Below are 71,914 nucleotides of genomic sequence, written 5' to 3'. Positions count from 1 at the left end.
CCCCAAACTCATAATCCCAGTCTAATCATGAGAAAAACATCAGACAAATCCCAATAGAGGGGCATCTTATTATATACCTGACTAGACTCCTCAACACTGTCAAGATCATCAAAAACAAGGAAAGGGAGAGAGACTGTATCAGCCAAGAGGAGCCTAAGAGACATGATAACTAATTGTAATGTGGGATCCTGGATCCTTAGTAAAAACTAGGGATGTCTGAATATGGACTTTAGTTAATAATAATGTATTGGTATTGCTTCATTAATTGTAACACACGTACCACACTAATGTAAGATATTAATAGGGGAAACTGTCGTGGGGGGGTACATGGGAATTCTCTGTACTATCTGCTCATTTTTTCTGTGAATCTAAAACTGTTCTAAAAAATAAAGCCTATTAATAAAAGAAAAGAAAGAAGGAAAGAATCCATAGAGACAATTATCTGTCCTGTGGGGAAAAAAAGAAAGAGTAATGTTGCTTGAATGTAACTGGAAATCACCCATCCTGACATGGACATTTTGTGCTTCAGGCAAATCTTCCAGCTGATTTGTCAGGAGTCCATGGAGGAAAATGAACTAGAGGGTGGTCATGAACATGACCATGTTTTCTTTTTTTTTTTGTTTTAAAGATCAAATTTATAGAGAGAATGTTTTGCTTATCTCTTTTAAATTTTATTTATTTATTTATTTATTTATGGCTGTGTTGGGTCTTCGTTTCTGTGCGAGGGCTTTCTCCAGTTGTGGCAAGTGGGGGCCACTCTTCATCACAGTGCGCGGACCTCTCACTATCGCGGCCTCTTTTGTTGCGGAGCACAGGCTCCAGACGCGCAGGCTCAGTAATTGTGGCTCACGGGCCCAGCTGCTCCGCGGCATGTGGGATCTTCCGGGACCAGGGCTCGAACCCATCTGCCCTGCATTGGCAGGCAGATTCTCAACCACTGCGCCACCAGGGAAGCCCTGACCATGTTTTCTGATCCCCAAATCCATTCAGGTGACCTGAAGATGGGAATAAGGACTCTTGTAGAAAATCTAAGATAGACAGTTGGGTGTATTTATTCCTCAAGTGGAAAAGAAACAGAAAGGGTACCAATATAGTAGTAGAAGACTTCAACCTGGCCAAGAACAGCTGCAGAAATGTGATGAGAATGGGGAAAAGCAAATTAACATTTAAGAAAGGGAATTGGTTTGGGTTCTCAAGTATTTATCCCAACTAGACCTTGTTCCTGGTAAATGCTCAATAAATATATATTGCTTACTGTTGGTTTCATTCCTCCACAAATATTTTTGAAATAGTTGTAAACACTGAGCTAAAGTCTGGGGAGATCACCCAGATAAATAAAATGGGATTCTTGCCAGCCACATAACCAGAAACTCTGTGTTTCATCAACTGCAAGGCACATGTCTTAAAAACTTTTAACATCTCTGTAACTGGGGCACTTCTCATAGTCGTTGCCTACCAGTGGCAGGGCAGTCACCATGACTGGACATGCTCACACTTGACCATCACTGTTCATAATGCATCACCTTCCACTGAATTATATGCATGATTGGTTCTACGCATACGGGGTCTAACTATCATTTAAAATATCATCAAAAAGATGACAATATAATTCACTGTGGAAACAAACAGTTGGCATGGGCACAGGAAGGCATGGAAACGGGGCAGTGGGACACAAATGTAACAGCAGAGTAGCAATTATCTGTCTTTAGAGGAATGACTACAATTCCGTATTTTCTTGCAAAGCTATAACCAAGTGCTTACAGGACTTAAGAAAGGACGTAGAAGAAATAGAATTCCATTAAGCTGTTTTGTCACTGAGAAGTATGCAAAAGGATGGCAGACCACACAGCAAGCTACAACGCAAGGGAGTGTAGAGGAAACTGAGTCCCAGGGATTGATGAAGGCAATGTGACACCTCAACCACAAAAGCCAGTGTGAGCGATGCCCCTGCAACAAGGGCTGCCCAAACATCCATCCGCCAGCAACCGCTGACTTTGACTGAACTTCTACAATTCATCGGAGGAAAGAATAAAACCATGAGGTTAGTGGAAAATGAAAACACTACCTTGGTATTCTATGGCTGGCAATGTGCCATAGGTGAATTCACAGCATTTTTTCTTTCTTGGTTGTACAGAAACAATGTTTCTTACCATGGGAGCTATCTTTGATTTGCTGAAATCTACTATGTTTATTGAAGGAAGAAAAGGAACTGTCTTCATGTAGGAAAGGTTACCTTCATGATAAGGTTAGTCCTGAGGAATCTAAAGGTATCAGAACTGAGGTAACACAGTGGGCATCAGTAGCTGCTAATGTTACAAAAAGGAGACAATTGGTGCCTCCTGACAGAAGTCCACAGCCCCACCTGTGCAGTGGCCCTGCTGAAAAAATCAAGCATGAGGCAGATCAGGCCTCGAGATCCAGTTTAAAGGAACCGCAGAGGGCAAAGGAATAGGACAAACGGCCCAGTTTCTTCAACAAATAAATTTTGAGAAAAAATTAAGAGAAGGGGGAATCTACTGATTAAAATGAATTTGAAAGACATACCATGAACTTAATGGTTCACTTCCAAGGAACAGAGCAGGGAAAGGGGGAGATAGTAACTTTATGATGGAGAAGCCGAGAGACACCACTTACCCCAGAAATGAAGGTGAGCATCACCAGTGATGTCCTGTGGATGTCACCACCCCTGATGGGATGTGATGAAGTGCTCTGCCTCTGTGCTGTCCTTACCAAAATCCATATCCCCAGTCTGATCATGAGACAAACATCAGACAAACCCAGACCGGGGGACCCTCTAGAGGATACCTGGCCAGCACTCCTCAAGACTGTCAAGGTCATGAAAAATGAAAAACTGAGAAAATGTCACAGAGCAGAGGAGCCTAAGAAGACATGAAGACTAAATGCAATGTGGTATCCAAGATGGAATTTTGTAACAGAAAAAGGATATTAGTGGGGAAACTGGTGAAATCCAAGTAAAGTCTAGAGTTTAGTTAATAGTAAAGTACCAGTGTCAATTTCTTAGTTTTGACCAATCTCTCATGTTATGGAAGATATTAACATTAGAGGTACCTGGGTGAAGAGTACATGGGATGTCTCTGTACTGACTTTGCAACTTTTCTGTAAATATAAAATTATTCCAAACTAAACAGGTTATTTTATTTTTAAAAAAGGCATACCAATCAATTGCAATACAGGAAAGGTGTTTTGATTTTGATTCAAACAACTAAACTATTAAAAATGATTTTAATGAGACAACTGTAAATTTGAACACTGACTAGATATTTGATGCTATTAAAGCATCATCATCCATTTAGTTGTAAGTGTGGTAATGGCTTTGTTGTTACCATATGATCAAGCAATTTTGCTCTGGGTATATAAACAAAAGGACTGAAGGCAGGGATTCAGATAGATACTTGTACACCCATGTTCATAGCAGCATTATTCACTATAACTAAAAGGTGAAAACAATCCAAATGTCCATTGATGGATGAACGGATAAACAAAATGCGGTATATCCATACAACGGAATATTATTCAGCCTTAAAAAGGAAGGAAATTCTGACACATGCTACAAAATGGATAAACCTTGGAGACATCATGCTAAGTGAAATAAGCCAGACACAAAAAGACAAATATTATATGATTTCATTTATATTAGATACCTAAAATAATAAAGTCATAGAGACAGAAAGTAGAATAATGGTTGCTCAGGGGATGGGGCGGGGGAGGGAGAATGGAGAGTGGTTGTTTAATGAATACAGAGTTTCAGTTTGGGAAGATCAGAAAGTTCCAGAGGTGGATGGTGATGGTTGCACAACAAGTGCAACCTGAGCCACCTGAGGATATGGATTGGATTCATAGCCCATTAAGTGGGGTGGGAGGGCACCGCAGGCAAAGGCAGTGACCAATGGCTTTGGTGTTGTTGGGTTAGCTCTGTCTTTGCCTGTCCAGCTCCCAAACCAGTTCTGGACTAGGGAAGTCTCAGAACCTCGGCCCACACCCCTTCCCCATCCTCTCCTCCTTCTGAAACCATCTTCCTGTCACCAGGCCTGGTGTGACCATGGGGAGGGGCATTGGCCATTCTGGGGAGAAACATTTCAGCAGAGCAGTGGGGGTGGAAGCCAAGCTGCCAAGGTCACAGGCAGGTGGTAGCATGGTGAGTGGGCGGTGGGCATGAGGATGCCGGCAGAGTTGTACCAGGTTTTTTAGGAAGGAGAGCTCACAGACTCCTGGCTGGACACCTGGCTTCCGCTCTGAAGGTCACTTGTTGTGTGACTTGACGGTGTCACATCCCCTCTCTGTGACTCCATCCATCAGGAGGTGACAACCAGATGAGCTCCAAGGCTCCAGCTCAGTGGTTATGACTCAGTTCCCTCTCCCGGGGGAAGAACATCTCTGAAGGCATTCTAAAGACCGTTTTCCTCCCACACTCCAAGTGAAAATATAGGAAAGAAAGAAACATGGCTGGCAAGCACAGGCCTGACGTGGGTATGGGTCATATCCGGGGCGGTGCTCTCCGGGGAGGGCAGGGTCTGGCTTTCTTCACCCTGCGGGCAAGAGACTTACAGGGAGCTGGCTGCACAGGCTTAAAAAGGGAGGAGGGGAGAGCTCTGTCTCCTGCTTCACGTTTCCTCTTTCTTCCCCTGTTGTTTTACCTTGACCTCCTAGGTGCCATGATTTGGGGAGGTGATGAAATGCGGATTCCTGGGCTTCGGGTAACTTTGGGGTGAGCACAGAAGGTGCTTGGCGGCCTGCTGGCGAGTTCCTGAGTCACGCAGATGCACGTTCACGTAGCCCTCGTCCGCAGCAGCATGACTAGCTGCTCCTTGAGGATTTTCCTTATTTGTCTTACTCATCCCAGGACTGAAATTGTACCACATGGTTCCTCCTTGGCCAAATTACTTGGCAAACTGGGCTTCCCTGGTGGTGCAGTGGTTAAGAATCTGCCTGCCAATGCAGGGGACACGGGTTCGAGCCCTGGTCCGGGAAGATCCCACATGCCACGGAGCAATGAAGCCCATGGGCCACAACTACCGAGCCTGAGCTCTAGAGCCCATGAGCCACAACTACTGAAGCCCGCGTGCCTGGAGCCCGTGCTCTGCAACGAGAAGCCACCGCAATGAGAAGCGTGCGCACCACAACAAATAGTAGCCCCCACTCGCCGCAACTAGAGAAAGCCTGCACGCAGCAACGAAGATCCAACACAGCCAAAAATAAATAAATTAAGTTAATTAATTAATTTAAAAAAATTACTTGGCCAACTAGGAACACCTATCTCATCCCCAGACCACAGCCAACTCCTCTGTTTCAAGGCTCACAAAAGGGCCTCTGCCCAAACTGTGACTGGGAGGTTTTCTCCTTGAAACAGTGGTTGGCATTACAGTGACAGTAAGGGCTGTTTGTGCACAGAAAGAATCTCCCCGTTGTTAACTTGCTTAATCCCCTGGAAAGCAAAGTCTCAAAGAAGCTGCCTGATGCAGACAGATGTTCTTTCCACCCCTCTGTTCCAACCAGATGAAGTCCTGGCCCACCAGACACTGGCCAGTCCCACAAGGCCAGGGTCTCTGCCAGACACCTGGCATGGGCCACAATGGCCTCTTTCTGGAAGCCAGGGGCCCCACCCCTTTTTAAAATGAACACTTGCCATTCATCTTTTCAGGGTCCCAAGTTACAAGGAGCTCCCCAGGCTCAGCTGGCCGGGTTAGCAGGGCCATCCACGCATTCATTGGCTTGATGAATCCATTCATTCCCCAACTATCTGCTGAGCAGTGACTACGTACCAAGCACTGTTTTCAGCACTGGGAACATCCAGATGAGTAAAGCAGAGGCAACTTCCTGTCTTGGGGAACTGACGCTTTCGTGCTTGAATGAGATCATGAAGAAGTTGGTCTCCAGACCTCTCTTTCCAGAGTCCTCCCCTCCACCCCCACCAAGCTGATACCCTCTCCTTTCATACCAATCCCCATAGCAAAGGCAATCTCAGCCACCTTTATTATGCATTTACTATGTGCCAAGCACTGTGCTAAACCTGTTACATATATTATCTCATTAATCTCTACAGCACTTTCTGAAGGACGTCCTCTCATAGCCCCAATTTGCAGGTGAGGAAACTGAGGCACATATAGAGTTGCACAAGCTGGTAGGTTGCAGAGCCTGTATTTGAATCCAGGACATCTGACTGCAGAATCGCATTGTTAGTCATTGAGCCATTCCACCTCTCTCATTTAGGTCAAATTCCTTTTTGCAGTGAATCACTTGGGTCTGCTTTCCCTTAACATTCCACGGCACCAGAAAAATCTCCTGTGCTTGCCTAAGGATGAGGTTCCATTACAAGTGACTGGAAGCCCCAAATCACAGAAGCTTAAAAAAAAGTTTATTCCTCAGGGCTGTGTCACTCCACAGTGCCAGCTCCTTGTCTCTGGTTGCTCAGCCGTGTGTGGCTCGAGTGCATCTGAAGAGCATAGGTATGCTGAGGTGTGGAGTAGGCACATCTTGGCCAAACACTGTTATTATTTGAGGATCTCATCAATAAATGTAATGACTCCATTTGATTTTATTCTGTGCAATGGTTCACTCGGGAGGGACTTCCACAATCCTTGGCCATACATTTTACAACTTGACTCAATCTGGTCTCCAGTTTCTCTAAGCCTAGTGTACATCACCCTGAAAATTCCTTACCTCTCCCTTGAGCTGGATCTTGTGCTTCTTGTGTCCAGAGGCAAATATATCATAAAGATAAGAAAGCTCAAATATCACTGTGCAGCCCTTCCAAAGGCATGTGCTCATCTGGTCATGTTTCTTGTAAAATTTGCAAAGGCATGTATTTCAACTGCAAAAAGAGTTTTCCCCCACCTCCCCTCTATCCCACCTCCCCTGATGCAATGCAGGATTGAGTGGCTATGGGCATTTTGGGATCTGGCTAAGGAGAAGTTGAATTGGAGATACATTTAACTGGGGGTTGCTAGGATATCTTTACGTAATGCATGGTCACTTTCGTGTCGTTGCTTGCCTTCATGCTGTAGTAGCGGCTTCCAGGAATACTCCTCCCATCCACTGCGCTGACTCATCAGGTGAGGTGACCAAAAGGAGCAAAGTCAGAGATGGTATTATATTATGAATGTGTCCTACAGTGCCCAACCAGAAGTATGTGGATAGTGGAGGAGGAGGAATCAAAGAAGCTACTCTGGAAAATTCTTCCAATTATCAAAACTAAAATTTGAAGCAGAACATGCAGTTCTCATCATGTCTTATCAAAAATGAAGGTTTCAAAAAAAAAAAAAAAAAAAAAATGAAGGTTTCGGGCTTCCCTGGTGGCGCAGTGGTTGGGAGTCTGCCTGCTAATGCAGGGGGCACGGGTTCGAGCCCTGGTCTGGGAGGATCCCACATGCCGCGGAGCGACTGGGCCCGTGAGCCACAATTGCTGAGCCTGCGCGTCTGGAGCCTGTGCTCCGCAACAAGAGAGGCCGCGATAGCGAGAGGCCCGCGCACCGCGATGAAGAGTGGACCCCGCTTGCCGCAACTAGGGAAAGCCCTTGCACAGAGGCGAAGACCCAACACAGCCAAAAATAAATAAATAAATAATTTAAAAAAAAAAAATGAAGGTTTCTTTTTTCTGTCAGAAATAAATGGATAATGCAGCATATAAAATTATAAATGTCCCACACTATTTTGTTCTTTAATAAGAATCACACATATAGAATTTGTAAGAATTCCTGTATTTGTAGGGCACAACACTGTAATGTTTCTATAAACACTGAGTATTTCTATGTGTGAATTCACATGTCTAAGGTGTGCCAACAAATAAAGATTGCATCTTACCTTATCTGATGCATCTTGATGAAATCTGGAAGTTCCAGAACAGATAGTACACACATCAGTGAAGCAAAATGAACTGAAGAAATGAATGAATGAATGATATAGAGCTGTACCAGTGAGTTAATTGTGAAGATATCACATTTTTTTTTGGATTTTGTGACATTTGGGGTATTTTTCAATTTTTTCAAGTTTGTGATTTGTTGTCATTTCTTTACTTATTCTAAATAAATAATCATTTTTCCCACTTGATCTTCTATTTGTAATTCTGTATTCTTTTTCTTAAGGTCATTAAGTTCAGCCTCACACACCTGTATCCACTCCTCTCTGTGTCTCATGCATTTCTTGCTTTAATGGAACACATCCTCCAGTATTTTCCTGAGAAAGGTGTGTGGGAGTTTGTTGTTTGGAGGTTTTGTTGGTTTTGTTTTTGTTTTAGATTTTGAATGTCTAAGTCAGAACCTTACCACTTAATTGGTAATTTGGCTGGGTATAGAATTCTTAGCTGGAAGTTATTATACCTTCAGAATTTTGAAGGTATTGCTTCATTGTCTTCCAGCTTCTAGTGTTGCTGTTGGGAAATCCAAAGCCATTTTGATTTTCATTTCTTCTCACGAGACCCTGGAAATTATCTGGAAATCATAAAATGTTCTCTTTGTTCATAGGTTCCTGAAATTTCACTGTGATGTACCTTGATGTGAGCCTATTTTATCCGTTGTGCTGGATGCTCCATGAGTCTTTAAATCTGGAAACTCATGTCATTCGGGCCTGGGAAATTTCTTGAATTATATTATTGATGATGTCATCTCTATTTCATCTGCTCTCTCTTTCTAGGAAACCCATTATTCAGATGTTGGATCTCCTGAACTGGACCTCTAATTACCTTAATTTTTCGCTGCTATTTTTTATCTTTATCTTTTTGCTTTACTTTCTGGGAAATCTTCCAACTTTTCTATTTACTTTTTAATGTCTACTATAGTTTTAAAATTTTTCTAAGAACTCTTCTGTGGGTCCCTGAATATTCATTTTTTATAAAATCCTGTTCCTACTGCATAGATACAATGTTATCTGCTACCTTTCTAAAGAAGTTAGTAATTGTTTTGCTTTGATTTGTTTTGTTTTATTCTCCTTATATAGTCTCTTTTCTACAAGTCGCTTTTTTCTGTTTAGTTAGTTGGTTGATTTTGACTCTATCATGTTAGATGCTTTCCTCAGATGTCTTGAAATCCTACCACCTGGTCATATTTAAATGTGAGAGATCAAAAAGCTGAATTGGTGGGGCTTACCAACTGGAAACATCATTGTAGGGATCTGGTTAGCCTATTGATGGGGATAAACATCTGTATCTTTAGGTCTTTCCCCTTGAGCTGGTCAGATTCTCCAGAAGAAGACTCTTTCCATCTCCAGAATGGACTGAGACTATTGCAATCTGGGAGGCAAGTTGGGGCCAGGTGGCTAGGGAGCTCAGCATAGAAAATGCATATGTTCCTTTTATCTACCTATTTTTCAGAATGTTTCCTAGGCCTTCAGCTATGCCTGGCACTCCTCAGCCCAATTCCCTCAGTTTTAACCTCTTCAGAAAACAATGCTTCAGACTTCTGCTGAGGGACAGTTGCCCAGCCAGAAGGAATGGAGGACAGTTTCCAGAGATCTAACTATAGTGTTTTTCAAACAGCTTTCTCCCGGGCTTCATTGTTTTAGCCCCTCCTTCACCCTCCCATTACAGAATACCTTGTGCTGCCAGTTCCTTAGGGTTGGTTTATTGTTTTGTTTTTGTTTCTTTTTGAGAATTCTATCGTATAAATCATGCTACTTCTCAATTTTCCCCATTACTGGCTTACAGTTACCACTTGTCCATCTGCTTTCCAGCTTCTAAGAGGATTCTGCTGTTGTCTTCTGTCTGTTCTCCCTGTCTTTGTAGGCTTATGTCTTTTTTTTTTTTTTTTAATTCCTGTTTTGTAGGGTTTCCAGAGGGGTCAAAATTAGATAGAACAGTCTGTTTTAAAACTTATCTTTCAATGTCATTTTTCTCTGGCAACAGAATGCAGCTGCCTGGATTTCTGCCAGTTCAGAAATAACCTTTTAAAATTGACTCCTTCCATTCAGCCAAGTTTGTAAAGACAAGACATTTCCAAAATTTGGCAATGCTTTGATTACACTCTACTCCAAGAACCAAGCTATTACCTCAAGACATCTTGAATTCAACTATGTAGTTGGGTTGTCATGCAAAGGATGCTGAAGTGCCTCCCCACTTTCCTCATCTCTTTCTCTTTGCTGCCATTATCTGGAACCATCACTAATCCTTCACATCTGAGAATTATTGACTCGTGTCATTTACAGAAAGTTAGTTTCACTCTCCCAGGGAGACCAGTTAAGCAAACTTTGGAGAAATGATACAGTAAAGAAATGACTTGTTCCTTAGGCTTAAAGTTGTCACAAAGTATTTCCAGTATTTTCAATTCAACACATTGCCATTATCATCATCATCATCATCATATGTGGAAAACAATGGTGTTATGGATGCTAGGAAAAGATGCTGGGGTATATATGCCTGCTTAGAATTAGGAAAACAGACAAAATCTGCTTTACTCTCCTGTTAGCATAAACATATTTGAAAGATGTTTAGATTTTCTGAAAATTTCTTTCTCTTGATGAATCTGCCCTCAATTCCCTGGGGAGCATCAAAAGCTTTCCTACTTTTCTCATCCTCTTCCTTCTCTCTAGGCCTCAGTTTCCCCATCTGTCTGCCTGAGGCAGAAAGTGAACTGGAAGGTAAACTCTGACGTTCCCCCCAGCTCACAGTCCAGGCTCTGCCATAGATATAAGGGTCGGGGGCAGTCATGTCCGCAACCTGGACATCCCTGCCTCCCTTGTGGACTGGGGGCAGAGTTTGCTTTATTCTCATCCTTGAAGACACACAGAAGGAAGGGGATGAAGCTCCTAAGAGATGGTTTCTCAGCCCTGTTCCCAGTGAGTGTAAGGACAGCCTGGAGAAGCTCAGTTCCCCCAAGAATCAAACAAAAGTGGGAGCTGAACGTAGACCAATGCTCTTTCATGTGCTCTTCTACCCGGTTGTTCTGGGTGACCCTGGCCCAGCCTCTGGCTGCCCACTGGCACAGACAGACCCAGGGGGGCCCTTGGAGTCATTTTGGCAGAACCTTGGTCTGCTAGCTGAGAGTCCCTGAACCATCCATTGTCTCTCCTTGTGGCCCTGTGACCCTGGATATGGTGTGTGGTCTGCAGGGGGTAAGAAGAATCCATAGGACCTCGGAAACCAGAGAAAGATGGCACACCAGCAGCTGGGAGGAGGGAAAGATACCCAGCGCCACTTGATTTACAGCCCAACGACTGGAGTAAATGCCTCACACTAGTCCCATACATACTATTCACAACTCAAGGAAGGGGCCTCTGTGGACCTGTTCAGGTTTCCTCTCTTGGCTCTCTCCAGCCTCATGCATTTATTCACTCATTCATTCACTCTTCAAAAATGTAACAAAGCAACCCCGTTTGTGGAAACCCCTTCCGGGGCTATCAAATCCTGCCTCCATAAATTACTAACTGGCCTGGTGACCTTGGGCAGGTTGAGTGACTCAGTAAATCTGTTTCAACTGTTATATGGAAGGGTGGCTGTGAGCATTAGAAATACTGTCTGTGAAGTGCCTGGAGTTGGCCTCAGGCTCACAGTTTTGCAAAGATTAGCTGTAGCACCGGCGTTAAAGTCCAGCAAGCCTCCAGCCCAAATCAGGAAGCAGAGGGGGAAGCCAGGGCTTGAGTGATCCACAGACATGATTCTCCGGAAAAATGCGCGGCACACTGGCCTCCTTTGTCGCCCGGAAAGTAAAAGGAGGCCTGACTGGGTTCCCCAAGGGCGACCTTCGCGCCTGTAGACAAAGTCTTGAGAGGGGCGGCAGCTGGGCCCGGGAAGGTGGCTACAGGTCCCACTGCTCTGGACGAGAGAGGCGGGTGTAGAGGCAGGAAGGGGAGGAGGAAAGGGAGGAGGGGACTGACCCAGCCAGCTCGGGCTCCCGCGGCGCTGGGCGGAGCCAGGGTCAGTCCGCCCCGCGCACAGGTGAGCGCGACGGGACGGAACTAAGAGAAGCTCGTGCCAGCCGCTCCGAATCACGGGCCACATTCGCTTTCCCCGCCGAGACCGAGGCGCCGCGGAGCCATGGCCGGCCTGAACTGCAGGGTCACGGTCGCACTGCTGGGGGTCCTGCTGCTGGGCGCTGCGCGCCTGTCCCGCGGAGGGGGTGAGTGCGGCGCTGCCGGTGCGCGGGGCGCTGAGGGGGCACTGGGCGCTGAGGGTCTACACCGCCCGCCACGGTGGGGCGGGGGGGGAGCGGGCGGGGCGCACGGACGGCTGGGCCCCCCCGGAAGCCCGGCTCCGGGGAGTGCCGCGTCGGGAGTGGTGGCCGTACCCTCCTGGATTCCGCGCGACCTCGCCCAGGGCTCAGACCGCGGCAAGTGGAGGTGTCCCGGAGCGGGGAGCACCGCGGTGGTCGGGGCCACGAGCCGGGCGCTGGCGGAGAAGAAGGAGAGAAGGGCGCGCGGAAGCCAGGCCGGGGAACCTCGCTGAGGTGGCGCGCCGCGCGCTCGGGGGCTCTACCTGGATTATTGATGGCGCCGGGCTGGGCGTGAGGAGGGAACTTCCCTCTCTGGCGCACCCTCTACCTCAGCGCCTGGGCCAGAGAAACGGGGCGAGAAAACGGTGGTTTGGCGCCACGACGTCCCACCTTTTTACTCACCTTTTTCCCTGTCCGTCCGCTCCTTTCTCGCTCTCCCGAAGTTCAGGAACATTAATCCGAAAATGAAAGCGCTTCTGTGCCGCGGAGGCTCTGCACGCCCCCGCCCCTCGCACCTGTGGGTAGTGGGCTTGGACAGCGGAAGGGGGTCGGCGGAGGGGGCGGTCCACAGTTGTGTGGGAATTCCGAGTTCCGGTGGGGGGCAGGGACCGCCACATCCCAGCTACCTGGGCCTACGAGGAGGTGTCCTGTGGGCCCTGGAAGTATTAAAACCGTACTGGTCTCTTCATGTATGAACTTGACTTGAGGCCTTTCCTGAGACTAGTACGAGTTTTGTGTTTTTAAAAGAGCTGTCGAGGAAGCGATTTGGGTTTTTGATTACCCTTTGCTTCATCTAAGGGGACGTTTGTGTTTGGCAGGCAGGTAAATTAGAGGAAATTAAGTTAAAGAATCAATCTAAGCAGATGAGTTGAACTTGGGCGTTCCAGCAATTGCCATCATGACAAATCCGAGACAGGAAAGCTTCCTGGTTCTTTTCTCCAACAGCAGTGAGGTGACATATTGCTGCACAGAAGAGGGGACATTGAAAATATTTACTGTGTTTATTGTAAGTTGGACTGAGTTTTCAAGATTCCCTTGAAGAAGAAGTCAGTTTAAGAATAAAGAGTAATTTAGCTAATGAAAATAGGTGTAAATGTATGTGTGAGAAAAAAAGTGTGCCCATCACACTTGGGAGCTGTCTTGAAACTCTGGGAATTGTCTGAGATGTTTCCGGTTGTCTGTGATAACAGTTGAGAACTCCTCCAGTAAGAGTATGGTGTAAGTCAAGGCATCAGTGCATTACTGACATCTATGACAGCCTATCCTGAACTGGCTTTTGTTACATGTCTCATTCCTCCCTGTGGCCTGGAGAGGCTGCCATTTTGGTCTCCAGTGGCTCCAGTGGAGTCTGTTCTTTCCAGGAAGTTCTTGACTGTTGGAGCTGTGTGTCTTGGTTCATTGTACAGATACAGGGAAGCCCAGGAACTTTCCCATTTCACCTTCTTAAATCTTTCCTGTGGTCTTAGGAAGTGGACCTGTGAGGCCACATCTCTGGGCTGAACTAAAGGTTATCCCTTTGTGGTTGGAGCAGTCACAGAATACATTTGCTTTGCCCAAAGTCTTGGGGTTGATGTAACTGGTGGAGGCCTTCAAGAAGTTAGTAGCGTCTGTCCTGAAGAGATGGAGGGAACCAGAGAGCCTAGCACAGTGGATTTATTTTATAAATCGCTGAACTCTCTTAAGACTCTGCAGGGTGAAAATGATGTTGGTCTCACTGCAGAGATGAAGAGTAAAGGAAAGTTTGCATCTTGGTGGGGTGTGTTTGTTTGAGTTTGGTATTCCCACCAGCTCTCCCACTTCTAAGAATGAAAGACTGGTTAAGTTAAAAGAGCCTTGTTAAAACCTCAACTTAGGGACTTCCCTGGTGGTGCAGTGGTTAAGAATCTGCCTGCCAATGCAGGGGACACAGATTTGAGACCTGGTTCTGGAAGATCACACATGCCACGGAGCAACTAAGCCCGTGCGCCACAACTACTGAGCCCACGTGCCACAACTACTGAAGCGCATGAGCCTAGAGCCCGTGCTCTGCAACAAGAGAGGCCACTGCAATGAGAAGCCCACCCACTGCAACGAAGAGCAGCCGCTGCTTGCCACAACTAGAGAAAGCCTGCGTGCAGCAACAAAGACCCAACGCAGTCAAAAATAAATAAATAAATAAATTTATTTATTTTTAAAAAAAAGTTTAGTCTAAGAGATTCAAGTAGGATAACATTAAAAAAAAAAAAAAAGAAAAAGAAAGAAAGAACGAAAAAAAACCCTCAACTTAGTGGCTTTCCAAGAACCACTCAGGTACCAGAGGCTGGGTCAGTGACCCCATTCTTGCCGCCATTGTTTCTTGCCAAAAATATGAGTACGCATCAAATGACGTGTTCACTCACCCTGGGTGAGTGTGTGTGTTCATCATTCTTCAGATTCAAATGTGTAACTGGCAGAACTGATGAGTCTGACCCCACTCTAACCCCCACACCCACACAGACTGTTTCTCTGCTGGCTGCAGACATGTGCCTGGGTGCTGACCCATCAGCCTCAGGGGTCACTTCATATGTTACTGTTTTGTCTGTGATGACTGTACCCTGCCCCCCCACATTCTTCTAGGGGTTCTCCCAGGCTATCAATGTGGCGAAAGGAAGTTGAAATTATTTAAATGCTTTAAGTAATGTATATATAATTATTGTAGAAAAATTGGCAACAAATATAACAAAATATCTGTGAGCAAACCACCTTGGTCGTTTTGGTGCACAGTTTTAGTGTGTGTGTGTGTGTGTGTGTGTGTGTGTGTGTGTGTAAAACCAAAAATGGGACCATCCCTTTGTATAGCTTTAACTAGTCCCCTATTGGTGGACATTTAGATTGCTTTCAATTTTTCCTACTAAAAATAGAACATGTCCAGAGTTTCCCTTGTGGCGCAGTGGTTGAGAATCCGCCTGCCAATGCAGGGGACACGGGTTTGATCCCTGGTCTGGGAAAATCCCACATGCCGCAGAGCAACTAAGCCCGTGCACCACAACTACCGAGCCTGTGCTCTAGAGCCCGCGAGGCACAGCTACTGAGCCTGCATGCCACAACTACTGAAGCCCGTGCGCCTAGCGCCCGTGCTCCGAAACAAGAGAAGCCACCACAGTGAGAAGCCCGCGCACTGCAACGAAGAGGAGTCCCCACTCACTGCAACTAGAGGAAGCCCGCATGCAACAACGAAGACCCAACGCAGCCAAAAGTAAATAAAATAAATATATATATATTTTAAAAGCTTTAAAAAAAAATAGAGCATGTCCAACAATAGGGGTCTGTTCAGTGAAAAGACGTTAAAAATTATATAGCACAGATTCTATAATGACATGAAATGATATTATCTTTGCGTTGCTAAGGTTATAAAATAGTGTCAGCTGGATTATCCCATTTTGATATATCTGAGAATGTGTTCCTGTGGCTATATTGTTCTGCACATTCTTGACTATTTTGTCCGACTAAAATTCTGGAAATAGAATTGCTGGGATGAAGAGTAGAGAAAAGGTTAAGGTTTTGGATACACATGTCCATGTTGCCCTGTGGGTAGCTTGTCCTGGTGTCCTGGTGTACCTTCCTGCCAACAGAGTATGAATGCCTTTTTCCCATACTCCCCTGGGCTGTCATCATTGTTGTGTCACTAGCAACTATGGGAGAAGCATTCCTCCCTCTAGCTCAGCAAGCAGGGTCTGAACGGCGTTGGTGGGTATTCAAGAATCTCAGGAGCGCCCCAGCTAGGTGGTACTAATAGTCCAGCAGCACTTTTTTTGCTAAAAACAAAAACAAAAACCCAGAACTGAGTCCCTTGGCTTATAACACAAGCCTCGCCTTCGATTTTGCTCAGTAGTGCTGACTTTGGTTTCGATGTAGGAGAAGGGGAGTTTGCTGGTCAGAAGGATCCATGATTGAGGTCAAGATGGGTGGGACAATGGGGCGTGATATGGGGGAGCCATAGCCAAGGCTCTCCACCTGGGTGAGTAATAAAAGTTCACACCCCTTAATTATCATTCTAAATTATAAAAATTATTCCACAATCAAATTATTTCAAACCACTTCCTACAACCTTGTAATTAGCCCATCACCTTCTCCTGGGCAGCTGGCAACATTTTAGAGAAACCAGCAAGGAGAGCCAAGTCCCCTTCCTCACCTCTTTGTAGCCTTGGGTTTGTATTCAGTACACAAGTTTTTTGGTTTTTTGGTTTTGTTTTTTTATTATTAATTACTAACTACTACTTGTAATACCTAACACATATTGAGCTTCTGCTCTGTGCCAGCCACTCTTCTGAGTATTTTACGTGTAAGCATCTCCCACTTAACATCAGTAATTCATCCCTAAATACCGGACATTCTGCATGAAAACACTAACTGATGCCCTACATCTCACTATTTCATGTGGGACAAACTATAAAAACCCACTGCACAAAACCCAAACCCCCAACAGTTTCCAAAAGCATAATGAAACACCAGAAGATACCCATATATAATTAACAACCAATTCTGTTAAATGTAAAATGCATGACATCCCTTCTGGATTGCCAGACCATTTACTGTATGTGGCTCTTCACAGACAGTTGCTTTGTGTGTAATAACTTCCTGCACCCCTTTTGTTGGCAGTCGCGGCATCTCCACCAGATCCTCACATTCTGCCTATTGTGTTTGCAACATACATTTTTTTTCAAATGTGTTGTGTTTGGAGATGTAAATATACATATTTCCAAAATAGACATTGGCCCAAAATAACTGTGATAGATGACACAATGTTTGAGTAATAAAACCTCAGCTGTTTCCTCTTGTGAAAATGTAAATCCAGGAGGCGTTCTTGAGTAGACCTGCTAGTCATTTAGCTCTCCAGCCTCAAGCAAGTACTCCTATAAGCCCCTGAATAGAGGGGCACAGAGAGATGAAGTAACTTGCCCAGGGCTACCCAGCAAGTATGTAGTGATGCTGAGATGGTAGCCCAGGTAGCCTGAATTCAGAACTCAGCTTCTGTCACCAGTGTGCCATGCCCCCTGTGCACAGTGGGACTCCTAAAGACAGCATTTGCTGGTCATCTTAGAGACAGTGTCTGCACTCCAGACATTTTCTTTCATTTTTTGAAAAATCAACCAACACTTACTGAGTGCTGTGTTCATATTTGTTCTAGGAATGTGTGTTTTTTGTTTTTAAAATTTTTTTTTTGAGGTCACATTGGTTTATAACATTGTATAAGTTTCATATGTACAGCATTGTATTTCAACTTACGTATACCCTACGGCGTGCTCATCACCAAAAATTTATTTTCCGTCTGTCACCGTACAGTTGATCCCATTTTCCACATTCGCGTCCCCCCACCCCCGACCCCATCCCTTCCCCTCTGGTAACCACTACTCTGTTCTTTGAATCTACATGTCTGTTTTTGTTTGGTTTGTCCATTTATTTTGTTTTTCGTTTGTTTGTTTTTTATGTTCCACATATATGTGAATTCATACAGTATTTGACTTCCTCCATCTGATAGCATAATACCCTCAAGGTTCATCCATGTTATCGCAAATGGCAAGATTTCATCTTTTTTATGGCTGAGTAATATTTCATTGTTTGTGTCTGTGTGTGCATATCTATATCTATATCTATATATATATATCACATCTTCTTTATCGATTCTTCCATCGGTGGGCATTTAGGTTGTTTCCATATGTTAACTATTATAAATAATGCTGCTATGAATATCTGGGTACATGTATCTTTTAGAATTAGTGTGTTTGTATCTTTGGATAAATACCCAGAAGTGGGATAGCTGGATCATATGGTAATGTGTATATGTTTTAAATATGTAAACAATGTAAAAACTGTGCTTAGAAAAAGAATTACCTGTACCTGGTAACAAAATTTCAAATAGTACAAAATGATCTGTGGGGAGGAGAGGGGAGTATGTCCCCTTCTACCTCTGACCCCAGGCCTCCTCCCAGAGGCAGCTGTGGTTTCTTGTGCATTGTTCCTGAGCATGTACAAGTTTACAAATATACATACCTCCCTTCTTTACACAAAAAGGAGCACAATATAGTATATAGTACAGGATGTGTCCCATATGCCTCTTAATTTTTTTCATGTAGCAATCCATCTTGGTTCTAACTCCATACCAGAACATACGGAGCTGTCATGCTTTTTGACAGCTGCATAATATTCCTTGTCATGGGAGCATCATGTTATATTTAATCAGCCACTTGTTAATGGATTGTTTCCAAATCTTCTGTTGCTATGAACAGAGCCTCACTGACCATGTTTGCAGCTGACTTTGTTGGGTATATGGACAAGTTTATCTGTAAGTGAAATTCCTGGATGAGGAATTACTGGGTCAAAGGGCTTGTACAGAAAATGTCAAATAGAAGAAAGTGAATAATAGGGGAAGCAACTTGCCCAAGAGCCCAGCTAATAGGTGGTAGTGCCATCTGTAAATCTGGGCAGTCTCGTTTCAGAGTACAGGCTCTTAACCACCCCAGGCTGCAATTTACTCCTTTCTTTATTCTTTCCAGTTGAAGCTAATCATAAACTTTAGGCAAGGGAAATATTTTGAATTTCCTTTCAAATATTTACTTTCAGTTCCGTGATCAGAATGCCATGAGCACTGTGTATTGAGAAGGCTGAAGATGGGCTTGCGCTCTGATAGCTCCTCATGTTTGCATTGAGGACTGATTAATTCTTTGTGACTTTTTACCTTGATAAGTCTAATAGTTAAGGTGTAACACTCTTTGAGCTGCTATAACACAGACCCAGATGTTTCTAATGGCTCAAACGCAATAGATGTTTATTTCTTACTCACAGAAGGTCCTAAACAGGGGATCTCCTCCAAGCAGTGATATGGGGACCCAGGCTCCTTCCACTTTCTGACTCCACCATCTTCAAGAAGTGTGGCTTCTGTGTTCATCCATATCAAACTGATAGAAGATAAAAGAGCAGGAGGGGGTCTTACATGGAGGGTTTTATGGTCCAGGAATGGAATTTGTTTCATATCACTTCTCCTGCCACTCTGTTGACTAGAACTCAGTGGCATGGCCCTATCCAAGTGAAAGGGAGACTGAAATGTAGTATAGATGGGAGTCCAGGAAGAAGTCATCGTTGTCCAATTGGCAATGTGGCGGACAGAGTGGTAGGAGCGCCAGACTTATGGGTCAGGACACCTGGTTCTAACTTCAAGTCTTGTCAACAGTTAGCCTTATGACTTGGGAAAAGTTGCCTTGTCTCCCTAGGCCTCAGTTTTCCAGTCTTTCACGTAGGGGCTTGGACCGTGCGGAGGAACCACCAGCCCTAATGTCTTATGAGCTGATTTACATCAGAGCTGATTTGTGGATCTTCTGGAGACCCGCGAGCTATTGGAAGAGCTCAGGCAGGGTCATATCCAATCCCCATTAGGAAAGTGGCTGGAATGGTGCTTGGCTCATAGCAGGCACTTAATAAATATCTGTGGAATAAACAAATGGATAATCCAGGTCAAGGCCAATTCCTTTTAGGAGAGGGTACGAGCTTATAGACGTTAGATGACTTCTTCAAGTCACTGTGAGAAGGTGGCAAGGGCAAGAAGGTCTAAAGCCCAGGTCTTCTGGCTCCAAATCTGATGCAAATCAGACAGAAGAGGAGGAGGAGGGAAGCACAGTCCCAGTGACTGCGTGTGTGGACTGGGAAAACTAGAAAGTAGAAAAAAGAAAGTGTGGATTGACAGATGGAGCCACAGCTTTCTGTGTCCCTTCAGGGTGTGGTAGACACCTTGGTTGTCTGGGTTCTCTTCCTCACCCCAGGGCCCAGGATCTTCATTCTGTAGAACGTGCTCATAAGTCTCTGCTGGTCCACTTCCAGGAGGAAGTGGACGGGGGTGTGGGTGGGTTTTCGGGAATGCAACCCCACTCCTGGATACTTGCAGGGGAAAAACTAGAAAATGATGGCGATACAGTGAAAGAAGCAAGGTGTAAAGTAGTGTGTGTATGTACAGTGTGACTCTAGTCATAGGAAAAAAGACTGGAAGGAAGTAGTTACACCAGAAATATCTGGCCTACAGTGTAGCCAGCAGGGCCCTCCTGCGCGAAGGATGGTTTGCTGGTAGCCGTGATGATCATGACAAGGACTTTGTATTGTCCTGCACATTCTCCCGTGTGAACCACATTGCTTCACAATATCCCAACTTGGTTCGTTTGGTTTGGATTTCTCTAAACAGTAATACTGAATTTGTGATAGAATACAGTAGAAAATCAGAATTTGTTTTACAGACATATACTTCACAAACTTTTATAAAATTTAAAGTTCTTTCTTCAGTTACTGTACTTAAAAAATAATCTGCACTTTTCAGTTCTCTTTTGAGTACAGCCCAAGCCAAGGGCACCACTGAGAGCCTTGTTAGTCTGACTTTGCCAGGGAGAGGCTGTACTCTTGGACGGGCCATGCATTCTGCCTGATGGAAATGCAGCTCAACAATATACTATGAGGCCATTAACCACCTCACCCTAGACTGTGAACATCTTTAAATAATAAATTCAGAAATATTTTGAAAAAGCAAATTATAACTATTCCATGAGCACAAATGGTATAACTTTCTTTGTTTTAAGTGAAGTGCAAATATTCCCTACCCTCAATGGCAGATAATCAAAGCATTCTGGGGGAAATGTGCCACTTCTGTAAAAACTTACGGGTGTCCACCTGCTGTCTTTGGCTGGGACAATAAAAGACAGTCTCCAGAATTGCGTTCATCAACTTTCCGCATCCAAAAATTACACAGAGTTCAAGTCAGGCTGTTGTTTTTGTTTTGGGGTCTGCCCACTTGGCCATCTCCAAGTAACGTCGCGCAATGCTTGGAGCCATGAGGAGACTTCTCAACACTTGACAATTTGTGGTCCAGCTGGGAGCTGGGCTAGGATGGTGTATGTCCAGGCACGTGCCAGATTCCTTCAAGCAGATGCTTTATCTTCCATCATTGAGCTGGTGGTGGGGACATCAAGCTATTTCAAGCAAGGATGTTTGGCTGAAACATTTTTTAACCTGAGAACAACTCATCATAAACATTTGGTGAGAGGTCCCAGGACATCATGGTGGATGCAGAGATGGTGAGATGGAGCCCCTGAGTGTGAAAGGCTCAGGGCATCTCCTGGATCCAGACAGACGCTTGACTCTGGTGCACGGTGGCACACCGGCCACGGAGGAGAGGCCAAGAGCCAGCAGCACAGAGGGTGAAGTTATCAAATGCTGCTGCTCCTGCCAGAAGTCTACGCTATGCTGGAGGCCCCAGGAGGACTCAGCCTGTGGTGATGGGCTGTCTTTATCACCAGCCGCCCTGCTGACAATTCTCACTGGAGTGGGGCCTTGGAGTATCTTCGAGGCATAGACCCAATGAAAATAACGTCTGTAAATCACTCAGCACAGTGTCCAGCCTCGAACAGATTCCTCACTTAATAATTGTTATTACTTTGATTATTTGAGTTGAGCCCAAGAAGAACATTGAAATTTTCAGCAGCAGACAACATGGACCAAACTGCCAGGCCGTTGTCTGTGTAACCGGGTTGCTTTTGGGAGACATTTTGGTTGTTTCAGCCTCTGCTACTACATACTGTGCTTCAGCCACTATCCCAGTGCGGTCAGCTTTGGGCCCTTATGAGGAAGGGGAAGCTCCTAGAATCGAAGCTGCTGGATTAAAAACTGCAAGAAATTGTTCTCAATGACACTAGAACATGTTTTAAAAAATTGTTTGCAGGTGAGTACCAGTGCACGCCAGTGCGTGCGTGCATGCACGCACACGCACAAACATACACATTTCCTTTTAGCCAAGGAACTGACCAGACCGGTTTTATATAACTTAAACATCATGCCCAATTGCACATGAGAAGTGAAAAGAACTTCCCAGTGGGCTTCTGAAGATTACAGCTGTCCTTGTGAGCAAGTGTCATAAACTGAGACTGGGCTGGAATGTGCCAGGCCATGAAACCAGAGCTGGATATTCCATGGAGTCTGGCAGGGCCCCTGCTTTCATCCCTGCTGAGAGGTGGAGGATTGCCCAACTGCCCTGAAGTTGCTGACAACCTTATCAGGCACTTCAGCCCTGGGCTGTCAGGAGCAAGTTCTCAACTTATCACGACAAAGAAGATGTTTTTTTCAAATTGTAGACAGTGCTTGGGTCATTTTGCAGAAGCCCATCCCAACACAATACAGCCAAACCCTTGAAATAACATCTTCCAGCCTCCCTGATCTCTGCTTCTTTGGGAATACAATTCCAGTTCCAGCCAGGAACGTGGGACACCAAGGAAGGTATGTCCCACTGGCACCTTGAAACTCCAGATGAGCATCTTCTTCTCCTTCCCCTGGTGACTGGAGACTGGAAACAAGCCAAATGTCCATGATTAGAAGACTGGTTAAATTAATGATGGTACATCCAAACAGTGGAATGCTACACAGCCATTTAAAAGAATGGGGTGGCTCTCAGTTTACAGACATGGCATAACCCCCCCAGATATATTCTTGAGGGGAAAACACAAGATTCAGAACAGTGAGGATGGTATGCCACCCTTTGGCAAAGTGAAATGAAATAAAATAGGGGTGCCTCATAGATATGCTTACATATTTTACTTTGTGCTTCATGTATTTTTTATCTAAAAGTAAAATATATTTTTCAACTTTATTGAAATATAATGTACATACCATAAAATTCACCACTCAACTGCACTATTTGATGAGTGCTGTCAGGCGGTACAACGTTTCAATCACCCTGCAAAGTTCCTCCAGACCCCTTTGCAGGCAATCCCTGCCCTTTGGCCCCTGGAAACCATTGATTTGCCTTCTATCACCACAGTTTTGTCTTAAAAATAGTTTTAAATTAAAAAAAAAAATTTAAAGCCAGGTATGAGTATAGCAATGATTCTGTCTTCAAAAAAAGTCTACAGATGCTTCCTGCAAGAATTTGGTTGTGTAGAAGGGATGGAGTAGAAGTGTTAAGTCACTGGGAATCAAGGAACTAATGACCAAAACTGCCTTCTCCACCTAGAGCAGCTTTTCTTGAAAAGCAATTTGCTGCATTTCCCACCCCCCTATCCACTTTTAGGGCCTAGCACTGAGCAGGCCTAGAGAATTTGATTTTTGCCTAGAATGTCTTGAAAAGATCTAGCCTAGTCTTGGGTTATTTGGTAACAGATTCCATTCATTCCCCAGATGTTGGAGTCCCCTTGTGCTGGATGCTGGACATTCAGAGGTAGAACACCCTAGTTCCTTGCTCTCTGGGGGCTCACCACCCAGAAGGGATTCAAACATGTAAACCAGGAGCTACAAATGGGTGGCCTGAGGGCCTTGGCCCAGTTCTGTTTGATGTGTTTTGGAAAAAGCTGAATTACAATATATTTAGTAGAGCATGTACCCTCTGAGTCAATAAAGACTCTCCTCACTATGTTGGCTTTTCTCATTTATATTACCTGCCTAGGCCCTGAAAGCATTTGAGTTTGAGACAATATCCAGTGTGTAAGTACAGCAAAAGATGTATGTATAAGAACTGCAATAAAGGTTGGGGATGGAGAATACCTTACACAGGCAGGAAGAGAGAAGGAGGAGGACAGGTGTTCTGGTGTCTGAGGTCTGTGGAACATCAGCAAAACCCTAAGATAGGACCTGGAACAGAAGTACGGCTCTGTCATTCATCACCAGTAATCCCATGGTGTTGTTTTGATATTTTAAAAGTGTTGGGTCATTTGTAGAGATGTGGATGGACCTAGAGACTGTCATACAGAGTGAAGTAATCCAGAAAGAGAAAAGCAAATATCATATATTAACGCATGTATGTAGAATCTAGAAAAATGATAGAAATGAACTGGTTTGCAACACAGAAATAGAGACACAGATGTAGAGAACAAACGTACGGACATCAAGGGCTGGGATGAATTGGGAGATTGGGATTGACATATATACACTAATAGGTATAAAATAAATAACTAATAAGAACCTGCTGTATAGCACAGGGAACTCCACTCGCTGTACAGTAGAATCTAACACAACATTGTGAAACAACTATACCCCAGTAAAAATAAATAAATAAATAAAATAAAAGTGTTCTCCCACCATCTCTGAAAAGACAACTTGCAAAGTGATCCTCTATCTGGAAAAATGTAATGAAGAGTATTCCTTCAATGTATGATTCATGACTGGAGACCAGCTACAGGCGCAAGGCAGAATGTAGTTTGAATGATGATTAAATGCCTCATTACTCTGGGATTTTCTAACTGAGTTTTGTTCCCATCCTCCTCTTCCTTCCTTGGCAATAGCACTTAGCAGCAGGACCAATTCCTGCTGTGAGGAAGGAATACGGGTCATGAAAGGGAAAGTGCTCTGAACCACAGCCTCTCTCCCTTTCAGGAATAACCATCTACTTTTTTCTTCCACCTGCAGATACAATGTGCCTTGGAGCCAGCCTCCTCAAAACCCCTAGCTCAGCATTCTTGGGCCCTCAACTCAGTTTTTCACCTCCCTGAATTTATGGCATAATTATCTTAAGATCATTAGCTAGTGCCACCACTGGCACTGTCCAGGTGCCAGTAGCGGCCATGCTAGTTGATGTAACACCCTCCATAATGATCATCCTTGTTGATATAATTTCATCCATGATGGCTGAACACCTATAATGTCCATTCTTATTGATTTAACGCCTCCCATGTTAATACCTTCTGTAACAGCAATCCTCGTGGACATACACCTTCCATAACGACATCCTTGTTGACATAGTACCTTCCATAATGGCCCTCCTCATTGACATGACACCTCCTGGGGGCTGTCCTGACCCCTCTGGATGAAGAAAGCATGTGTCTGTCTGGCCCGAAATATCTCCTAGAGTGTGCAGGCTTCCTTTGCTGACCTGTTTTACCATGGGGCTACGTGGTTTGCTGGAGGAATCACTCTGCTGACTGACGCATGGTCGTTTGAGAGAGCTTCATTCAAAGACTTACTCTCCAAGTCAGGCTATGTGGATGGATCACCCCCACCCCCACCCCCACCCCTGCCTTTAAGATTGCTGTAAACAATGGTAACTAGACTTATCATGGTGATCATTTCATGATGCATGTAAGTCAAATCATTACATGGTACACCTTAAACTTACACAGTGCTGTATGTCAATTATATCTCAATAAAACTGGAAGAAAAAAATTTAAATAAAAATATTAAAAGATTGCTGGAGATAACAACAACAAAAGGTACTAACCCCTACTCCCTAAAACAAGAGGTTTAAACAGAAGGATGTGTTCCCAGTTGGCTGCAGCCCTGGCCCCTGGGATAGGGCTGGCCCACACTCCCCAATCCTATCCCCCTAAGTGATCAGGAGGTTGGGTCTCTGCAGTTAAGAAGCAGTTAGACCTAGGGCTTCCCTGGTGGCGCAGTGGTTAAGAATCCGCCTGCCAATGCAGGGGACACGGGTTCGAGCCCTGGCCGGGGAAGATCCCACATGCCGCGGAGCAACTAAGCCTGTGCGCCACAACTACTGAAGCCTGCGCGCCTAGAGCCTGTGCTCCGCAACAAAAGAAGCCACCGCAATGAGAAGCCCTTTGCACCGCAACAAAGAGCAGCCCCTGCTCGCGGCAACTAGAGAAAGCCTGCGCACAGCAACGGAAGACCCAACGCAGCCAAAAATAAAATAAATCTATAAAAAAAAGAAGAAGAAGAAGAAGAAGAAGCAGTTAGGCCTGATGTGTGTAGATTCTTACTTAACCATCTCCCTGCTAGCTTTTTATCAGAGGAACTTGAACAGCTAATCTCTGATGGCAAGGTGAGACCATTGGCAAAGGACTCAGGGAACACTAAAGAAATGGGAATTTCAGTAACTTCTGAACTTCTGGCAGACGGAGAAGGGGAAGGCCCCTCATTCTGTTCATGTCCCTGAGCACACATACAGATGGGTTTTTTAACTCTGTCCTTTGATTCTTCCCCATCAGTCCTTGTGATCCTCAGTGACTTTCAAGTTCGTCATGACTCACACTTCAAGGTCTGGCAAAATGAATCTTTTTAACATTTCATAAAATGTTAATGTGATTTACACTGGCCCTGTGGCAATTTAGCATATCATCATGACTTATTTGCAGTGGTCATAAGCTCAGTTATATTTGTTGTTTAATTCTGCAATTCCCACATGCAAAGTCTCTTATTATGCAGATTTCTCTACTTCTGTGAACCCCTTTTAAATCATCCCTCCACCCAGTACAATTCCATTCCATGTGGAGTGAAATGTTAAAGTCCGGGTCTTATCGCGGCAAGAAGCCTTAAAATGGCCACAGTCCCAGAGGGGTTTATACACAGATGTGTTCATTTGCTCCAGATTGTGGTCCAGACAGGGCCCATGACCTTGTTATGCATCTCTAACATACGTCTCCAATATGGCATGTGTCTTTGATCATAAAAGGGAAAGATACAACAGAAGAAGGTTTGGATGGCTTCCTGCAAACCCATCACCACTTTAAAAAGTAATTCAAAGCACAAACCCTGCAGACAGTTGATCGCTAGTGTCCACTTTGGAGAATCATTCAGTTACTTTAGAAAATTAACTTGCATCATTGCATATAAATTTCTTTCCTAGGGAGTTTGGGAATTAAGAGTAAGGAGTGAAGGGATGGACACAATGGTCCCTGTTTTGATAAACTATTCCAACAAGTCAGATTGACTAAGAATGCCCATGGTTCCTTCTATTTAACATTGCTCTTTGAACTTTATTGTCCTCTATGATTGTTCTCAGAGCTATGGAAATAGTAAACTATTTTAAAGGGAACCATGGGTCTCTTTCACTGAAGGGGTGAGAACATGATGTCCTTTGAGTTCTGAAGTCCGTGAATGTGACTCCCCGAAGCTGGGCCCAGCCTTGTGCATCTCTGTGTGCTGGCACCCGGCCTGGAGGGCAGCTCACCATTACCTTGAGTCATGTGGCCTGAGTCAGCCTTCATTGCAGTCGCAGCACCAAGTTGTCTGTGGGCCTTCCGCTTCCGTTGTGCGTGCCCTGGTCCTCCTCCTGCGCCTTCTTCCCTGCCCTGACCCCTGCCCCGCCAGTGCAGGCCTGGGTCCCAGTTCACCCTGATGCAAGGTTGCGCTTGGTCACCCCCAGGCCCTTTATTTATAACTGTAGTTGATGTTCAGTCCTTTCTGGTGTGTTAACTGACTGTTGCAGTGTTTTTAGTGTATGGGCTTAAAATGTGGCCCTGTCCTTTAAAGAGCCTATGACGCTCTCGTGGTGGAATGGCAGGCTAGTTCTTCAGTTGGGAGGTGCACATGCTATTTGGGGCTGGGGCGTGGGATGATCCCCTGTCCTGTCACCTCCTGTTCCTCCATACTTCCAACAATAGCCTGAGGAATTCCCCCAGCTTGGCCTAGCCCCCACACTCAGCTTCTCTGTGGGGATGCTGTGTGGGCAGCCATCAGCCCACTTCCCTTTGCTTCCGAGAAAGAGAATGAAAAAAGATTTGCCCTGCTACCGCAAGAGGCTGCTTTTCCCAAGCCAGCCAGGGGAGTAAGGTGGGTGGAGTGGGGAGGGGGACAGGGTTATGGGGGAGCATTGGTGTGCCTTCTCAATCAGGTCCTGCCTGATCTCCAAACCAATGAACGAGCAGCTTTACAGCTCAGATACCTGGAAGGCCAGGTGGGAGTCTCTTTCCAGGAGGAGGCATTTCCTGCCAAGCCAACAAGAGGCCTGGGTTGGGATTCTTGCAGCCCAAGTAAAGGGGAAGGAAATTCAGGAGATGGGGGTTTGGGGAATTCTCCTAAACATAGGTGTGATTTCGCCCATGAATCTCACTGACAGTGGCCTTGAGAAGTGAGCCCCTCGGGCAGGGGCTTCTGGAGCCTGGCAGATTCCAAGATCTGGCACTAGCCCTTTATACCCAGTGCTTTGTTCCAGAATTATGGCTGCTTTTCCTCTGCCACCAACTTGGCCACTTGCCTCCCATGCCCACAGTCCCCAGGCAAGGCTCACAAAACTACAGAGCCATCGACGGCCAAACACGCCAGGTTCCCTTTCTCAGGTCCTTGCCTAGAGATGCTGCCAAAAAAAATCACACAAAAGAAGAACCAGGCCCCAAACATTTTGAATTCCGGGGAACTTTCAATCTTCAGTTTAAATTCACACCACATTTTCAAATTATTTTTAAACGAAGCGCCTATTTAAACAAAGTGCATTTTAAACAAATACCTTTCCCTTTTGATATCCTGGAGATTCCCTAGAGAGCCAGCAGCTGGGAAATGTTTTATTCCGTTTCGATTGACTGTTGATGATAATAGGCCAGTCTCATCACAAGGCTCCCGGCCATGTGTGGACTTCCCTGGGCAGGGCTGGCTCTGCTGACGAGCCATTTTTCATGTGCTGAGCTCCAGTGTCAGGCTGCTCGGGCACAAATCTGGCCCTGCCTCTTACTAATCATACATGCCTGGGCAAGTTACTTGACCTCTCTGAGCCTCGGTTTCGTCATCTTTAAAATGTGGATTAACATTAGAACCTGCTCTGTGGGGTGGCTGTGGGCATTTATAAATTCTTATCAAGTGCAAGCACGGACCCTGCACATACTAAGTACTCAGTGTTATTATTAAGACTGGCCTGGTATCTAGACTCCAAAGGCTTCTCACCCAAGAAAGGCAGATAGGTTTCTGAAACAGCAACTTGCCTTGTGGTTCTTTTTGATGTGAATGTGGGAAATTAACTATTTCCAGGCAGGCAGAAGTCTGGTCTTCCTGCCATTGGTGAGACTTTCCCGTCGGTTTACCAGTCAGTAAACAGACCTGGTCAAAGAGATTTAGTGTGTCTACACCATTTATTCCTCCACAGCCTGCAGGCCTTGCTGCCCCAGGTCCACTGGATTAATAACACTCTGACTTTGGTAGTGTGAGAGTCTGGCACCCCCTCGTCACAGCAGGCCCCATTCAGATGGGTTACGTTGGTGCTGATGCTCAGGCCCTCCGTGTCAGCCAACGACTCCAAGTACTTCATAACAATGGCAGCACTTCCTTCCCTTCTGCTGGTTGATTCCACCAGCTTTGGCAGCTTCCGGGAGGGCAGCTCAGTGTGGTACCCTGGGGGGTGGGGAGGGCAAGTGTGCTGAGGTCAAACCAGAATCTCCCAGCTGCCTCCTGAGCTCAGCAAACAGGGACTTGAGGTCACTTCTCTGAGCCTCAAAGGGATGCTGGAGTCACATGAGTCAACACATGTAGAAGGACCTTAATAGTCGGTGGGCAGGGCCAGGCCAGGGCAGGGGAGGTGTGGAAAATTTAAGGAAGCACTCACACTTGCATAATCCTGAGTGTGATGAAGTTTGCCCCTAGGCACCTTACCTGCCTCGCCCTGAGTCCAGCCCAGCCAGCCAGGACTCTGGGCTTTAGATTGACAGCCTAGGTGCTGCTACAGTTGTTTCCCTACTTAACACCCTTCAACAGCACCCCAGCAGTACTGCCCCAGTAGCAGTAGTTGTAATGTGCTATCTATCATTACTAATATCAACAGTAACAGCTAACATCGACTGACTACCTGGCAGCGTTCTAAGCACTTCATAGGTACTAACTCATTTAGTCCTTATGAGAATTCCAGTATTACCTCCGTTTGCAGGTAAGGAAAGTAAGGCACAGAGAAGCTAAGGAATATGCCCAACAGGACACAGCTGGTAAGTGGTACCAAGCCAGGAATTGATCCCAGGTAGTCAGATTCTAGACTCTAAGCTCTTCACCACTACACCAAGCTGCTAAGATATGCTGGTCCCACTGGGTGAAGCCCAAACTCCATGGCAACAACCAAGCCCCTTCCTGACCTGGCCCCTTCCCCTGTCTCCAGCCTCCTCTACCCGCATTTCCTTGCCCTCTGGCCAAACCAGACTCCCTGGAGTGGCTATAAGGAAGCTGTCTTCTTCACACCTGTGACTTTGCAGCTGCCGTTCCCTCTACCTTTCCTTCCAACACCTGTTTCTCTATAGGCAAACTCCTTATTCATTTTTCTAGACCCATCTTAAGTTTCCTCTGTGAAATCTTCCTTGACCACCCCCAGACAGTTAATAGCTGACCTCAGCATCTTCAGAGTACCTTGACCTTCCTTGGTGCCCTCAAATTGCTGACTATCTGATGCGGTCTGGTGGAGTAGACAGACAGGCAAACGTACATTCAACTTCTGTGAATTCAGCAATTACCTCCCGCAGGGAGTAGGTGGGAGAAATCATGCAAATGGTGTGAGTGTCCCCACGAGGTGGATGCAGGGTGGAAGGGTGAATCGCCAGCCCTTCTGCTGGTATCCCTTCCTCCAGCTCTCATGATATGTGCATCCACAGTTTAACAAATAGGGTTTTGCAAACCTGGTCCCTAAAATCAAATCAGTGCTTTATCTGGTGCTCAGTCTGAGAAGCGGGGATCTGCTCCGTGGGGGAGCAGACACCAGCCACAGCCCCATGGACTCCTTGAGAGAGCGATGTGGGTCTGCAGTGTGACGTCTTCCTGAGAGAGGACAGGGTTATTTCCCTGGAAGTGATTATCTCCTTATGGGCTTACTTTGGAATCTGACTCCCACACAGACTGTGACTGATCGGCCACGCTGATTCACAGTCGTACTGCTTGGTTCCTGAGTCTGAGTCCTCGACATCCTGGGAATTCGTCCCATGGGTCTTCATATGTATTTCCTGGTGCCCAGGCTGTGTCCAGTCCCTGGCTGGGAGCTATTCTGCTCATCTTCGTTGGGCGGAGAGAGTGGATGAGGGCAGAGTGTCCCAGGGAACCACACCCAGCTTTGAGGCAGCAGGTTCTGACCCGTCTAAGAAACTGTAAATTACATTTGTCAGTCTTTTAACCTGTATTGGACACATCTGGGAACAGATAACTTCCTGGTGAATCCCCTTCCCTTGCATTTACTTCCCTTACAAAGACATAGGATGGCAGGGAAAAGGAATAACAGGGACGTTTGTATAATATCCTGTGATATGCGAATAACGAATGGTGATTAAAACAATTGGAAATTCCCGCCCGAGAAGCCGCTGGTGAAGCAGAAACTAACCGAGGCATCCTAATAAGGAGAGGTCGGAAGGCAGGAGAGCTGAAGATGAGAGCTGTGACTCATGTGCCCATGTGTGGTGCCTGCAAGCTCTCCAGCCCGACAGCCCACGCGCTGCTAATGTGAGGGTCGCCTTGGATTTCTTTCAGCCCGTGAGATCTCAAAATCACGCCAGAATCTGGAGCTTTGGGTTTCTGTGAACTTGGGTAATAGGTCTTCCAAAATACCAGACCAATGAAATACCAAGTTCCTAGGGAGACAAAAGAAAGAGATGTTGAAGAAGAAAACGCCCATCCATTTTCTTTAAATTACAGTACATTTATCAAGCACTCAGATGTGCCAGCCCGACTGGGGGATAGGGGTGGGGTGGCAGGAGGCTGAGATTTATTCTACAGTGTTGGAATTTTCAGTTTCAAGGGATGATTAATGGTGGTGAGTGGGGAAGAGGGGAAAAATGTGCAACCAAGATGTCGTTCTCAAACTCTAAGCATCTGTGATAAATAAGTTATAAGTGATTTTACTCAAACAGTGGGGGGTCTCTCTGCTACTTTTATTACAGTAGAATAAGTGACTCTAGTGGGGGCTTGATAAGGAGGGTGCAGATTTCAAGTGTATACATGGTTGAATCATTATTTTCTCATTCTGGCTCTCCCCCCTCAAGCTGGTATATTTATCATTGAGGTTGAGGAGGAACAGTTGAAAATGAAAGCCCAATGGATGATGTAGCCTTGGCTGTGACCCTAGGAAACAGCATGTAATATAAGTGGTCTCCTGCTGCAAAGGTGGATAAGCCCTTTAGTGTTCCCTGGGCTGTGAGCCAGGTGGGGATTCTCTGGTTTGAGGCACTGAAGGAGAGGTATGAACTGTGACCTGATCGTAGAACATACTGGGTTGGTCATCTCAAAGTCAGAGCAAAGAAACATGGTAAAATGTTAAAAGTCCACCCCAAGTGAGTCATTTAACCCTTACAAGGCTTCATCTGCTTTGTTTCCAAAAGGAGGTTGGATGATGATCTGGGTTATTTAGACCCCAAATAAAAAATATAAACAACAGAAGTAGCATTAACAATTCAGGAAAGAAGAATTGGCATATTCAATCATTAGAGTTGGGACGATTGGTTTTCCATTTGGAAAAAATAAACAAAAGGAATCCCTACCTCCCACCATAGGGGGAAAAACAAAAAGTGGTTCCAATACAGATTCCCAGGTCCCATGTTGGGCCTACTGTAACTTAGAACTTCATTTTTAAAGCCCTCCACAGACCACTTAGAAACCCCTAGTCTAGACTATTAACTCCCAGGGGGCAGGAACTCCAGGGCTTTTTTGTCATTAAATCTTTTGCACCCTGGATGATCCCTGGAACATAATATGAACCCGGAAAATGTTTGAATGAATAGAAGATTTCAGATTCTAAAAGAAAAAAGATGAATTTCTAAAAAAGATTGTACATTTTTCTTTGGCTGTCATTGATAATGGAATAGATTGTCATATATGCAGAATTATTTGGGATACTGACCTGGCTGAAAACAGGAGAGAAGAACTGAATGGAGAAATTTAGTAAGATCAGCATTTTCTTCTCAAAATCTAATTTACAGCTATTTGAAATTATTACACATACCTTGGGAGAAACTAGGCCCACCTCAAAATATTATTAAACCATATTTTAACTGTGGTCATGATTATTCCTTTTTTCGTTTATTAAGTGCCACTTTGTGTAGAAATACAATCTTTCTAGCACAGGTTTTTTCCCCTCTTTTTTATGTATTAAGGTGTAACTTAAACATGATAAACTTCACCAATTTTAAGTGCACAGTTTTGTTGAATTGTGGCATTTGTGTACAACCTATAATCACCACCATGGTCCAGATACAGAATGGTTTTCTCATCCTACAAATTCTCCTCTGCCCCTTTGTATTCCATCCCCTACCCCCACCTCCAGCCTTAGGGAACCGCTGATCTGTTTAGTGTCTAACGCTCAATTAAAATAACAGTAATCCGGACTTCCCTGGTGGTGCAGTGGTTAGGACCCTGCGCTTCCACTGCAGGGGGCCCAGGTTCAATCCCTGGTCAGGGAACGAAGATCCTGCAAGCCGTGAGGCGCAGCCAAAAGTAGAATAAATTAACAGTAATCATAATTGTAGAGTTAGGAATTTTAAAATATTTTTGCCAAAGAGGAGAAATGGCAAAGAAATTGGTAACCTAGCCAGCCAGACTGCAGCCCCGAGATGGATTACAGCTTCACTTGACAGTGAATTAGCCCCCCTGGAGACCCAGGGTTGGAGGCCACGGGAGAGCGTGCCAAGCTTTCAGAGACCTGGTAACCCAATAATTTTTTACAGATAACATGGTAAGACCTTTTTTATGATTACCGAAAGAGAACGCAAAGGTTGACATACTCAGCTCAGATATACATCTGACAACTGGGTTTCTGAACATGCATCTGAACTCATTTTTAATCTGGTATCTTTTTTTTTTTTTTTTTTAATAGCTACTTTATTTATTTATTTATTTTTGGCTGTGTTGGGTCTTCGTTTCGTGCGAGGGCTTTCTCTAGTTGCGGCAAGTGGGGGCCACTCTTCATCGCGGTGCGGGGGCCGCTCTTCATTGCGGTGCGCGGGCCTTTCACTATCGCGGCCCCTCCAGTTGCGGGGCACAGGCTCCAGACGCGCAGGCTCAGTAGTTGTGGCTCACGGGCCCAGTTGCTCCGCGGCATGTGGGATCTTCCCAGACCAGGGCTCGAACCCATGTCACCTGCATTAGCAGGCAGATTCTCAACCACTGCGCCACCAGGGAAGCCCTTAATTTGGTATCTTAAAAGCCTGGGCCTTCCGATCTTTCTCAGAAGATTCTCAGTGACCATGCTGCTTGAAGATGAAGCATTCAAGTAAAGAAACTTCTGCCTCAGAGGATGTTTTCTTTCTCTGAGGCTATTAATTACAAAGCTCAGAGTCCCTGGTTCCCACCAAGATTTATTAGCCCAAACTGAAACACAGGAATGGTAGTAAGTCTATGAGAAACTAAATGCGGCAAAGACAAGAATGTGGAGATTTTGTATGGCGCTGTTGGGAGGGTCATCAGTTCTGCTTCCATGTGGGCACCAGGCACTGTTTGGGTCCTGAGACTACCACTGAAAAAGACAGGCAAATTACTGCTGCCTTCCTGTAGGCAGCAACTCGCATTCTGATAGTGGGAGGTGGGAACAAATAACACGGGTCCTCTCAGAGAAGAGAGCAGGGATGAAGGGAAAGCAGGTGCAGGACGGCTGGGGTAGGGGTGGGGTGAGCATTTTGGGTAGCTGGTCGAGGAAGACTGCTCTGAGGAGGTGATCTTTGAGCTGAGACCCAAATAACAAAAAGGAACCAGCTATTGCTAGAGAAAGAGCATTTTAGAGATCAGGACCAGTACATGCAAAGGCCCTGAGGTTGGTATTTTCAAGAAAGAAGGCAAAGATGGCCCGAGCACAGTGACCAAGGTGGAGAGGGGTACAAGCTGAGGTTAGAGAGATAAGAAGTCTTGCTCCAAAAGAGCAAACCTGAGCCCTCTCGAAAACAAAGTCACGAAGCCAGCTGTGCCGGTGCCCCTGTGCTCTGAGAGATGTGTCACTGCTGGGCCATAGTTGGGAATGCTTACATTTGCAAAATCGCTTCTTATTTCCTCGGATACTGATGATAGATGAGCTGGCAGGGAAGGTAGAGCTTTTCTAGCCCAATCCCCTCATTTTACAAATGAGGGAACAGAGGCCCAAGAGGGTAAAGTTCTTCCCTCATAACCCGGAGGAAATTTTTGCAGTTCATTATCACAGGTTGAGAGATCAATTTCAACCCTATATAAAGAGCTGCTGGCTGGCCAGTCTGGCGCAGAGCGAATGGTGGGGGAGAAGGGTACAAGAGGAAGTTGACAAAAATCCAAACGTTTGATCGCACACAGCAGCTAGGCTGTGGGAACACAGGCACGCCCATGCACTGAGTGGGAGGAGAAGTGAGTACAGCTCTCGAGCAGGCTAGCAGTTCTGGTAAAATGAAAGCACGAGGTTGGTCAAAAACTGGAAAGAACTCAAATGTCACTGAACAGGTGCCTGGATAAATAAATTGCAGTCTCTCCAGACAATGGAATACTACTCAGCAATAAAAAGGAAAAAAAATGCTGATCCATGCAGTTGACTCTCAAACACGCTGAGCAAAAGCAGCCAGGTACAAAAGGGAGTAAGTAAGCACACCGTTTTGCAGGAAGGTCTAAGTCAGGCAAAACTAATTTATAGTTTTCTGGGGCCAGGAAGGTCTAAGTCAGGCAAAACTAATTTGTAGTTTTCTGGGGCCAGGAGTGGAGGTTGACTGCAAAGGGCGCTGAGGGAACTTTTGGGGGTGATGAATATTTTTATATCTTGATTGTGGTGGTGTACATGTGCACACACATTTGTCAGAACTCTTGAGTAGGTCCTTTTATAATGTATGTAAATTGTATCAATAAACTTGATTCTAAAAATTTTTTAAAGGAAGGGAAAAAGTAAAGCTTTTGGTTAAATTGCTATTTACCGGCTAAACAATTACCAAGCACCTCCATGTACAAGGCGCCATAACAGGTGCTGACCAGCTGTTGGTGCAGAACACGGTGGGACAGAGACACCGACGCCAGCCCCTCTCTGTGAGCCCCACGATTCCCTCTGCCAGACAACCGGCCTCCCATCCTCTGCTCCCAGCCCGTCAGCCACCCAGAGACCACAATCAGAACCCAAGTCAGGGAAGGGACAGTGGCTACTAGGAGGAAAAGTAGCTCTTCCTTTTGGTCTGAGAGGACCTAAAAATCCATAAAGCAAAAGGAATGGGAAGGAGATTGGGCTTGTTTGTGAATCAGGGCCCCATCCTGACTGGTGTGCACCCACCCCTGTGTTTAGTAACCAACCTCCGTCTCTCTTGCTTCATAATGTTTGTTCAAATAATTTTGCTGAGCCCCAGTCTGAGGTATTAGCGTTGTTTGGCTTTAACTTTCCACGCTCATTGGCACAATATGTTTGTATCTAATTTCTGCAAGTTCTCCCGGCCTCCACTACTGCATGTATGTGTGTACAGGGCATATGAAGTGGCCTGGGCAGGGGACAGCAGCTCTTTACAGATAAGCATGTCTCTCTACAGAAAGACCGTTTCTGTGTGTGGACTTTCACCTACAGTCATATTGTGTAGAGATGTGGCAGTTTCTCTCTATTTAATATTGCACAGATGGGTATCTGAAAACATGCTGCTCCAGACACCTAGAATGTGGTGTAGTGTTTTTAATTTTTAGAAAAATTAATCAGCCAAACAAGAGATGTGTGTCAGTGCCCAGCCCTCAGTGGCTGGGTTCTTGCCCACAGGTGAGGATAATACTTTAATTTTGCATCATCCCACTTCTCAGACCTGGGGGAAGGAACAAAGGGGTCAAGGAGGTCATCCTCCTGGACAACTGAGGGGACGGCAGCAGGTTGGCAGCCCTAAATCATCCTGTTCACTCCATTTTTCTTCCTTCCTTCAGAAACTTATGAGATTGCTCTGCCACATGGAAGCAACATTACAGTCCTTATAAAGCCTGGGGTCCCAACTCTGCCAGCGAACGTATGTCGCATCATTTCTAAAAAATGGGTAACCTCATTGTCCATCAAAGCCGGAGAGACAGCATTCTTTTCCTTTAGCTGCCGGGATCCAGAGAATCACTTTGTTATCGAGATCCAGAAGAATATTGGTAAGTATGCACTCATGGACGGTTTGGCCTCCCTGCCTCTCTTTTACATGCTAAGCCAGCCTCTTCTGCTAGAGAGGTGAGATCTGTTCTGAAACTCCGCACTCTCTTTAGCTTTTATGTGGCCATTCACAGTTCTAAGTGCTTTACATGGTTTCAGTTTTTTAATCCTCAGAGCAGCCCTAGGAGAAATTCTCAAAGAAATTAACGAGCCTAAGATGGCACAGCTGGTGTGTAGCAGCAAGATGGGAACCCAAGTATTCTGGATCCAGAGTCTTTGCCTGTAACCACTATGCCACACTGTTTTGTAACAGAGCTACAGATTCTCAGGTGATGCTCTGTCTGATGTGCTAAAAACATCTGGCTGAGCAGGAGCAAAAGTCAAGGGAGTTGGAGGACAGAAGAATTGGAAGGTTGAGGAGATAAGAGTGGGGAAATGGGTCCACAAGGCACAATGGGAAAAAACAGCAGCTTTGCAGGCTGAGAGAGCTGGGTTTGACTTCAAGTGCCAGGGCTACTGATCATGTGGCCTGATTGCATGGCTTCATATGAGTTACTTAACTGCTCTGTGATTTAGTTTTCTAGTCTGTAATATAAGAATCATTGTACCAACGGATAGGGGTGTTTTGAGGAAGAAATAAAATTACGGATTGAGAGTGCACGACACACCAGAATTCAACAAACTACAGATAACTGGTATTATTAGTCATAATTTGGGATAGGAGATTGACATAAGAAACAATAATCAGGCAGAAAGAATTAAAGGTATACTTTCCCAATCATTTTAAGGTGGCATGCCAACTAAGAACTAACAGATATATCAATAACAGTGAGAACACTATTTTGATCTCATCAAAGCCATACTCAGAAAACTTCTTCACCTTTAACTGAAAATAAGTGAATTGGCAATAGATCATGGGAGAAGAAAAATGATAAAATAAACCTTAAGAAGGAATTCATAAAAATAAAAGGAGAAATTAGAGTACTTAAAACCAGTTTTAAAAACTGTGTTTGATAACTAAAACCAAGACCTGGTTCTGTGTAAAGACCAATTAAACAGACTAACTCTGACTAGTCTCCTGGAAAAAAGAAAGAGAAATTACAGATATACAGCATTGAATGTATAAATGTGGATTTAATGACATATACAAAGCAGATTGCTAAAATTGTAAGAGACTATGATAATAAATGTGAAAATCTGAATGACAGGATGATTTCCAGGGAAAATTTAATGAGCCAGATTGACTCAAAGAAAGGGAGGAAACCTGAATAAGTAAATAACCAAGGAGGAGATTGGAAAAAATGTCCAGTGTGAAGGAGAACAGGGTTTGGGTTAGTTAGAGATGGTTTCATAGAGGAGTCCTATAAAACTCCAAGTAGCAGATAATTTCTATGATATTTAAACCATTCTAGAGGAAGGTTGACAAACCTTTTCTGTAAAAGACCAGAGAGTAAATATCTTAGGCATTATGTGCCAGATGGTCTCTCTCACAACTCCTCAGCTCTGCCATTATAGCACAGAATCAACCGTGGACAATAGATAAACAAATGGGCAATGAATATCCCACGTTTATTTACAAGAACAGGTGTTTGGCTGGATTTGGCCATTTGCCAAACCCTAGTCTAGAGCATTGAAAGAGGTAAAGGTTCACAGTTCATTTTATAAGGCTCTTACCACCCTGATGTCAAAATCTTCCACCACATAAAAAAGAAAACCATAGACCAATCTCTTATGAATATACATACATGCCAAAAAAATCCTAAGTAAAATATAAATACATCAAATCCAAAAAATTGCATTAAAAGACTAAAACAACAAGAGCAGGAGAGCTTGTTGGAAGACAGAAGTTTAATGTACTGCTTTGTGTGATTAGGTGAAAGAGAAGAAACTGCATTTGATCATCTTAATAGATGGTCTTAAATGTTTTTAATAAAACGCTCTTAGTAAACCAGAAATAGAGGGATGTTTTCTTAATCCAATAAATTGTATCTATCAAAAACTGATAACAGGGACTTCCCTGGTGGCTCAGTGGTTAAGAATCCACCTGCCAATGCAGGGGACACGGGTTCGAGCCCTGGTCTGGGAAGATCCCATATGCCACAGAGCAACTAAGCCCGTGCACCACAACTACTGAGCCTGCGCTCTAGAGCCCGTGAGCCACAACTACTGAGCCCACGTGCCACAACTACTGAAGCACGTGCACGTAGAGCCCATGCTCTGCAACAAGAGAAGCCACTGCAATGAGAAGCCTGCATACCGTGACGAAGAGTAGCCCCCGCTCGCCACAACTAGAGAAAGCCTGTGCACAACTACGAAGACCCAGTGCAGCCAAAAATAAATAAATAAAGTAAATTTGAAAAAAAAAAAAAAGACTCCATGTTTCCACAGCAGGGGGCATGGGTTCGATCCCCGGTAGGGAAAGTTCTGCATGCCTTGCGGTGCGGCCAGGAAAAAAAAAAAACTGATAGCAAATATATTTAACAGCCAGACATAGAAGCGTTACCAATAAATCAAGGAACAACATAAGGATTCTTACTATGCATGCTTTTGGTCACCATTATTCAAAAGTTCTAGTTAAGTATTTAATCTTAATAAATACATAGAATGTATATGAAATAAAATATACAATTTTACTGAAAGACCAAAGAGAAGATGTAAATAAATGGAGAGATATACCATGTTACTTGATGAAAATCTCAGTATTTTTTTTTTAATAAATTTATTTATTTATTTATTTATTTATTTTTGGCTGCATTGGTCTTTGTTGCTGCACATGGGCTTTCTCTAGTTGTGGTGAGCGGGGGCTACTCTTCGTTGAGGTGCGCGAGCTTCTCATTGCTGTGGCTTCTCTTGCTGTGGAGCACGGGCTCTAGGTGCACGGGCTTCAGCAGTTGTGGCACGCAGGCTTCAGTAGTTGTGGCACGCAGGCTTCAGTAGTTGTGGCTCACAGGCTCTAGAGCACAGGCTCAGTAGTTGTGACGCACGGACTTAATCGCTCCGCGGCATGTGGGATCTTCCTGGACCTGGTCTCAAACCCATGTCCCCTGCATTGGCAGGTGGATTCTTAATCACTGCGCCACCAGGGAAGTCCCTCAATATTTTTTAAGTGTCATTTCTCCCCCAAATTAATTTATGAGTTTAAGTCAATTACAATTAAAATCTCAATGAAGATTTACAGAGCTGAGAAGACTATTGATATACTTAAGAACTCAAAGGAGTAGTGTGTTGCTATTAAAAGAATGAAGTAGATCTATGTATTTGACATGGAAAGATGCCCCAGGTCACTTTGTTCCATTGAAAACAATGCAGCTTTTAGTAGGAGAATAGTTTGTATAGTTTAATCCCACTTTATTGAATACGCATAATCATATGGAGCCCAAAGTCTGGGGGGTTAAACACCAAAATGCTAGCCTTATATTATTTCTATAGTGAGTAGGGGAGGGGAACAGGTGACATTCATTGTCTTTTTTCTGTTCTTCTGTAGTGCCATTTTTTTACAAGCATGCATTACTTTTACAATCAATTAAGCCAAGAAAGTGACTGCCATCTTGAAAAAGGAGAAGGGTACTGGGACTTCCCTGGTGGTCCAGTGGTTAAGACTCGGCCCTCCCAATGCAGGGTGCCCGGGTTCGATCCCTGGTCAGGGAACTAGATCCCACATGCCACAACTAAGAGTTTGCATGCCACAACTAAGAGTTTGCATGCCACAACAAAGATCCCGCCTGCCACAACTAGGACCCGGTGCAACCAAATAAATAAATAAATATTATTAAAAAAAAAAAAAAAAGGAAAAGGGTACCACAATCTTACCTCACAAGACACATCTCACGAGACCAGTCTCACACACAGACCACACACAGTTTACCATATAGTAAAAACCCATGCTCACAATTTTTTAAAATGTTATGAAAATAAAAATTTTAGATTATAAATCTAGACACTGGAATCAAGTTCAGTGTTCTGCTTGCCTCTTGTTTTTAAAAACCTTTCCTGAATAAACATTCTGAAAGTTTCAAAGTTTAGCCCCTCTGCAGTCATCCCTTCTTTTTTTTAATTATTATTTTTTAAAATTTTATTTTATATTAGAGTATAACTGATTTACAATGTCATCCCTTCTTGAATGGCCCCATTAAAGCTAATGAAAGTAGAAGTCTGTGCTGGGGAAAATGAGGTGTGAATCACTTCAGAAATTACACTTCTCCGTCCTCTGGATAGGAATCATTTCAGTTATTTAACATTTTTGCGCTGGACGGGGAGCAGAAAACTTGGAGGCATGCCCATCATTTTGACTACTCTTACTTGTGTATCCATTCTGAAAACAAAGCTCTTAGCAACAAATTAAAAAGTGCTCGCACAACCTGACACCGCCAGGGTCACATGGCTGGTGGCAGAGCCATGGCTGAGAGACGGGGCTTTTTGACTCCCGGTACTTGGTACGGAATTAAATCAGAGTCGCTTGGGTGGCCCAGGCATGTGTATTTTTTAAACATCCTCCAAGTGAGTCTAGTGTGGAACCAGGGCTGTGAACCACTGCCTTAGTAGGGTTAAGTGATCCCACAAGAACACAGAACCCAGTAGGGCACATGGGAAGTGTAGTTGAAAAGTTATGAAAGAGATGGCTTGATAGAAACAATGAAGTTTCCACGAGCTCCAAAAACTAGGTACTATCCTTACCTACACACAAAATCTAATTTTAGTTGCATTTGTCACCTTATTATCTAACCTTGTTTTATTGGTTAAGCAACGCAGTGCATTGGCAAGAACGAAAGTCGACCAAACACAGCCTGGGCTTTTGTCCTAGGAGCGTGTGCACTGCGAGCGCCACATGACTCACCCAGACTCCAGGGCTGCTTTGCAAAAGTGAGAGGTTTGACGTGATGACCTCAGAGGTCCTAGACAGCTCTGAAATTCTCCCATAATTCCATTTTGAGTTGGCACTGGTTTCAGATACTCCACTGGAGCAGCAATAAATTTAGACTTGCAGATTATTATTACAGTGGCCAAAGTCCATTGCACCTTTCAGATTCCCTGCTGGAGGCAACAGAAGCCTCACTATCAGGCTGCCTGCTTTCTCTTAGTGCTTCCCTGATAGCAGCGTTTCTCCCTTTGTTTTAAAAAGGCTTAGGAAACAAAGTACGTCAAAGGATGTCATTAAGTGTTAGCCTTTGGGAAAAAAAAATTCAACTGCAGTGGTAATAAAACACCAGCATTAAAGCCAGGAGGCAAGAAGATGACCTTGCTTCCAGGTTCCAGCCATTAAGGGGCTGTACATTCAGAGCGTACTCAGTCTGTTGATGAATGTGTTGACGGGAAAACCAGTTTTAAAAGGTAGAGCTTGGCGCAGCACCCTTAAAATTGAGAAATCATGACTCTTTCGGTATAGAGGAGGTAGGATATGTATCCCAAAGCAAGGCTCCACTGCAAAGGGCCTCCCTCTGGCTTCCAGTAGGGCCTGGGCAGAGATCCACCAAGTGGACTAACTTTATCTGGAAAACAGTGCGGGTCCCCCCTCCCCGACCCGCACTATCCCAAAAGTAGAGTGTTCCTATGACATTTTTCACACGCCAAAATGGCGTTAAGTCAAAGAAGCAGTTACCTTAGGACACATCTTGCTAACGGATGTGCAAAGTAATCTGAAATAAAGCACAAATGCTCACGGACAGAGTTCAGAGCTGTAGCAGCGTGATGCTGAGATGCTGTGTCGTTCCCGGGGAAGGAGCTTGGCGGTGCCACTCTCAGGGTACCCACTGCCTCTGTAATGGCTCCCTGCAAAACAAACCCTGAACGCTCTTTTCGCTTTCCACCTTTTTTTATAAAAGCAAAAATTCTCTTTGGATTTATTTTGGTAAGCGGAAACAAGTACCAATGAATGCAAGTCTTTCGTAAAAGCAAAGTGGAATAAAGCGAACGTTCAAAAAGCAGGGGAAACTTGTAGTTAGGAGGTGACTTGGGTCTGGTTCCCTAGAAGCAGAGCCTGACATGGGGATTCTTGTCTTTAAGTCATGAGTCAAGAGAGTGCCCTCGGAAGAAACCTGTGAAGAAGTGAGGAAAGCAGGGTAGAACGAGGACAGCGAAGCAAAGATGTGGTTTTAGCTGCAGGCTGATCTGGAGCTTGAGTGACAATTGCCAGGCTGTGTCACGTGAATCAGGGATGTCAGGCTTTTCACTCCTGGGTTGGCAGTGATTGGCTGTGGGTTGACACTCCCTGCTGGGATGGATGTCAGGGGCAGGGAAACCTCTCAGGCTTTTCTGCCCCAAGGCAGCTCCCTCCAGCCAAGGCACTTCCCCAGAGAGGGATGCATCCGTGAGCCATTGGCAGCCAACTTTCATGTAGCCAGGAGATGGGTGGGCCCCCCAGAAAACCGCCCCTCCAAAGAGTTCACTACAGGGGCTGAGGAGGGGCAGTGAGTGGCCCAGTAGCGTTTCTGACCAGATTGTTTTGTGACTGTGTTTCAGACTGCATGTCAGGTCCATGTCCTTTTGGAAAGGTTCATCTTCAGCCCTCAACGTCGGTGTTGCCCACCCTCAACAGAACCTTCATCTGGGATGTCAAAGCTAACAAGAACATCGGTCTAGAACTGCAGTTCTCCCTCCCTCGCCTGAGGCAGATCAGGCCGGGGGAGAGCTGCCCTGATGGAGTCACTCATAGCATCAGCAGCCGCATTGGCACCACGATGGTCAGGATCGGAACCTTCTGCAGCAATGGCACTGTGTCCCGGATCAAAATGCAAGAGGGAGTGAAAATGGCCTTGGACCTCCCGTGGTTCCTCAACAGAAATGTCTCCGGCTTCAGCATCACAAACCGGTCGTCTATAAAACGTGAGCTCGCCATGCCCTCCCCTCTGTTTGCTGAGGTTGAAACCTACAAAATCACCCTTGCTCTCCATCAGAAATGGTCAGATGTCGGCAATTGTGTGATTCTATCTGAATACCTTAAAGGAAGTCCCACTCTTCTGTAAGCATGTGGGCCAGTCCTGGTGTGAACCCACCCTCCTCAGTTAAACAAACCAGGTGGTAACTCTTTCCTTTGTCCTTTGTATGTGAGGCTTGTTTTCAAGAAATGAAATGGGACTGGCTCTACAGACCTTAATGACTCTGTTTCTCATGTCTTTGTCCTGTCTTCTGTCTCTTTCACAGTTTCTAGAATTGTATCGGTGGTATGCCAGAGCTGGCCCACAGCAGCTCATGAGTGCCAATGTTAAGTGTTCTGGAATTTTGTGAGCTGGTATTAAACAGAGCCATTACTAAAAATAAAATTATATAAACTTACAATTAAATAAATTAGTTTAGGAACAAAGGTAATAAGTACTCAAAACTCAACACTTTGTAGTTAATGTACTGCATTTTACTACTTATGCTTTGAAGTTAGGTATGCCCATTGGATCTGTGTGGTGAAAATCCTATGTGATGGTGAGAGGGCTGTCCATCTCCTTCCAACTCCACGTTCATCCATCTCCTGTTGGTAGCCTGAAATCAGCTATAGTGGGAGTCTTTACACCAAGGAAGTGGGCAGACACTACAAATTAAGGCTTTACTTTTTTTCCCCTGCTGGGTTGAATATTAAACATACTCACACACCACTGATGTATCCTCAGTCTCACTCTCTACCTTGAGTATAAACATGCCATATCCAGACCCAGTGCTCAGGACCTAAGACCCACCTTCACCTCTTCTCTAACCCCTGTCCCCCCACCTATGGATGACCAGGGCAGGGTCTAATCACCTCCTATTCTCTCGTTTGGGTTCCACCCCCAACAGGCCTGTGCATCATCGAATCTGTGTTCGAAGGTGAAGGCTCAGCCACCCTGATGTCTGCCAACTACCCGGACGGCTTCCCCGAGGACGAGCTCATGACGTGGCAGTTCATCATCCCTGCGCACCTGCGGGCGAGCGTCTCCTTCCTCCACTTCAGTGTCTCCAACTGCGTGAAGAAGGAGGAGCGGGTTGAGTACTGCATCCCAGGCTCCACCACCAACCGCGAGGTGTTCAAGCTGCAGGACAAGCAGCCTGGGAACATCGCCGGGAACTTCAACCTCTCTCTGCAGGGCTGTGACCAAGATGTCCAAAATCCAGGCATCCTCCGGCTGCAGTTTCAAGTATTGGTCCAACATCCACAAGATGAAAGCAGTAAGTAAGCCTCACTTTCCTTCCCCTCCCCCTCCTCCAGTGCCTTCTTTCCTTCCTGGGTAGTCTGCTTGGGCTGAGGTTCCCTTCCTACTTCTTGTCTGTGGCTCTGGCACACTTGGACTCTGGACCCTGTAAGACTTTCAGGAAGTGCGTTGCTAGGCAGTGAGACCAGGTCACTGGTGAATGCCGGGCATACTGTTCCACTTCAGCACAGTAAGAAGCTAAGATGATCTTGCATTCAGGGTGATAAGTTGTTTTTAATGAAGACATTGGAAGGTTACCTTCTAGAGCTCATGTCTTGACTGACCCTACAGTGTGAATCAGGATGTCACCAGCACCGTGAGCAGTGATGATAACACTTTTATTGTCTGAGTGCCAAGCCCTGTGCTAAGCACACCACTCACATGGTCTCAGCTAATCCTTATTATAGCCTTGCAGGGGAAACAGGAATTATCTTCATTTATTGATGAGAAACCAGAAGTTTCAGAAAGGTTATGGAACTAGCCCAGTATCACACAGCTTGCCAGGAGCAGAGCAATCTCAGAACCCAGAGCCTGTGCTTCTGGACCACACAGAACCCCAGGTTCTGTGAGAATGAGGTTGTGTATCATTCCACACACATTTACTGAGATGCCGTGAACCTAGAGAAGGGTCATCAGGGCCAGGACTGCAGCGAGGCTATATGCCCAGGGCACAACACTGAAGGAGGCACCTACTCTGAGGAGCTCCCTCTCACAGAGGCTGTCACCCTCAGGGTTGTGTCAGTACAAGGTCAGCCCCCGAGAGTGAGCACCTCCTTAAAACTTGCTCCCTGGGTGCCCTTGCCTCACGGAGAGGAGTGGCATGGATCTTGAGAAAAAGGTACAGGATGAGTTCAGAGTGGCTATTCCTGGGGCTCATCTATGAGCTGGAGTCTGTGCGTTGTGACAAGTGGTCTTGAACCAGGACATCTGTGATGTGTGCTGAGGATGGGTTCTGCCCACAGGGTTGATTCTCATCCTTGTTTTTAATATTATTTACTTCCGGGAAGTAGACAGAACCAGGCAGAGAAATTGAGAATGTGAAATGGCATGGCTGATAAACACCTGAAAAGTGACCATGTGGGATCCACTCCCAGGGTTGCCCATCTGACACCGTCTTGGGAGTGCCCGCTCGGCACCCACTTGGAGCCCGGCTCCTCAGGAAGCCTCAGTGCCTTCATATCTTGACCCAAGATTCCTTCTAATTCACAATAACCATGTACAAGGCATAACTTTATATATACATGTGTGTATGTGCATGTGTGTCCACTGACACATTTTGATGACCCTATGTCACAATTTTATCAGAATGTTGAAAACAGCCATGAAAGGATTCAGAAATGGAGTGGGTTTGAGTTTTAGAAGATGCAGGGATTTGTTTATCATCTCAGTCACGGTGAAGTGCTGCTGATTAATTCTGTTTCCTGTAACATCAGCTGGGTTGATTTCTAAATATAATCAAATTGTTAAACATGCTATTACCAGCATCAAGAAGGATATGGCTTCAGTTTTGAGGTAAATAGTGGTTAACTGCACTTTAGATGTGTTTAGCACTGTCAAGGCTTTACATCAAGCATGGTTTGCATTTTTCTAGGCAAGTGAGTGAACTTGGCCAGCAGAAGTATCTTTACTTAGGCGATGCTGGAGTCCCTGAGAGCTCTGATTTCTGGACATCTCCATCTTGATTCTCTGAATCCCAACGTGGACCCTAAGTTTCAAGAGATTGCCCAAGGCAGCCAGCCCTGTGCACTCACACGTTTGTCTGGTTCTGTAAATATGTGTGGACAGCTTGTTTTGCAGGCAGCATGGCCCAGTGGTTAAAGGCACTTACTCTGGAATTGGCCTGCGTGGATTCAAAATCCTGATTCCCCTACTTACTGTGTGAGCCTGGGCAAGTCACTTAACTCCTGTGTGACTCAGTTTATCTTCAAATAGAGATAATAGGGCTGTCCTCGTAGGGGTGTTGTGAGGAGCAATGAGGTGGCAGTGCCTGACAGGTAGTAAGCACTCTTTAAATGTTATCCTGCAAGGCTCTAGGTCAAGGAAGGGATACAAAGTTGAAAAAGACACAGCACTGGTCCTTAGACGTCAGCCTGTAATCCAGAAGACAGATGAGACTTACAGGATGCAGGAGGTCACTTCCCAGAAGGAGTTTCTTCTTTTTATTTTCTTTTCATATCTTGTTGATTTTATTTTAATAATTGCAATCTGTGTACCCTATTGGTGTAATATTTGGTCTCTCCGTAGGTGGCCGTTTCTCCACGGGCTCCTCTGGGGGTGCAGTGGATAGTTGTAGGTGCCCAGGACTCTCTCTCTATACACTGTGCATCACTGGGATGGACGGAGTTCTCCAGGGTGGGGTCTCCTGGTTCTGCGTCAGCCGATTCTGTCTGTTATTTTCATTCACTCTCTTCATCAGCTGGTGGCAACAAATGCTGTTGGTCTGGTTTCTCTCTTGTACTTTCTTGCACAGATGATAGATGTTTCAGAGAAAATTTTGGCTGCCGTCTCTACCCACTTGGCTCTCTTCCACACCTTGGCACTGTCTCTGCAGTTGTATTGGCAGGGGTCATCCCCTCCGTCCTTTCCTGAGTGCTTGTGGTTGGCTGTTCCCTGCTTGTGGTTGGTTGTTCTGTGCTTGTAGTTGGTTGTTCCCCAACTGTGGTTGGTTGTTCTGTGCTAGGGGTGGTTGTTCCACGCTTGTGTTTGTTTTGTACTTACGGTTGGTTGGTCCGTATCTGTGTTAAACTCCCGTGGTTTGCCAGTAACTTCAGCCATGCTGAAGGCTCCCAGTGGTCTGCGCCAGGGTTCCTGATCTCCCTACATATACCTTCTCCTAGGCAATGAGGAGCCACACTCTTCAGCTTTGTTTGTTCATCAAGTCACTGCTCCAGCCAATGGTAGCCCTGGGATGGCTTAGTCATCACAAAACACCCCTCCTAACACCCTGGGGGGTGGTGAGAGGAGGGAGGGGGATGCACAAGGAAATTTCTGTGGGTGATGAATATATTCACTATCTTGATTATGTTGATGTATATACAGGTGTGTATATAGGTTCAAAACTAGGCAAATTTACACCTTAGATATGTACAGATTATTGTAATTCAATGATTGCTCAATAGAGCTGCTTAAAAATTATGTTCTCTGTAAGAAAACAAACAATTTTGGAAAGAAAAGAACAATTTTTGGTGAGGGAGAGTAGTTTATCACTGACATTGTTTAGAAACACTAGAGCATAGTGACAATAAAAACAAGCCTGGATTTACTCAGATTTATTATTGTTTTAAAATTCTCTGTTCCCCTTTATTCCCCCACAGGGAATGAAATATCCCCACTGCCCTGACCTGGATAGGCCACTGCATGACTCCAAGTCACTTAGCAAGAAGGTGTCCTAATCTGTGTGGGATTTCTGGCCTCCAAACACTGTTATGGAGGGTGGGGTTGATGATTTTCTGTACGGCGAGTTTTTGTCCCTTCTGAGGGTCTTTAGTTGTTTACAGCATAAGGTAGGTTACAACACACACCACTAAGAGGTAGATGGCTGGAAGCAATTCATTTGTGTGCCTTTTCGGTGGGTGCCCTGCCACCCCATACACATCATGCCTCTCCTCCGGGCCCCCTCTCTCCAGCCCAAGCAGCAGTGCTGAGCCCTTCTTCCTCCTTGCACAGGAGATAAAGTGTTAAGGGGGAGTTTGTCTCAGGTGCTCACTGCTCACCCAGTCCTTATTCCCAATGTCTGGCTGACTTTGGACACTGAAGGACCCAGTCTGGTCCTCCACCTCGAAGGACCCCACCTGCATTCCTTGTCACACACCTGCCTCTTCCTTTCTTTCCTCCCCATCAGCAGAGACACACACTCAACCCCTGGATGAAGGAGCCTTTCACAAACTGTCAATTTTGTTTTAACCCTCCCTGTTAAAGATTCAGTTTCTGTGGTTGGCTAGCTGGGCCATTGGAGACCAGCAGATAGTTCTGGAGTCTCTGGCTTTGCTCTGCAGTTACTGTCTGTACCAGTCATTACTTGGAGTGGTGGATTTCTCTTGGGTCTCTTGGTCCTGCTCTGGCTGATTTTGATTCATTTTCTTATTCAGACTGTGGCAAGAGACTGATATTGTTGGAGTCTTACTCTCGGGTGTTCTCAAACCCCCTTGAAAGGGTCTTTTTACCTTCGTGGCTTTCTTTTGCACCTGGAAAGGCAACAGAGTGAGCCCAGAGTGGCTTTGGTTTGGGGGAGGGGGATGGTGACTGAGTGGGAGCGGAGGCTTCATGAGGAGGGGTGTGCATTGAGAAGGGGATTGGTACCCAGCAAGGACAAGTTCAGAGTCTTAGCGGGGGAGTCTTTGGGAAAAAGAGGAGCATGAAGAAGGCATTCTGACATTGCCACTGTCTCTGAACTTGGGTTGACAGGGGCTCTTCTTTCATTCCTTTCTTTGGTGCTGGGAATGAGTCGTTGTACATGTGTGTGCAGGTCCCCTTGGTCATAGCAGAGCCTCCCATTTCCTACCCAGGGAGACTGCCCTTCTTCTATGTCAATGACCCCTGGACAGTGAGACTCCACACGCTTCAGTTTTGCTAGGTCAGCAAGCACTATCCCCAGCGAGTGGTGTCTAAGGGTAGGCTTAGACTAAAGAAGGTGCCACTCTTGACACTTCCAGGGTGGGGCATGCTGGGAGGCCTCGAGACTGTGGCTGGAGAAAGGGAGTGTTTCCTCAACACCCTCTAAAGACGTGTCCCAAACCGACCTGCCACCCCTCCTCGTCTCCCCACGTTCAATCCCTGTGGTGCACGTGGCAGGGAAAAGGGGATTCCTCCAAACAATTTCCCACGGCCACCCCCATTCAGTGGTTCATTCTGTTGTCTCCCCATCACTACCATGTCTCGTTTATCCATCTGAATGTCTGTGTCCCACTAAACTCCCAATCAGGCATCTTGTCTTATTCCTCTGTTTTCCTACACTCAGCACAGTTTCCAGCGCATTCCAGGCCCTCCATAAACCCTGTCGCACTAATCTCAGGAGGCAGCCTCTCGTCCAAAGTGGCTTGAGAGCCAGATGCACTATCCAAAGGCACAACCCCTCAGAAGGGGCAAGGTAGATGGGACAGAGTGGGGGCACCAGGAGCCTGGCTGCTGGGGGAATCAGACAAGGACAAGAGCATCAAAAACAGAGTGGAGGCAGAGCTGGGAGGGTTTCTCAAGCCAAAGAGGGCGGCTGTCACAGCAACCATGCAAAGCCAGAGCCGCAGCAAGGGTGGAAGCAGCTGTCAGAGGCATCCTGACCCCTCATCATCCACAGTAGGACCTGACTACAGTGGGCCCAGACTGAAAAAAACCAAATTCTGCATGTGGGCAGCAGGCAGATGTTACCTTGTACCTGATTGTCTCTCCCCCGACCCTACTCTGTACTCTCTCTCTACTTTGCTGACAATATCAATTTAGCTAAAACTAGACCCAGAGGACTCCTGCAGAGAATATCTTTCCATGGCTTGAGCACAAGTGTCCTGTGTCTTAAGATGAGTAATGGGGGCTTCCCTGGTGGCGCAGTGGTTGAGAATCTGCCTGCTAATGCAGGGGACACGGGTTCGAGCCCTGGTCTGGGAAGATCCCACATGCCACGGAGCAGCTGGGCCCGTGAGCCACAACTACTGAGCCTGCGCGTCTGGAGCCTGTGCCCCGCGACGGGAGGGGCCGCGATAGTGAAAGGCCCGCGCACCGCGATGAAGAGCGGTCCCCGCACCGCGGTGAAGAGTGGCCCCCACTTGCCTCAACTAGAGAAAGCCCTCGCATGAACCGAAGACCCAACACAGCCAAAAATAAAATAAATAAATAAATAAATAAAGTAGCTATAAAAAATAAAAGTGCTTTAAAAAAAAAAAAAAAAAAAAAAAGATGAGTAATGTACAAGCTGCCCTGGCTGATCTGGCCAGCTGTGACCAGATGTGTGAGCATGGATGGCTTACGTTGCCCAAGACGTGCAGTTCAGCAATGTCAGAGAGCTTGATTTACATTTGTCTCCACCAAACACATCTTGCTTTTCAGTGCTCCATAACGCACTCTCATCTTTTTTGATGATACAATACTACCATGCCATACCTGGCATTATTACCACTCCATTACCTGGAGATATAAAAAATAATTTTGGTCCTCTTGGAGTTTCATCTAATAGTCACCGTAGAGAGAGAACTTCTCTGTTGTCCCACACAGCCTGTCTCTCATTTTCTGATATTATTTCTAAAAGGTTCAAATGGCCCTGCTGATAACGATCATATGAGTTAATAGTAGTCTACCTGTCTATGTTACTCCCTTTAGTGGGAGCAGACTGCTAGCCTACTACCTTTTGCATCCTCCTCTAGCTTCTGGAAGATACGTTTACTTGCTCTGAAAATACCAGCAGACTAAGTGTATCTTCAAGCCCTGTAGGTTTCTGGGTTAACATGATTCAAATAAGGTAGATGGATGTGTTTCCAGAATGTTATACCAGATACTTCTAGTAACTGATCTGGGTAAATGCTGGTTGTGGAAACAGTTGCATTGCTTCTTTTTCAGCTTTTATAACCCCCCAGAAGCCACCTGGAGCCCTTAACTAAATGTTGGCGTTGTTTTTGTTTTTTCTTGGATAACTCCTGCTCTGTGAGTCTTTAGTTACTTATTTTTGGCTGTGTTGGGTCTTCGTTGCTGCATGCAGGCTTTCTCTAGCTGCGGCGAGCGGGGGCTACTCTTCATTGCAGTGCACGGGCTTCTCACTGCAGTGGCTTTTCTTGTTGCGGAGCATGGGCCCTAGGGCACACGGGCTTCAGTAGTTGTGGCTCGTGGGCTTAGTTGCTCCGCAGCATGTGGGATCTTCCCGGACCAGGGATCAAACCCACGTCCCCTGCATTGGCAGGCGGATTCTTAACCACTGCGCCACCAGGGAAGCCCCTCTATGAGTCTTTAATTTGTCCTGGAAGAGTTGACACATATTGTGGCCTCTGACTTATCCCCATGGATAAGTAAGAAATCTCAGGAGTTCCCTGGTGGCCTAGTGGTTAGGATTTGGCGCTTTCAGTCCCTTGGCCTGGGTTCAGTCCCTGGTCGGGGAAGTAAGATCCTGCAAGCCTCGAGGTGTGGCCAAAAAATTTTTTCTTTCAAGAGAGAGGCAAAGGGAATCTTAGGATGATGGTACAAGGGGACCCAAGACCATACCTGGGCCCCTTTAGATGAGAGCAGTTGAGAAGGCTCTGGAGAGACTTTTCAGAAAGATAACTTGATGATATACCTAATGTTCTCATAGGTATTGAAAGGAGATTTATACAAGTTGGGGAGAGTTTGGGTGTCAAATTACTGATAAGTACATAGAAACTAAGGAAATGATTTAAATGGCAATAACTAATTCTAGGGAAATAAAATCTTGTGCAAGAAAGAGAAACTATAGCATGGGAATAACGTGACTGTGTAAACACTGTGTTACTATTGTTTACATAGTCATGATAATGCCAACACAGAATAATGATCTAACATAAAAATATGATGGTAAAGATTGGGAAGATGGGTGAATAGGAAGTGTGTGGTTTGGATGTTTGCTGGACATGTGTACTGTGGGTGTGTGTATGTTGTATATGAGGTGTGGAGTGTGGGAAGGGGGATGTGAGTGTGGGTGAAGGAGAGGAAATCCTCATCTTCTTTTGTGGGAAACCAACAAATAATACCTGAAACAGGGCTTCCCTGGTGGCGCAGTGGTTAAGAAACCGAGCCAATGCAGGGGACACGGGTTCAAGCCCTGGTGTGGGAAGATCCCACATGCTGCGGAGCAACTGAGCCCGTGCGCCACAACCACTGAGCCTGCGCTCTAGAGCCCATGAGCCACAACTACTGAGCCCGCGTGCCTAGAGCCCGAGCTCTGCAACAAGAGAAGCCACTGCGATGAGAAGCCCGCGCACCGCAACGAAGAGTAGCCCCCGCTCGCCGCAACTAGAGAAAGCCCATGCGCCGCAACGAAGACACAACACAGCCAAAAATAAATAAATTAATTAATTAATTAATTTTTTAAAACAACCTGAAACAGAAATATCTAGAAGCAGCAATAGAAGCATGTTGTTGGGTGCTGTGGATGTAATTGTAAAGAGAACCTGCTAAAAGAGTTGAAAGTTGTTATTCTGGGAAGTGGTCACAGTGGGGAGGGAGTTTTGTTTTCATAACAAACCTTAGAAAACTATTTGATTCGTTAAACCAGTGGTTCTCAGCCAGGAGCAATTTTGCCCCCCAGGGGACATGTGACAATGTCTGAAGACATTTCTGGTTGTTACAATGGAGGGCCATGGGGGTGCTACTGGCATCTAGTGGGTGGAGGCCAGGCATGCTGCTAAACATCTTACAGTGCACAGGACAGCCCCACAATGAAGAATTACCCTGCCCCGGGCTTCCCTGGTGGCGCAGTGGTTGAGAGTCTGCCTGCCAATGCGGGGAACACGGGTTCGAGCCCTGGTCTGGGAGGATCCCACATGCCGCGGAGCAACTGGGCCCGTGAGCCACAACTACTGAGCCTGCGCGTCTGGAGCCTGTGCTCCGCAACAAGAGAGGCCGCGATAGGGAGAGGCCCGCGCACCGCGATGAAGGGTGGCCACCGCTTGCCGCAACTGGAGAAAGACCTCGCGCGGAAACGAAGACTCAACACAGCCAAAAATAAATAAATAAATAAATAAAATTTAAAAAAAGAAATCTTTAAAAAAAAAAAGAATTACCCTGCCCCAAATGTCAATAGTGCCAAGCCAGAGAAACCCTGCTTTAACTTCTGTGCGTGCACTACTTTGATACCGTACAAATTAGGAAAGAGAGAGGGGGTAGGGAGGCTTCTGCAACCTGTGATTGGACCTCGATAAAGGTGAGTGGGGCTTCAGAAGCAAAAGGGCTCCTAACACAGCCAGGGTAGGGGTAGGGCGGGTTTCCCAGAGGTAACAACGAAGATAAATTCTAAAGGACAGTAAGATATGAGCTGAATGTGGGGCTAGGAGATTGAAAAGCTAACCATTTTCTAAATCAAATCATATTTAAGTTAACAACATTAGCATATATACTCCAGCTCTGGATATGTCATCTCTCTGATTAAAGCACTATTAGAACTTACAGTAAAATTTACATAGACATAAGCAAGAACTAAAGAAAGGAGTCAGCAGATATGACAACCATAAGACATTTCCCTAATTTTGCTCCTAATTTGACACTGAGCTCCCTGGCAGCCAGTTCAAAAGGAACAATTCTATTAAGTATGTGGTTCCTGTTACCAGGAAGGAGGAAGCCTAGCAGACTCTCTTGGGAAACAGAGCTTTCCCAACTGGCACTGGACTTATTTATTCACTGGAGCTGCAGGCAGAGAGGCTAAGAGACCCGATGGACACATCAGCAACACCCATGACTTGCAAAGGCAGCACCACCTTGCACAGGCACCTTCCTAACTTGATGGCTTCTGTAAAAGCAGAACGAATGAAACTAAAAAGCAGCTCAGTAAAAAAGTGATTTCCAGGGGTTCATAGTGTAGAGCCTTCTGGGGATGGCATTATAAAGTGAAATGATTCTTTTATAAAGTAGTCTGGTAATCCATTCTAAATAGTTGAAAAAATATTCCTATTCTCTCACCTAACAATCAGTTCTGGGATTTTATCCTGAGGAAATAGATAAAAACGAAACATGCGCATGTGCTTATTAGAGTCTTTTATTTCAAGTGGCGCAATCATAGAAGTGACCTAAAAAAACAATAATTGGGCAGTTTTTCCAAATTACATAAGAAATACATACATATTTTCTAACTAAAAATTCAAACATCACAGACAAAGCTAAAATCTTCCCTGACCATCTGTATTGTCCCTACTTTCAGGCCCCTCTCTTAGGGTAACCACAATTATGGATTTGTTATATTTCTCTCCAAATCTTTTTTCTCTTCATTTAAATATTAAGTACATACATATATAAGTATGTACACGTAGAAATAGCTATTTCATTTTACGTAGAGACTTTACAATCAAATGGTGTCATAGTCTATGGTTCTACAACTTGCTGTTTTACCTAATACTATATCTTGGAGGTTCTTATATCAGTATATTTAGATCTCCCTCATTCTTTTTAACTGCTGCATAATATTCCATTGGTGAAAGTTTCATGGTCTGTTTAACTATTCCAGTATTACTCCAGTCACTGTCACAGCACTGGCGTACACATGTGGGCATATATACCCATGTCACACTGCTGGGTTATAGGGGTGTAGGGTTTTTATATTTATACTATACACTTTCTTTTAATTTGCTTTTCTCTAATTATAAGTAGTATTACAAGTGATACTAACAACACTTCATATTTTGGCTATTTGGACATTTATATTTCTTTTACTGTGAACTGCTCAATCATTCTATGTAGAAAACATTTTCTCCCAGTGTGACCCTTGTCCTTTAAACATTATTTATGGTACCTAAGTCAGACAGATATTTTAATCTTTATTTATTTATTTTTTTGCTTTTATAATTTGTGTTTACTCCACATTTATAAAGATATTCTCTTTGTTTTTATTTTGGTGACTGCTTTGAAGTACTAGTGTAATTTTATTCTTTTACTAATGGGAGAGACCGTTCTCCTGGCCCAGCCTATGGAGTACTTCATCTTTTTGTCACTTATTTGAAATGTAGCATTTATTAGAGATTAAATTATAATACCTATGGTTCCATCCTGTCTGTGAATCTTGTATCCCTGCACTAATACCAGCTGTTGTTAATTACTCTTCATAGAGGGAGAATATTTAAATAGGTGATGCTAAATCTCACTTAGATGACTAAGATTAATGAATATTTTAAAAGCTTAGTGAATATGAAAACTATATGGTAAAATAAGTGTATCTGTATAAAATAATAAAGTAAAATCTGAGTATAAAATTTTATATACACCATACTGTTATATAGGTGAAAATATGCATGCATATGCACAAGGACAAAAATGAATTTGAAGAAATGAAAGCAGTTACATAAGGATGGTCGAAATGCGGTCCACTGACTTTCTTTTTAAATTTTGTTTCAAGCTATCATAATGTTTTCTTTTTTTTTTTTTTTAAACATATAAATGTGTATTAACTTGCCAATCTTTTTTTTTAAATAAATTTATTTATTTATTTTTGGCTGTGTTGGGTCTTCGTTTCTGTGCGAGGGCTTTCTCTAGTTGTGGCAAGCGGAGGCCACTCTTCATCGCGGTGCGCGGGCCTCTCAGTATCGCGGCCTCTCTTGTTGCGGAGCACAGGCTCCAGACGCGCAGGCTCAGTAGTTGTGGCTCACGGGCCCAGTTGCTCCGCGGCATGTGGGATCTTCCCAGACCAGGGCTCGAACCCGTGTCCCCTGCATTGGCAGGCAGACTCTCAACCACTGCGCCACCAGGGAAGCCTGATGTTTTCTTAATAATAAAGAAATTTCCCAATGTTCCCCAGCCATGAGAGATTTTGTGCTCATTTTTGCTGTCTCACGGGGCTCATCCTGATCCATTCTTCATGCCTGTTTTCTGTTTGTGGTTCCAGATAAAACCTACATGGTTGACTTGAGTAACGAGCGAGCCATGTCGCTGACCATTGAGCAACGGCCCAGCAAACTGAGCCGCAAATTTGTCCCCGGCTGCTTCGTGTGTCTGAACTCTCGGACCTGCAGCACCAACCTCACCCTGACAGCTGGCTCCAAACACAATATCTCCTTCCTTTGTGATGATCTGACACGCCTGTGGATCAACGCCGAGAAAACCATAAGTACGCCCCCGCCCCTTCAGTGTGCTCCTGCTGAGCTGTGGGAGTTCTCCCCTCCCTGCCCTGTCTTAGTGGGGTCCACTGGGTGGGTTGTAAATAGTATGATCAGAAATGCCCCCAGCAGTGAGGGTGAGCAAGGGAAACCAAGAAGCACAGAGCAAGGTGGAGACACACCCGCTTTGAGACCAGCAGCCTCCGTGGGAACATGCATCCTTCAGAAGCAAGTGGCATCCCCCGTGTCCATGCTCACGTCTCCTCTGTCCAGCCTCTGGTCTCCCTCCTGTGAAATGCTCGTAGCCTTCCCCAACCTCCCTCATCCGCACGCCCCCTGCTTCCACGCTCACTGCTCGCTTGTCTTCTGTTGCATGAGACCAAGTCTTGAGCTCAAAAACTTTGGCTTCTTCCGTTTTTTATCCCTTTAGCTACTAGCCGTGCCTGACATGTGCTAGTCACATAGAAATGTTTAATCAGTGGAGGGCAGCAAAACCAATAGTCACCTCCTTGCTGGGCCACCATCATCTCTGATGTGGATGCTCTTAGGGTCTCCACTGAGGCAGTAGCTGAAGCCGCGAGAGGCAAAGCAGCCAGCCCGAGGCCACCCCGTTAGGAAGCGGCAGAGCTGAAACACCAGCTGAGATCTCCCCAACTCTACTCCCAGCTCTAACCATTAGGCGAACTGCCTCCCCACAGCCAGGGACACTGGGCAGCAGGGCTGGGTGAAGGGAAAAACCTGTACCCTGCCCACGTGGCACTTAGCATCTAAGACACAGGTTGTCTTAGTTGAGAACTTGAGTAAACAAGAAGAGAAAATTTCAACCCTGAATACTCCCCAAAAGTCGTTCTGCCGGTTTAGTGGAGAGTAAGAATGCAAGAGCACGAGGGAAGCTAGAAAAGGGGCGTCAAGGAGGCAGGAGCGCAGGACAGAGCAGGAGAGGAGAGACCAAAGGGAAAAGTGAGAAAGCCTCGGGCTGACTTGAGAGCTGGAGAGGATGCACTTCCGGTTTCCTCCCAGCCTGGGTACCACGAGCCCCTCTTTCGTAGGCTGCCTGGACCACCGGTACTGCCACAGGAAGTCCTCCTCGCTCCAGGTGCCATGGTACATCTTCCAGCTGCCTGTGCAGCTGCACGACTTCTCCTGGAAGCTGCTGGTGCCCAAAGACAGCATCAGCCTGGCACTGGTGCCTGCCCAGAAGCTGCAGCAGCACACTCACGAGAGGGTCTGCAACACCAGCTTCAGCTACCTCGTGGCCAGTGCCGTTCCCGGCCAGGACCTTTCCTTCGGCTCTTTCTGCTCTGGAGGCTCCATAGAGCAGATTCAGGTGAAGCAGAACGTCTCGGTGACCCTCCGCACCTTTGCCCCCAGCTTCCAGCAAGAGGCCTCCAGGCAGAGCCTGGCCGTGTCCTTTATCCCCCACTTCAAAGGTAAGGGGGTCTTTCACTCTCTCCCCATCTCGATGCCCTCTTAGCCTTTCTTATTGGGACACTTATCTTATTTTGGTTTTCTGATCGTCTTAATTGTCAGTTTGAAGAGAAGGGATAGCTGAGGGGGCTGTTCCTCATACAAGATGATGAGTCCTAATCCTGACTTTACCATTAACCTAGTGTGGAAAATTCCAGGAGTTAGAAATAAGACTCTCTGACAGTGGGAGGTGATGGTTGGTAGGCAGCAGAACAAATAATCAGGTTCGAGACTTTTTTGGAAGCAGGCAGGGCATAAATGAGAACTAACCAAATATTCCCAAGTCCTGGATTCTTGAAGTGGTAACATACAAATCCTTATGCAGATATTTTTACGATTCTGCTTTGACAATTCAGAACGCAGTTTGGAGGGCATAGAGGAAGGAATACTGGGAAAGAGATGAATCTCTAGAGCGTTCTCCTGCATGGGGGAGCAGACCCCTCCTGGGAGGCTAGCGTATGATCTTCTCAGGCAGCAAATGAGGTTTAAATCGGTCACAATGGTGAACTCTACATTGTTGATTTTAAAATTCACAGTCACCTCTACAAGTTGCTAAGTTCATTTTTAAAATGACCAAGACCTTAATTCAAGGTTTACTCTGTAATTTTGTTCTCAGAGGCATGAGTGGGAGGGAAATGAATCTGGCCATAAGATTAAGATCAGTCCAGGTTGCCTGGTATCTCCAAGGTTACCAGAGAAGCTCCTTCTGGGGAGTCTTTGAAAATAAGACACACCCTCCTCAGTGTGGAGTGTTGGGGTTTTATCTCACCTGAAGATAAGGAGTGGATTAGTTGACATGTCAGAGACCCTTTCAACTTTGCAATTCTAGAATTCTTCCCAGAACCTGAAGTTTTCTAAATCTCCAAAATAGAAATCAGTTTACACCAGTCCCGCCATGGAGCAGGGCGTTAGATAGATGCTAGCCCCATTGAGGGCATCTCTGAAAGGAAGCTGAGACAACCACCAGTTTGGCAAACTGGCTTGTTTTGTGTTTGTTTGTTTGGTTGGTTGTTTGGTTGGTTTTTTCAAAAGGCCCGAGAACCTAATCTGAGACTCTCTTCCTTTGCTGACCAATATGGTAGCCACTGGCCTCATGTGGCAATTTAAATTTAAATTAATAGTAAACAAAATTAAAAATTCAGTTCTTCAGTCACACCAAGCACATTCCAAGTCTTCAACAGACACATGCGGCTGTGGCTACTCTCTTAGCCAGTGCAGATCCAGAGCCTCTCCATCATGGCAGGAAGCTCTGTAGTCTGGACGGTGTGGCAACATCTCCTCCGCCCTCCTATTCTCTCCATCTTGATTGAGTGAAACAACTTCTGCGTGGATTCTCTTCCTTTTCCTGCAGAGGAAGGTGTTTTCACAGTGACCCTGGACACGAAAAGCAAGGTCTACCTGAGGACCCCTAACTGGGACAGGGGCCTACCATCCCTCACCTCCGTGTCCTGGAACATAAGCGTGCCCCAAGACCAGGTGGCCTGCCTGACCTTCCTCAAAGAGCGAACGGGCCTGGTCTGCCAGACAGGGCGTGCGTTCATGATCATCCAGGAGCAGCGGGCCCACACCGAGGAGATCTTCAGCCTGGAGGAGGAGGTGCTGCCCAAGCCAAGCTTCCACTATCACAGCTTCTGGGTCAACATCTCCAACTGCAGCCCCATGAGCAGGAAGCAGCTGGACCTGCTTTTCTGGGTCTCGCTTACCCCAAGGACCATGGGTAAGGTCTTTCGGGGCTGGTGGATAGCAGTTGGTAGTTGAGGGATCAGGAGCAAGACTGGAAGGCAAGTCAGAAAGCATGGATTTGAGTCCTGGCTGTCCATGTATCAGTCAGCTATTGTGTCAATAATACTGCATAACAAACCACCCCAGAACTCAGTGGCTTAAAACAGCCATTTGTTATTGCTCACATGTTGGCTGGGCAGTTCTGAGCTGGGCTTGTCAGGGTTCATTCACTCAAGCACCTGTGGGCAGCTGCAGGTTGGCTAGAGGACTTTGTCAATCTTGGCCGGGCACTCTCACATGTCTGGGGCCCAGCCAAGATCAGCCATGTTAACTGGGATTCCTTGACTCTCCTCAGCATGGTCTCTTATCCTCCAAACTGGGGCCTGTTCTCATGGCAGAGGCAGAGAGATCCAAGAGAGGCTGGGGGAAGCATGCAAGGTCTCCTGACGATTAGGTTAAGAACTCATACCCTGTCCCTTTGACAGCATTGGTTTGGTCAGCCCAGATTCAAGGGGTGGACAGGTGGACTCCATCTCTTGATGGGAGGAGCTGCAGGATCACACAGTAAATAAAGGACATGGGTGAGGGCAGGGGGAGAATTAGGGCATTTTGGTAGTCAGTCTACTATTAACCTTTCTGACATAGGGGAAGTCTCTTTACTCCTCTGATCTTCCTCTGCAGAGAATAGATGATTGTAACTACCCCATAAAATTATCACTGGGGATTCAGTGTTGGTGATTAAACTGTGAGGACCTGAAAAGTGTGACACAGATACATGATGCTGGCATTTTTTATTTAGTCCAGTGAAACATTAGAATCCTTGAATGTCCTCAGTCGTGGGCCTCAGAGCCATGATGAGGATTTTGCCTTTATGTCCGAAGTGGTTGTATCCACTGAAGAGTTTCAGGCAATCTGTGGTGGGGCCATGTTAGCCCTTGATTCCAAGATAGTCACAGAGCACCACAGAGTGTTGGAACCATGGAGGTTTTTTTCCCCAGCCCCTTCCCTTTTTGGTGGTCAGATAGACTGTGTGTCCACCCAATGCCACACAGGTGGTTAGCAGCAAGAGAACCGACGGGGACCAGAAGCCACAAGTGAAAAGCTCTCTCACGCTCTCAGATTAGCTCCTGAGTTTTCTTCCTCTCTTACATTCATTTTCTGTCATTTATTTCTAGTCCTGTTTTCTCACAGTCTCACCTTTTGTTTTCTTATTGAACAAGCCAGAAATTCTAAATCCCGGTTTGGTGCAGGGCTCTCTCTCTCTGATTTATTTTCTTTTTCCTTTGTACAACTGTAGGAGAAGGACAGCACACATGAAACAACCCTCTCCTTAACTCCTTCACCTCTGACTTTTGACTCCCTGCTTTCTTCTACACTCCCTGCTCTTCTCTCCTCCAGAATGGGCTGCGGCAGTCAGGGGAGCACAGCTGGGATAGGCCAGGAGTAGCCTTTGGAGTAGATCTGGTAGGTCCCCCAGTTTGTTTTATCTTTCACTGCATAACAAACTCTTCCAAGATTTAGTGGCTTAGACAATAACCGTTTTTTTTTGCTCACAATTCCATGGGTCAGGAATTTGGATGGGGCACAGCAGGTGGCTCATCTCTGCTCTAAGATATTGGGGACCTCAGCCAGATGCCTTGAATAGCTAGAGGGGGGCTGGGATGGTTCACCTTTGCTCACTTTCAAGGCTGGGAGCCTTGGTTTGTTTTCCTCGTGGAGTCTCCACATGGCTACTTGGGCTTCCTCACAGCATGGTGGTCTCAGCATAGTCAGGCTTCTTACATGGTGGCTGGCTTTTCCTCAGGAAGTGCAGGAAGCTGCCAGGTTTCTAAAAGGTTAGGTCCACACCAGCACAGCCCATATTCAAGAGGAAAGGAAGCAGATTCCCCTTAAAGTGAGGAGCAGCATGTGCATATGGGGAGGGAAGGAATGGATGGTAGCCATCTTTGAAGACTGTCTACTGGAGTTCATCACCAGCCTGATACCAAGTGTCTCCCCATCTCCCTCCCTTGTGTCTCTGCTCACAGACCTGACTGTCATCATCCTCGCGGTGGTGGGAGGTGGCGCCTTACTGCTGTTTGCCCTCGGACTCATCGTTTGCTTTGTGAAAAAGAAGTAGGTGGAATTTCTCAAACTGTCTTCACCTGAGCTGACACCTCCTTACAGCACACAGACCAGAGCTGTCATTAATTATTGACTTTTTTCTTGCTTTCCATTTTCCCCGCAAAGATCAATGTTAAATAATATTGCCGGGGCGGGGGTGGGGGGAGGTACTTCCCTGGCGGTCCAGTGGTTAAGACTCCATGTTTCCAGTGCAGGGGGCACTGGTTCAATCCCTGGTTGGGGAACTAAGGTCCCATGTGCTATGCAGTGCGGCCAAAAAAATAAATATTGCAGGGGGTGAATTCCCTGGCAGTCCAGCAATTAGGACTCCAAGCTTTCACTGCCGAGGGTGCGGGTTGGATCCCTGTTTGGGGAACTAAGATCCTGCAAGCCGCCTGGCATGGCCAAAAAAAAAAAAGTGGAAAATAAATAATATTGCTGGATGTGAATTATGCTTGGAGGGGGAAAATATCCCCTACCTAGTAGGAAAACAAAATACACATGCGGTGACATTTTAGCCTGCAGTTTTACACAGCTGCCTCAGCACAAGTCCCCTGTGAATCATTTAGTGTCTGCTCATTAGACTGTGGTCCTCACAGGGGTGATCTTGGCAGGAAAACGCTCACGTAGACCCTGCCAGACCAGGCCTGTGAATCCTCTCCCCCCGTCACCTTGAGGAAAACACACTCACACTGCCCAGCTTGTTCTCCTCCAGTTTCTTAAACAAACTGTCTGTTTTATGCTTGTTTATTGGCCTCCAGACAAGCACCAAAAAGCCAGCCCTGTGGGCAAGAGGAAGGAAGACCCAGTTAACTGACTCAGTCTCACCTTCCACCCCCTCAGGATAACAGCTTCTGTTTTATGAGAGGAAAGTGTTGACCTTTTTAGACAGAGTGCATGCCGCTGCCAGATTTCATCAGTTCTGCTCATATTTCTAATTAAAGCCATGGGGGTGGGGGGAATCTATTTCCCTTAGCAAAAAACTAAAAAAAAATTTTTTTTATTAACTGGGGCCATGTGCAAACAATTGAAATTGCTGATTTGAAATGTCTCTGCTGATGAGGATGGGTTGGCAGGTTCAGGGGGAGGCGTCTTCTCTGTGAAATGGGATTGCACACATCTCACGTGAGGGAAAAGGACTTCTTTTATTAAAGAGACATCATTGTATCATTCCTCTCAGGAAACTTTCCTGTCTGGGTGCACAGTATGTTCCACCCAGATGAGAAAGCATGGCATTAACACTGGGCCCCAGCTTCCTCATCAGGAGGGAATTGGATGAGGGGAGGGGCCAGCACTTGCCTCCATCCCTAAAGTGCCCCAGTCCCGGCCTGGGAATTACCAGCCACTGCCTTGCTGTGGGGGAGGCCACTGGCTGGCAGGTTTGCATAAGGCTTGTCTGTCCCCAAGTTGGGTTGGGAGGGAGGACGGGTTCCTGCTGTGAGAAGGAGGGCAGACAGTGCCGTTGAACTTGGTCATTAAGCATGTATTTCCTGAGGGTCTCCTGGGCCCTAGGAACCAGGAGAGGTGCTGGGGATACACAAGACCCAGTCTTTTCTCCTGCCGTCTATGGGGGCAGAGGGACTAAAGAAGCAGGCAAATAAGGAGGCGGTGTCAGGACAGTGTGAGAAGAGCTTGGTAGGGACAAGCAAGGCACTGTAGGAGCACGTGGGCGGAGCATTGCTACAAGGCTTCAGGCTGGAGGCCTTGCAGCCTGTCATCCTGGCCAGGGAACCCAGTGTTACAAGCTACATGTACTAGATTTATTTTTATCTCAGAAAAGTATAGGTTCACAATTAGTGAACCGCCAGCCATGCATTATGTGGTCCATTATGCTAATTGAGCTACTGTCCTCCATTTGAATCCCTGGTCGGCTAAAAAGTCAGCATCCCCTGCTTTTCACTGGTGGAGATGGAGGGTGAGGCTTTGTTTTCCGAGGCAGGGAGTGCAAATGCCCATCCATGTCCAATACCAAAGAACATTACAAACCAAGCATTAATGGTGTTAGGGAGGAACCCGGGCACCCGAGCCTGACTTTTGTCTTCTTTGTAGCTCTTTCCTCTTTTGGAGGTTTCTGCTGAAGGGACTGGATCCCTCTACTGATGCTGAGTCCTACTGTCCCCAACTCCAGCTGAAAACTAAGACACAACCTTCCATCCTGAGTGTCGTATGCTATCATTTAGAAGCTAGATGGTCGTAGTTTGTGCTCATGCAAAAGTGAGATGAAGCGTTAGCTACAGGAAAGAACTCAGAGAGTCATAGAAGGTTGGCCTAGGCACACCCGTGCTTGATGTGGTTGGTTTGGGACACCACCTGTCTCTGCTAGGAAAGAGAGGTTGTCAGATGTCTCTACCTTTGGATACCATGCAGGTATCAAAACAAACTCAGGCACAGAGGGTGTTAACAGTGCCCTCTCTAAACCACTCTCTGCTCCTATTTCCACCTTAAAAACTGGAGACAGAAGCTGGTCCCTTTCTAAATGTTCGCTGAGGACAGCAGTTTCAGTTTCAAATGCTAAGCTATTTGAGGGACTTGGGGGAGACCCGGTCAGAACTCTGAATGATCTTCATTCCAGTAGGGATGTACAGTTGGTGAGCCTCTAAGATCGTTTTCTTCCTGACTTCTGTCTTGTTCCCTTCCTCAGTAGGAAAAAGAAGATCAACAAGGGCCCAGCTGTAGGTATCTACAATGGTAACGTCAATACCCAGATGCCGATGCAGCCAAAAATCTTTCAGAAAAGACAGACGGACGACTCCCACGTGTATGCCGTCATCGATGACACCATGGTGTATGGGCATCTGCTGCAGGATTCCAAAGGGTCCTTCCTCCAGCCAGAGGTGGACACCTACCGGCCCTTCCAGGGCCCCACAGGGGACTGCCCTCCCTCCCCACCCCCCATATGCTCCAGGGCTCCAACTGCAAAGTTGACCGAAGATGAGCCATCCTCTGGCTTCCTTTCTGAGTCTGAGAGCGAATCGTACACCTTCTCCCACCCCAAAGACAGGAATATAAGCAATGGGAACACAGACCTTCCCTTGCTAGAAACCTACGAGACCATGGAGCCTGGGGAGTAACTTGGACCCACCCCGAAGACTCCACATAAAGCAGGGCACTGAGATGCCCTTTAGGGTTCCCACCCAGAAATCCCGAAGAAGAGGAATTGTGTGGAAGGGTAGCAGGAGGTTTTTCTGGATGCCACCAACTTCTGATTTCCAAGTGGACTCATTCCAATGCTGAGACATTGAAAATGATGAATTGTGATCTGGATACAATCATCACGGTGAATGTCCTTCTGAACTCAGGTTGGGTTGTAACCAGTCCATAATGAGAGGGGAGAGGCTGAATCACGCAGGACAGGGATACAGTGAGCCCTGGATTTGTATTTGCATTTGGATTTAGACTTCTTCAGGTTGACAGTGCCAACCCCTAGGAGCCCACCGAGACCCTTGCTCTCACTGGGGTCCCCTGGATGGAAATGTCAGTGTGCTTTATTATTATTATTATTTATTTGGTGGTCCTGTGTATTTAAGAAGTCAAATGTATAGCCATGCAACTCTTTTCACCTGACATAGTGACAGCTCACGCTAACTGGTTAGATGGCTGGGTTTTGACTTCTGCTGACCACTAGATAAACATGTGCTTGTCCCCTGGGAGGTGGGAATAATTTGCAGTCTGCCCAGCCAGAAAAGGGTGTGTGTGAGGGTACTGCCGCACACCTGCTTTGATAAGAGACTTGCTGGTTCTCTCGCTCTGCGTGTGGTTATCCTACCATAGAAATCCATCTTGAGTCCCATTGTCCTTTGACCTAGAAATAAGAGAAATTTCCTGGAATTGCCATGTGTGGCTCTCCCAGCTGCAGCAATACTTTAGCATCTAAATAGAAATTTAGAGAGTATTTTCATCCTCTAAAAACATTGAAGGATACACCAAAGGGTGGCCACCTGTATTAGTTTCCTAATGCTACTGCAACAAATTACTGCAAGCATGGTGGCTTAAAAGAACACAAATTTCCTATCTTAGGGTTCTGGAGATCAGAAGTGCAGAATGGGCTTCACTGAGCTAAAATCCATGTGTCAGCAGAGCTGTGCTCCTTCTGGAGGCTCTAGGGGAGAATCCATCTCCTTGCCTTTTCCAGTTTGTAGAGGCTGCTCACATTCCTTGCCTCTGATGGTGGCAGTGTGACACTCTTGCTTCCCTCTTTTACTGACAAGGACCTTTCACTTATAAAGCCCAGCCGGATAATCCAGAATTATCTCCCCATCTCAAGATCTTTAATTACACTGAAAAGTCCCTTCTGCCCTGTAAGGTAACATATCCATAGGTGCTGGGGATTAGGACATGGACCATTATTCTGCCTACCACACCTTTCCTGCCCCTGCAGGAGAGACTGCAGAATGATCCAGACTACAGGTGTGTTTTGTTTGCCTGCACATCTTTTTAAAGAGTTAGTCACCAACATTTAAAATTATAAAATGTTTACATAAAAATCCAGATCAGAAGGTCTGGCCATGCTGGGGCTCACATTCTCACCGAGCAACAACCAGCTGGAGTTGAAACGCAGCTCATCTTTAGATGGGGCATCTGGTTCACCAGTTCACCGCAGGGCCCACCAACCCTGTCACCTCCCACACTGAGGCTGAGGGTCTGCTGCTATTGGTCAACGCCCTGCAGAGTTGCTTCTCTCATAATGAAATGGAAAGTTCAGGACTCATATCTCATATGAAATAAGAAGACAATTCTTGAGGCTGATGGGTGCTTCAGGAAAGTTTCTTTTACACACAGCCCACATCCATCATTTATACTAATTACCAGCCCAGCTCCTGTGGGCATTTGCCTTTGTGACCCCTGTTCTCATCCGGGAGGACAAGGATTGTGTTATGGCTTGTCAGTACAGTCCCAGGTCGATACTTCTGTGGCAAAACCTCCTTTAAAAAGTAGATGCAGGGGGACTTCCCTGGTGGCGCAGTGGATAAGACTGCGCTCCCAATGCAGGGGGCCTGGGTTCGATCCCTGGTCAGGGAACTAGATCCCACATGCATGCCACAATTAAGAACCGGCACAACCAAATAAACAAATATTTAAAAAAAAAAAAAAAAAGTAGATGCAGGGCTCCCCTGGTGGCGCAGTGGTTAAGAATCCGCCTGCCAATGCAGGGGACATGAGTTCGAGCCCTGGTCCAGGAGGATCCCACATGCCACAGAGCAACTAAGCCCAAGCGCCACAACTACTGAGCCTGCACTCTAGAGCCCGCGAGCCACAACTACTGAACCCGCGTGCCACAACTACTGAAGCCTATGCGCCCTAGAGCCCGTGCTCTGCAACAAGAGAAGCCACTGCAATGAGACGCCCGCGCACCATAACAAAGCGTAGCCCCCACTCGCCGTAACTAGAGAAAGCCCACGAGCAGCAACAAAGACCCAATGCAGCCAAAAATAAATAAATTAAAAAAAAAATAAAAGGAATTAACATTTTAAAAAAAAAGAAAAGTAGATGCAGGTCGTCGTGTTCAGTGACTTCACCTTGGAAATGCACTGCCCAGACTTGTCCACCTGCTACTTTGCCTCCATGAAAAGGAGTTTTGCAATCTCCTAAATGGTGTGTGTTCCAGGGTTTTTTTTAACTCTTTCCAGGAGGAAGAGTATGTTGGGGGTTTTAAAATTATGCCTTTGGTGCTGACAGTGACCTTTACTTCTGAAAGGCTGGCTCTGCCCAGGGACCCTCAGCCTCTTGACCTGAGATGCTGGCAAACACCCTCCAGGAAGGGCCAGAGGAGGGCTGTGCCTTCCTTCCCTCTGCTGAAATTGTATCAATATTTAAAATCATCGTTGGGGCTCTGGCCCTCCATTCTCTGCCTTCTCTGACCTCCTGGCCACTTCTGACAGTCACTCAGTCAGTGCTCTGAATCCCACCCTCAAAGCATGGCTGTCATCACACGTCACCTTTACTTACAAGGGCCCCACGTGGCCATTTTCTTTTAACCGAGAGCTGAAAACTCCAGGCCAAGTTGCTGTTTTCCTGAGACCTCAGGTGGATTTAATGTTTTCCAAAAACATGCCTCCTTGAAGGGGCCAGCCCGACATACCCCTGGCTCTTTCCTTTAAAGCCCAGGCCCCACTTCTGTAAAATATTTCAGGGTCGCTGAAAACCGAACACATTTGTTGAAGCCTAGCTTGTGCCAGCACAGTATCCTCCACGCTGGGTCTGCTGATGCCGGGCTGCCCTCACGCCCATCCTCTGTACCTGTGACAAAGCCCGACTCAGACAGGACTGGTTAATGCTGCAGTCATTTTGCACGGGAGGGGGATGTCTCAAGGAAGAGTCAAGGGAGAAAAGCGTAAGTCCATGGAACATAACCTGGGTCAAGGTTAGGACTGATTTGTGTGGATCTGCAATGCTTAACTCAAAATAATTTATTTGTTGTATATACTTTTGAGGCAGCGTTTTATTCATTTCCTACACTTTTTTAAATAAACAAATATACAGAAAAAAAGGCATCAGGTTGTTTAAATGCTTTGGCGACTTGTCCCCTGGTTCAGCTGAGGCCCTCATTTCCCAGGTTCAACATGGGCTCAGCAGATTCCATCTTCTTTATGGTCCAGCAAGCTGGACTCTGGGCTGCTGATGAGTGACTGAGAGGCCAGAGTTTGTTCTGTTCTGTTCTTGTTGAGGCAACCTGAGCCCCCTCTGTGTGACCCTCCCAATACCTGACCCCCACAGAGGCCACCCTTGCCACTGACTGCTCTACACCCAGTGCAGGTCACCAGCCACCAGAACAGAAGCAAAGGGAAGGCAGTGGGAGAGGGAAGCTCCAAGCGGGCCCCCACCGCCCACCATGCGCTTGGAGGGGAGACCCAAGTACACAGAGGAGACCGGGCGCTGCTGTGTAACAAACCACAGCAGACCTTAGTGACTTAAGAACAATCACATATTTTGCCACAAACCTACATTGAGCAGGGCTCAGCAGGGATGGCTTATCTCTGCTCCGTGTGGCCTCTCTGGGGCAGCTCAACTAGAATCCACTTTCAAAATGGTGCATCACACAGCCGGCAAGTTATTGCTGGCTGCCGGCTGGGAGCATTGATTCCTCATCATGTGGACCACTCACTCCACAGGGCTTTCTGGGCTCCTTCACAACACAGAGGCTGGCTTCCCAGGGCGAGTGTTCCCAGCATCAGGATGTCGGAGCCGCTAGTCCCTCGAGGCCTGGGCCTGGAAGCTGGCACAGTGTCACATCCATTCTAGCCTATGGGTGCGTCAGTCTCAGAGCCTCAGATTTAAGGGGATGCATATATCGCATCGTAAAAGAGCATTAAATTTGTAGAGAAGTGACAAGACAAAGGAAAAGTACTTTGAGCTTCTAGGAGTGAGTGGCAAATTGTGAAAAGGTAAATATATGGGGGGAGCTAATGGAAAATACGGGTTTTCGGAAGGTGTGTTGTATAGATTTCTCTGCTGTCGTCTCTGGGCTAAGAGTCTAGAGTTGTCTACTGAGCCTGCGCGTCTGGAGCCTGTGCTCCGCAACAAGAGAGGCTGCGATAGTGAGAGGCCCGCGCACCGCGATGAAGAGTGGCCCCCGCTTGCCACAACTAGAGAAAGCCCTCGCACAGAAACGAAGACCCAACGCAGCCATAAATAAATAAATAAAATTTAAAAAAAAAAAAAAAAAAGAGTCTAGAGTTGTCTCTGGTGATGAAGAATCAAACTGTCCTTCCCGGTAGAGAGGGAGAGGACAGAGAGTTTTTCTTGTGTCTGTTTCTTCTTAATTGGCTTCGGCTCAAAATAATCCTTACACCAGGCTTGCATATTTTGGGGTGGAATACTCTGAATCCCTCATTCTCCCATTTGAAACACAAGTTTCATATATTAAAAGTTGAGTTGGCAGCTGTGCAGAGAGATTTGGGTTAGAAGTAGTGAAATAAGAGATCTACAAAGGCAGAAGCAGCATAGATGGAACAAGGGGAAAAGAACAAATCTAAGTATATTGCCCCATATCTTACTGAATCAGTCTCTTAGACCTGGGAGTAAGTCACTCTGGTGAAACAGTTGTGTTTCATTTCAAGAAATGGTACTGCAGGTGGGAGCTGGGTGCCCACTTAAGTTAAGCCTCTATATAGTGTGAGCAATCAGGCACTTAATGAGGGACAATTCTATAGAAAATGAAGGGGGGAAAGGGCTAATGGTTAGAACAAACCATAACCTCAGTTTTTGAGTCCAGAAGGTAGTGAGAAGATTTCTAGATGTTGGGCTCAAAGCATTTATTTATTTATTTATTTATCTTGCAGTTTTATTGAGATAATAATTAACATACAACACTATATTAGTTTAAGGTACACAGCATAATGAATTGACTGACATACATCATGAAATGGTTACCACAATAAGTTTAGTGAACATCCATCATTTCATATATATACAAAATTAAACAAAATTTTTTTCTTGTGATGAGAACTCAGGATTTACTCTCTGAACTTTTGTATATAACATACAGCAGTGTTAAGTATATTAGTCATGTTGTACATTACACCCTAGTACTTATTTATCTTATAACTGGAAGTTTGCACCTTTTGATCACCTTCATCCAACTCCCCCTCCCCCACTCTCCTGCCTCGTTCCATAACTTTTTTTCTTTTTTTTAAACATCTTTATTGGAGTATAATTGCTTTATAATGTTGTATTAGTTTCTGCTGTATAAAAAAGTGAATCAGCTATACGTATACATATATCCCCATATCCCCTCCCTCTTGCGTCTCCCTCCCACCCTCCCTATCCCACCCCTCTAGGTGGTCACAAAGCACGGAGCTGATCTCCCTGTGCTATGCAGCTGCTTCCCACTAGCTATCTATTTTACATTTGGTAGTGTATATATGTCCATGCCACTCTCTCACTTCGTCCCAGCTTACCCTTCCCCCTCCCCGTGTCCTCAAGTCCATTCTCTACGTCTGCGTCTTTATTCCTGTCCTGCCCCTAGGTTCTTCAGAACCTTTTTTTTTTTTTTTAGATTCCATATATATGTGTTAGCATACGGCATTTGTTTTTCTCTTTCTGACTTACTTCACTCTGTATGACAGTCTCTAGGTCCATCCACCTCACTACAAATAAGTCAATTTTGTTTCTTTTTATGGCTGAGTAATATTCCATTGTATCTATATGCCCCATCTCAAAGCATTTTTAGATGGTGGAGTGAGAATAGCAGTGCCAAGCCAACGAATTTCCTAGTTTGCAATTTGAATGTCTGGTGCTAGCATCTACACCAGCGTCACAGTCACAGATATTTCTCAGTGCGGAGCCTGGAGGTGTCCAGCTGCACTTTGCAGGGTTTCTCCTCCTTCTGCTGCTCCTTCTCCTTTTTTTTAGGCAGTCCTGATACGGATCTGGGCAGCCAGGTTTTAGTTCTCAGTGGCACCAAGTTGGGAGGGGGAAAGAAAAAATGGAAATGTTAATTACTAAAAGGCACAAATGTTAGGAGCCAGTTTACAGAGGTCGAAAAGCTCAGAGACAGTGAGCATGGCTAGAATTTGACAGCCCACAAGAGTACACTATATTTTTTCTATTGACACATAGAATTTCTCTCTATAATTATCCCCATTTCTATCAAAGATAATCACTCTTTTGTTTGAAAAATAAATATAGTCTCATTAAATTTGGCTTAATCATTTACATAAGTGCAGCATGAGTAGTAACATTTATCCCCAGACTGAAGAGACCTCAGAATTACTAAGAGGCAGCTGTGAAGCACCAGCTGTGTGACCCTAACAGGCAACCTAACTTCTCTGAACCAAAATTTCCTCAACTGTAAAATGTGAATCCTAATACCTATTTAACAAAGGTGATTGCCAGGGTGGGGAGAGATGATGTATATGACAATGTCTGGATTTAGTAGCCACTCTTCATTACATCTGCATT

The 71,914-nt window shown here is 45.7% G+C and overlaps 1 protein-coding gene across 1 annotated transcript; it reads left to right on the top strand.

The window, feature by feature from the left end:
• The first annotated feature begins 11,865 nt into the window (after positions 1-11,865).
• On the top strand, positions 11,866-68,505 carry CDCP1 (CUB domain containing protein 1). Its single transcript, XM_059939415.1, has 9 exons — positions 11,866-12,062; positions 36,642-36,848; positions 43,303-43,665; positions 44,605-44,973; positions 56,512-56,733; positions 57,772-58,152; positions 59,541-59,906; positions 61,939-62,026; positions 64,656-68,505. The coding sequence occupies exons 1-9, from the start codon at positions 11,981-11,983 to the stop codon at positions 65,083-65,085; spliced, it is 2,508 nt and encodes an 835-aa protein (XP_059795398.1). The 5' UTR covers positions 11,866-11,980; the 3' UTR covers positions 65,086-68,505.
• Positions 68,506-71,914: the final 3,409 nt, after the last annotated feature.

This window comes from Balaenoptera ricei, chromosome 11 (assembly GCF_028023285.1).
Source record: "Balaenoptera ricei isolate mBalRic1 chromosome 11, mBalRic1.hap2, whole genome shotgun sequence".
Taxonomy (NCBI): domain Eukaryota; kingdom Metazoa; phylum Chordata; class Mammalia; order Artiodactyla; family Balaenopteridae; genus Balaenoptera; species Balaenoptera ricei.
This window is presented reverse-complemented; position numbering and strand designations above follow the sequence as displayed.

Coding starts and splice junctions, on each gene's coding strand:
- CDCP1 (XM_059939415.1), top strand. CDS start 11,981: ATGGCCGGCCTGAACTGCAGGGTCACGGTCGCACTGCTGGGGGTCCTG. Junction 56,734..57,771: donor CAACGCCGAGAAAACCATAA/GTACGCCCCCGC, acceptor CCTCTTTCGTAG/GCTGCCTGGACCACCGGTAC. Junction 59,907..61,938: donor GCTTACCCCAAGGACCATGG/GTAAGGTCTTTC, acceptor CTCTGCTCACAG/ACCTGACTGTCATCATCCTC.